The sequence below is a fragment of the Triturus cristatus genome, chromosome 3_2, assembly GCF_964204655.1.
Source record: "Triturus cristatus chromosome 3_2, aTriCri1.1, whole genome shotgun sequence".
NCBI lineage: Eukaryota > Metazoa > Chordata > Amphibia > Caudata > Salamandridae > Triturus > Triturus cristatus.
In genome coordinates, this window is record NC_140584.1 from 937,698,798 (window position 1) to 937,770,886 (window position 72,089).

General features: G+C 49.5%; 1 protein-coding gene across 2 annotated transcripts; it reads right to left on the minus strand.

The window, feature by feature from the left end:
• Positions 1 to 3,104: 3,104 nt before the first annotated feature.
• Positions 3,105 to 33,354, minus strand: TBX2 (T-box transcription factor 2). 2 transcript variants are annotated; one of them, XM_085649430.1, is made up of 8 exons: positions 32,080 to 33,024; positions 26,732 to 26,999; positions 22,816 to 22,875; positions 20,718 to 20,864; positions 18,204 to 18,280; positions 16,819 to 16,988; positions 11,865 to 12,490; positions 3,105 to 4,685 (listed from the first exon to the last, which is right to left on the minus strand). In XM_085649430.1, exons 1-8 carry the CDS (start codon positions 32,463 to 32,465, stop codon positions 4,233 to 4,235), a joined length of 2,187 nt encoding a protein of 728 aa, XP_085505556.1. In that variant the 5' UTR covers positions 32,466 to 33,024; the 3' UTR covers positions 3,105 to 4,232. The 2 variants fall into 2 exon arrangements, with proteins under 2 accessions (XP_085505556.1, XP_085505557.1); XM_085649431.1 differs by lacking the exon at positions 22,816 to 22,875 and having other exon boundaries at positions 32,080 to 33,354.
• Positions 33,355 to 72,089: the final 38,735 nt, after the last annotated feature.

Genomic DNA, 72,089 nt, shown 5'->3' on the forward strand with positions numbered 1-72,089 from the left:
AAAAAGCCAATGAATGTATGAAATGATTAAAAAAAAAGCTTGCTTGACATAATGTAAAAATCAAATCAGAAAATATTAAAAAGAAAACCTTATTTGAAATGCTGTAGAAGGAGGAGAGTGGTGAGACATTAAGCGAAATACATCCTTCATTCCACAGATTTGCCCAGGGAAAATGCATAATTCCTTTAATAGAACTGCAGTTTAAATAAAATAATTACACTGAAAAATGTATTCTCGGCCTATAAAAAAATGTGACTACTATAATAGGGTATATCCAAGCCTCACTTAGTATCATTAATTTATGGATTCAGGTCAGTGAGAATCTAATGCTTTATGTGTGATGTGGTATCAAATAGAAAATGAAAGCAAATGATGCTGGCGACAGTAGTAATAATCTTGTTTTTATAAAGCACCATTTTAAAGCACTGAAAATAGCAGCTATTACTATTAGCATTTTAATGGCAGCAAGTGTGGCCTGTTCCTTCCCACTAACAAACACTATCACCAGCTGATTGAACTGCACCATGCCACCCCGTCACAAGGGTAGCCGTATTCCACCTGGGTGATTCCGCCTTGTCCTGAATCAATATTACCCATAGCTGTTCCCCAAAATGGATCCACGTGGAAGAGGTCTCAGACCACGACTGGTGCCTTGTTCCATGGCCAATGGCTGATTTAGAAAGAACCACCACAATTTGTTTACTACCATTTGAGTTTTTCCTACCGATACCAGTGAGGACACGCCTCCCTCCAGTGACACAGAACACTGCTGCAAAAAGTAGGCATTGGTAAGAGAGGACCAGTAACCGATGGTCTACTCCCCACTGATCCGCGAGGCAGAGTCCCATCTGCTTGAAAGCACAAGCTCTAAGTGGGAAAGGGTTGCGCCCACCTCCCGGATTTGGAAATTAGTTGGAAGGTTCACAACTCGCAGTCTCTCTGGAAGTGAAAAAGGGAGGGACTTGGCTTAGGCAAGACATCCACCAAAGAGCAGGCCACCTGCATATACATGGCTTCAGCATGCAAGTGTTCTGCGACTCTCATTCGTTGCTTTTTGGGTCTGTGTTTTTTTTTTAATGTAATTTAAATTTCAGTGGTGGTAGGAGCGGGGCCTACGCGGTCGGAGTCGGCACGCTTCTGTTAGAGCTCTTGATTTCCATTTGGAACAAGGGAGTCCACCGAGAGCAAATTATCAGACAGACCTAACGAAGGGGATTGAGGTGAGAACCTCCAGGTAGGTGAGATGTTTCTGTTCCCGCATTCCACCAACCTGTCTAGTAAGGCAAAGCAAATATGGAGTCGTCTGCATTATGCACTGCCTCACACAGACAATAGAGCTTTAGCTGGTGAAGTGAAGTGCATGCAAGGTAGGAGAGGGCCAAAAGAGTGGCAGACGGCCAAGGGAGGGAAGCGCCATGAGTCTTGGCGTAGAGGTCTGCACAATTTGACTCCCAATGCCACACAAGTGCAGTATGAGTTGTGATGTGGATGGTGGCAACGCCATTGAGGGAGGCCTCCACAGGATGCTTTTCAGTTAGGTTCACAGTATATAAATACCACATACATACATGCACACATACATAAATTACCAGCATGGGCCACGAGTAATGTGTCGATCTATGCCTCCTTCTGGTAAAGAACGAACGTCCAAGTCAAAGAGTGAAGAGTGTGCCATCGGTCAGTAAAGAGCTAATTATGGTACATGGTGAAAGGGAAAATTCTTGGGGTGACAAACAGGAAGAATAGGGTGGCATGAGAAGACCATTTTTGGTGGGAGTGGTAACTATGAGGTCTGGGGGTGTGTGAAGGGTTACTTGAAGGTAGCTATCCATAATAAAGTCAATATACTGGGCCTAAGGGCCTGATTATGCGATGCCAAGATTTGCTGTCAGGGGAACTAAATGTCATCTTTAATAAATAGAAATGTACTTTAAGGGTTAGTGCAAGAGTTTGCTGTTTGCCCTTCATCTCCCTCTCTGTTCACCAAATTCTCACCTTTCTTTATTCTACGACTTTGAATGAATGCAGAACGTAGACCTTGAATTAAATTAAGAGTGGGAATGTGTGCTGTGTGCATTTGGTCCAGCGGGGTAGTACACAGTCCATCTAAAAATGGGACTGACCTTTTCCAATCCAACCCCACACAATGGGGGTGTACTTCAGACGTCATCAGGGATGCTGGGCATGTTGTCACCAGCAAAGATTTGACAGGTCAACATTAGCTGACACCAAGCCTTCTCATTACCCAAACACTAGCATTCCCTAAACAATGTTTTCTTTGCTGTACTTGGGACAGGTGAGCAATTTCCAAAGAAAAACATCTGACGGTAGCGCCTTTAGCTTCGGTTTCATTTAAGGTTTCGACCACTCTACATGACGGCGAGTAGACACACATAATATTGCTTCTCTATGATCCATTGGTCAATCAAGAATTTGAGCCGTCAGAAAATTCAGCCCCTGGACTGTATTATTCAATGTTTTTAGTATTTTTAGTATTGCCCAGCCCACCTCTTACGTTGTCTTTACATCAACTAAAAGAATCCAAAAGTGATTTTGCTGTTGGACACCTTTAGAGAATTGATTATATGTTCTTAGTCTACCGGTGAAACAAATATGGATGGTCTCACAGTACGCCTTTGGGGATTCCAATTTCTTCATCTTTACTATGTAAAGCTTCCTTTGTACAGTTATTCTTGACGTGTCCACCATACACTTTTATTTGAGAAATCAAGCCTTTCTGCGAAGGATTTTACTAAATAACACAACTGTGTGTCCAACAGTACTGAGAATTCTATTAGAGAAAGTACTTCAATGAAAGACATTTTAAGACACTTATTGGATAGTTTCTTCTAAAGAACATGATTAGGAAAAATATTAGGAAGAATGAGAGAGAACTATTTTCAAAATCAATGGGTGCTAAAAATGCGGATTGAAAGGTCGCGGAGTGAGGAGCGGTGAGGAATGTTAAATACTCCATTCTCTTGAGGACAAAAGAGGGATATCAAGAAAAACAGGAGTCTGGCTCTCATGATGACATTTGGAAAACATTTATAAGCACTGCAAATTAGAGCTGCTCAGAGTTAGAGAGAACAAGAAACTTAAAAGTAGTTCATTATTTTTTATTGAAAGATGTGAGAGGATTCATCAAAAAAAATGAACAGATAAGATACCCCAATGACCAGCACATATCAAATCATGTAGTTTCTATAGCACGTGGCGTGATTGTTGACTGATTCTTTGTGTACTGGAGTGAAAATAAAAACCTGAGGTTTATTCCTGCCTTTTTCTACCCCGCTCTGTGCAGATGCTAAATAACATGATGGAACATTTCGGGTTGATAGCCAGCCCATCGAGGGCATTACCCTGGTTGTGTACTGATGGCACGTGATTGTCCTAGGAACAGGCGGAGACAAACAATACCCAACAAAACACAGTTAAAGAACCCATACTTCCTTCAAGCACAACAGAGCTAAATATTTTCCCCATTTACAATATATAGGTATCAGGTAAAGTGAAAAAAAATTAAATGCAATCGAGTTAAACTCTACATATTATGTACACACCATGTACAACTCTGAATAAATTAATACCGATTTGCATATTCTGGGATCCTTATAGCTTATTTACACAAATTTCTATTTATTTTATAAATATGTCTGGTACACAGGTAGGACAGAAGCACCTATGTCAATATCCGACAGTGCACAAAGCGTCCATTTTCATGGCTTCCTTGCCTACGAGAGCTCTGGGCTCTAGCCGCTCTTATTCTAGAGCTTTCAGTATGTCTTTCTTTGCCATCGGGACAGGCATAGGGGTTTTATGCAAGGTCTGCCCAGTCTTTCAAAGACAGGACTTCTTCATAGTTGGAGAGCAAAACCACCCTTTCGCTCATCTTCAGAACACTTGCCATTACAGCTAATGTACATTCTTACGCCGGGACACCCAATACCCCCGGAATGGGAGTAACCCACAGTAGATGTCTAAGGATGGTATTCCTTCAAAGTCTTAATTTGATCTGTATTTTGCCTCTTCTGCGGCATTCTGTTCGGAGGAAGTGTAATTTTGGTAGACTTTCCATTGGTGATGATCAGGGGTGGGTTGTTGCTGCAAGAATCATTGTTCAGTTCCCGCCTTTGATCGCTGCCCCTTTTAAATAAATATTTACTCTGTGCTGTACAATTTCCCAGTGCTTTTCAGCCCTTTATGGCTGGGTGCTTGGCAGGTGGGTCCAGTCACTTGGGTGTCTCTCTGCCAGGAGACACTTCTCTTTGGCTCTCGAGCCCGCTGACCAGCCGCTGGATGTTCTGCAGTTCGTTGATGGAATCTTTGATGGAGGTTTTGGGGGACAAGGAGCTGGAGGCAGACCTCTGGTGGCTGCTTTTGAGGGTTGGGGGTTCGGGGAGAGGGCTGGACTCTCTGCTGCTGCCGGGCTTGGAGCTCTCAGATCCTGGGTTGAGGCTGGCGGGAACACCTGTGGTCAAGAGGTTGGTGCTTGGTGGGATGGAGACGGGTATCTGGTACGGGCTGAAGCGGAGTCGAGGCCGAGTAGTGGTCAAGAAGGGATTCCGGGACAGGGAGCTGGCCACGCTGGTGGCGGGCATGGCTGCCGATGCTGCTGCCGCTGCTGCAGCCATGTAGGTGTAGGGATATGGAAACAGGCCACCGAAGGTGGGCATTGGGATCCCCTGCAAAGGAAAGAAAAACACATTTGATCAATGCTGATGTTGCTGCAAATGTGCAGGTTCGTTGTAAACTGCATTGTCTCATACAACGTTAATTATTTATTTTCCTTTTCTGGGCACACTCTGAGAATGTTATGTACAAGTGTGTATGGGCACTATAGTCTTCCTGCAGTAATCAGGCGACATATCATGCCTTTACTCAGTAAGCAGCGAGAAGAACCTCTCCTGTTAAGAAGCAACGCCTTTATAGTCAGGTAGAAACTTCACTCTGAGTGAAATGGTCCTTTCCAATCAGTACCCCAGACCTTATCACCAGGTGGAGTCCACTTCTAGGCAGGTTCTATGGTTAGGGCCATTCCACCTCATATACTGGGGCTGCTGGTCAGGAAGCAGCTCTCGTGAAGTGAGGCTGCAGGATCAGGCGGCATCTCTGTCCTAAAGTGTGGCCTCTATGGTTAGGGAGATTCTAGCTCATGAAGTGAGGGTCTATGGTCGATGACACTTCTGCCCTGAAGGGAGGGTTCTAAGGTTAGGGAGGTTCTATCTCATGAAATGAGTCTCTATGGTCAATGACACTTCTGCCCTGAACGGAGGGTTCTAAGGTTAGGGAGGTTCTATCTCATGGAATGGAGCTCTATGGTCAATGACAGTCTTCCCTGAAGTGAGGGTTCTAAGGTTAGGGAGGTTCTATCTCATGGAATGGAGCTCTATGGTCAATGACACTTCTTCCCTGAAGTGAGGGTTCTAAGGTTAGGGAGGTTCTATCTCATGAAATGAGGCTCTCTGGTCAGGAGGCATATCTGTCCTGAAGAGAGACTCTCGCATGATGGACGTCCTCTCTCATCAATTGATGTCCAAGTTCAGGGGGCACCACTCTCATGTACTGTTGTATATGGTCAAGAGATGAATACATCATGACGTGATTTCTATGCTACGGAGGCACCTTTCATCATAAAGAGAGGTTTCTACGGCTCCAGGGGGTTGATTACAATCACAGAGGGCTACCTCTAGGGTCATTAAGGGATATTTCTCCATGATGTAATTCTAAATGTATGCTGAAGCATTATCTCTTTTGAGAAGGATTAAGTCTGTTGTCCATGGCAGTTCTCTCCTTTTTGGAATGGATGGCCCTGCAGACAGTACGATCCCTCCGTGAAGCCACCATGTACAATAAGAATTATGCGGTGAAAGCAGGGTTTCTGCTCTGCAAGTGAAAGCACCATTCTTGGATTACTAAGGTGGAATCGAATGAGTCTGCATTCAAAGCCACTGAAGGTAACGCGACTGACGAAACTGAACATTTACACTGGTTTCAGAATTATCCACAGAGGTGGCTTTCTTCCCAAAAATCAATCTGCCTAAGAAATTGATGGTGCCTTATCACCGAAGACAACTTGTGGCACCAGTACTTATGAGAGCTTTAAACAAAGACAAGTTCCAAACACTACTGTAACCTCCACTGTTATATGAACTGTCCTGACCTTAAAAGTATCAGGTGATATAGCCACCAAAACGAATTAAATAGTCTTATTCTAACAAAATAATATTGCCCAAATAAATGGTACTCATTTTCTTATCAGTGAAAAGTGATCAGCTGATTTGGTTCTGCCAGATCTCTGTAATGGGCACAACCCACCGAGCTATCTTCCTAGCTAACTGGAACGTGAACTACTATTTCTTTCAGATCGCACTGAACCACTCGCCAGCCTGGCATCAAAATACATTACATACTATGAGGTAGGAAGATGGCTATTTGTTGAACTTGTCAGCTTACAAATGTCCTCTACCGAATACTGTGTTTATACATTTATATGATTTTCACACTTTAAAATAAAGCCTCCATGGAGAAGTCTTTCCACACGTTCATTGTAATGATACTGGCAGGATGTCTCGGTGAGTTAAATGCTCGCCCCTGAGACATGCAGTGCTCTGCAAGTCACGAGTTTGTATCACATCAAGGGCAACTCAGCTTTCCATCTTTTCAAGATCGGCAAATTAAGCACAATTAAATTAGGTTATAGTAAAACGTGTAATTAACAGCGCTTGAAAAAGGCAGGTGTGAGTAATGAGACTTATATAAACCCCATGAGATGATGTAATTATGGCAAAGATCTGTAAACCATGCACATACACAATTGGCCTCTTTGAGATATACATCTTTGCCCTCTTCGACAATATATGGAACAGTGCGCCGTCGATGGCGCGCGGTATTATTTTTTTGCTACAAAAGGGAAACTACTAAACTCTTTCCAATGCGATATGCTTCAGTAAAAAACAGTCAATGGCAGGTAATGTGTTTATATGACAGTAAATACCATTTACAATACACATGCAGCGTTCTTTTAATAGCTACAAAACCCCAAATGCTACATAAAAGTTGAAAATGGGAAAATCAATTGGTAACAAAACACTTACAATATATTAGTCATTTGGGCCAAAAATCATTTTGTGCAAAATGTGAAATAGTTGAGTAAATAAAAACATTGGCGTGTTTTGGGATCGGTTTGGTTCCGTTCAGGAAGCAGATGTTAGTGTTAAGCAGAAAAGTAGTTCCCCAGGAGGAAGGGTGCTCGTCAGCCGGAATAGGAAATGCAACAGGGTCCGGCGCAACCGCACATATTTTGTTTGAATGAGAGAAACTCCTTTAGAGCATGTGTATTGAGCCATAGGTGGGAGAGCAACATCGGAATAGAGAGACAGTGTAAAAATAAAATTCATGTGTAATGTAGAAAAGTAGAAAAATTAGTAAAACACAAAGAAAATCGAAACACAGAATCTTGAAAAAAGGAACAGGAGTTAAAAAAGGAAAGGGAGAAATAGAAAAAAAAGACAATGTAGTGGTGGGAGAACAAATATTTGGCAGGGACACAGAAATGTAAAAAGATACAGAGATAGGAAAAAAATAAATGGAAAACAGGGTTACGGAGAAAGAAAATGGAGAAATATAAAAAGGCTAAGGAAAGAGGCGGGAGAACAAATATTGGGGAGTGATTCAGAAATGTAAAAAGAAAGACTGGATAAAAAAATAATAAATGAGAGACAGGGTTAAGGAGACAGAAAAATGAGAAATTAGAGTATAGAAAAAAGCAAGAGGTGAGATAAGATTAAAAAATGAAAGGGTGTAAGGTAAAAGAAAATTGAGAGCAGGAGATAAAATAGATTACAAATGAAATAAAATGGCCATTATGCAGTAGTGGTTAAGGCCACGGCGGTGTTAGCAAGGACTTCAAGAAAGGCAGTCATTGTTCTCCACTGACATTTCCTGTGATCTTGTTCCTCCACATCTAACATTTAATTCACACTAAGACAGGAATTGTTAAATTGGACACTGAAGACATGATGGTCAGCACACAAAAAATGATTGATTCTTTCTAGGTGGACTCAATGCCCACAAACAACGAAACAGAGGCACTCTAGAGGGGACCCGAGCAATCACCAGTGGAGGGATCCAGTCTACAATGACTCCGTGAATATTTCTGAAAGGGATCCAGGCAGACACCAAAGTCAATAAGTGCATTAAATCCCGGAGAGACATACCTGCAGCGTCAGTCCTATAGGGCCCCGTCGCATGAATCAATGGCAGGAAAAAGATAGAACATGCAGCTTATTCAACAGTGGCCTTAGATCCACGTTGATTCACTCTTGCAAGGTCTGGGTTAGTCATTGAAGTAGCTGGTCTTAAAAGAGATCTGGCAAGCGAGACCTGGGTGATTCATTCCATAGGGCTCTGGGCAGAAAAGACTCAGCGTGATGGAAGTGATTCACTTTATAAGGATCAGGCCTGGACCTACTTTTGGGGAATAGGTCTGAAGTAATAATGTTTTTTACATAGTGCTTCATAATTCACTGCTGCTGTTTCCAAGCGCTGTAAAATGTGCACTTTAATGGTACTCAATTTACCAACCTTGCAAGGATGGTTCCTAATTTTGCCCTTTTGCAAAGTTTGCGGTGTTTTCCAGTTTACCTTCTCCGGCAAAAAGATACTCTCTACATAGTGAGATATATTTTTACTGCATGGCAAGAACGTTTTCACTCTAATCAAACCCAGACTAGATAAGAAATGTAGGTAGAATCTTTCCTTACACGTTTCTATATTTTTTAACAGCCTTTGTGTGTAATGGCAAAGGACACAGATTATTTGTATCTGCAGGGCTACCTTTTGCTTAACTTTTCTTCACGTAATAGTATTGCAAAGGAGAATTGTTTTCTAAAAAGTATGTTCCTTTGGATCTAGAAACCGTAGAAAATTATATGACTTTAAAGCTAATGTGGCAAAGCGAAAAAACGTCATAACCTTTATCAAGTTCCAAAACTGTCCACAGAGTATTTTACAGCTATTAAAAGGGTCTGCATGTCTTCACACATCCCCACTCCTGACCTGTCGGTGATGCGAGGCCAGCCTTGAGCATTTAAAGGCCCAGACCGTCCAGATGAAACTACGTATGTGTTTCATGTTATACCTGTACATGTTTATATATGTGCATGTGTATAAAATATTATATATGTGTTTGTGTATGTGTTTATAGTTTTGTGTGTGGATAAAATATTGTGTGTGTATGTATTTATTGTTATATGTGTGTGTGTGCATTTATTTTTCTTTTAGTATGTCGTATTATGCCCCAGCGGCCATTGACAGCCTTCTATGCGCATATTGTTTAGTTGCAAGCACTGTCCATTTCGTCTACACTGAGTAACGTATCCCACAGCACTCTGCCTGGGGGGTGGGAGTGAGGCGCGGTCCCCGAGCTGTGCTTGTTGGTTTAAACAGGGTCGAGTCGAGCACCATTGTTGTGCCCGGCTCTCAGCACCCCCCACCCCAAGCCCCACAGGGCCTCGTGCCGCAGGTGCGTCATGGGCCTCTCCCGGCCTCCGCAGCTCTAACAAAAGCAATATACAATAAAACTATTCCGCTAATTGTAAGACTGAATATGACCCTCAGAAACGGGCCACTGACTGCCGGACCCTTCTGTGTGCGTCCATACTGAAATGGACTTGTTTCCTGATCCGAGCGCCGCACATCGCTGCACAAGGAACAACCCCGCAGAGGCCCCTGGCTCAGACACACGCCTGTCTCGACCGGCCACGGCTGACCCCACCAGGCGGCAATGGTCGCCTCACGTGCTGGCAGTCTGTATATTGAACGCTGCTCTCGTCTGCGCGCGCTCTGCGGGTACAATGGAGTAAGATACTGCCTCCGTGCCGTGGCTGCCCCCCCACCCAGGATAGACCCTCACGCCGTGCACTGTGCGATCTATGCACAACGTACCCTGTGCGAGGCAGGGCACCCGGGCAGTTGGAATGAGGCGTGCACAGAACTTCTGACGTGCACGCGTCGTTTCTCCACGCAGACCCACAGGATAGTTCCCTGGTCCTGCTGGGGTGGAGACTGCTGGAGGTTTCCAGAACATTGAATCCTAAACATCATGTTACAAAAACATGCTGGCCGAAATATGGACGGCAAAAATACGACACGGTAAGTATATATATAGGTAGGTATGCGTTTGCTGTATCTCAATGTACCTTGATGAGATATAGCCTAGAGTCTTATAGCCTTCATAACATCACTAACCTGAATATCGACACGGTAAGCATGTGTACATAGGCATGCGAGACTTGACGTGGTGGCGGTGGTGGTGCTGGGGGGGGGGGGGGGGTCTGTGTGTGTGTGTTTGATTTCATGGACCTCGTAATACGGCAGAATGGGACAGCCCTCACGTTGGACCCTGCCACCAAACTACAAATCAAGCCCTACATCTCTTATTGTCTATATATATATATATATATACACACTAATACCCCTTTGTGCAAAGCAGATCCCAAATGTATTCTTCAAAGCCATATCAATGTCCTCAGTGGTGGATACCGCTGGAGCAACAGGACCAGGAAGCAGGCCGCAGCAGGGACCGGGAGGAGCCGGAAGGGACCAGGCTGAATGTGGGCATGGGCCTTCCAAGGTCATGAAATGGGATCCTTTACGCTGGGAAACAATAACATCTCTTTTTAGAAGACAATGGGTTTGCTGTGCAACTGATCAATATTATTTGTATTATTATCCATGTGAGATTAGAAACAGATCAGGCCCGAAAAACAGCAACTATTTGTCTGGAAATATAGAGAGGGACATATCTAGGGCGATGGAGACGAGAGGCGGCGCGTAAAATGCAGCACATTGGATTGGAGCAGCTGGAGGTGGAGAATCAGCGGACTTGAGACAGTGTTGACAGGAGGAGCAGGTCTGGTGTTCGCTATCAGCCTTTTATCTTTGTCAGTCCTGTTTGTTTTGTCATGGTTTTTGCAAAACATTATTGTTGGGTGAGCTACCGAACCTGTGCCAATATATGAAGAAGAAAAAATTGGCCAAAAGAAAAAATATTTTTTCTGTCAAACACCACACATTGGCATCAAAGTCCCTAGAACAGCAGGAAATTTATCTGGATGCGGATGTGCTCCTTGTGAAAGTTGCGTCACTCACAGTGAAGTTAGCCAATGGCTGAAGTGGGAGGACCCTTGGCCCCATGCTATTTGCTGTAGTGGGCAGAAGAACATGTGAATGACACAACAAGGGACTAATGAATGAATGAATCCCCCTACAAGTACATTATATCAATCATTTTAGTCAAATGAAGAGGTCTTGGCTGACGCCAGACGTAAAAAGCGATGCAAAGAATAGAGCAAAGTGCGGGTTGGCAGAGCGGCCATTTCAAGCCATAAGGGCTACGGCACATAACGCAGACAGCGCACCACTCCTTCAAATTAAAGTGAATGATTCATACAGGCCCCGGTGTCCAGTGACAGCCTTCGCATCCCCTCCTGGGTGGAATTAGCAGGGTTCCTTGAGGAGCTCAATTCCAGTTGATCTGAAATCTTACCCCACATCAATGGGACCACCTGGCCCACATCTCGGCGGCGGTGGAAGCCCTCAAAGGGTATTTGAAGTCTGTGTATCAAATTCAATCAACTTGATGGGTCAGGCGGGCCCCTGTGTCCAGGAGCCGCCTCCCCTATTCAGCCGCAAAGGGTTAAATATGGTTCACATCATACAAGTAGGACAGAGGATCAGTTATCTGTAGGGCTGTTCCTGCTAATGGGTTACGAACAGTGCAACTGGAGGAGGGGAAGAGAAAAGGGCATATATCTACACCCTTCACAAGATGAATGCATAAAACGGGGAACGGTTCTCACCTGAGACGCCAGCATGTGCTGGGAGAGATGGAATGGGAAGGGAGAGGTGGCCCCGGCCGCTCCCTGAAGCGAGGACAGAGCTCCATTGTCCAGGCCACTCCCGCCAGTCACGGAGGCCAGCAGGTGCCCCATCCCCATGGCCGAGAAAGCTCCAGGTGCCATTGCAAACTGTCCCGGGTGGATAAACAAGGGCTGGCCGGCACCAAGTGGATTGAAAAAGTGCTGCCCATGAAAGCCAGACAGGGCAAGGCTCTGCAGGTGGCTGGCACTCAGGTGGGGAGGGCTGTCTGTCTGTACCATCAGCGGTGAGTAGCTCTCCTTGCCCAGGGCCCCACACTCTAGGTCCTTCTTGGGCTCCTCCTTCCTTCTGCTCTCTAATTTGTCCTTCTCCAAGTGTCTGATGCTGAAAATGCTATCGCTGTCCTTGCGGTGGTGGTGTGGATGGTGGTGGTGGTGGCGGTCCGGAGATAGGTCCTTCTTCTGCGGGCTGGGCCGGTCCTTCCCCTTCTCTTCGAGCCTAGGGCTGTTGGGTAGAGAAGCCTCCCCTTCGGGGCTGTGGCTGCCCACCGACCGATCATCGGGTTTGTCAAGGTCCTCTTGGTCACTGTCCACACAAGACTTCTCATCTGCAAAAAGAGGGAAAATTGTTTATAACTAGCACCAAACATACTGTATGCAAGCTATGTCTCTATCCCAAGCAGAAGGATTTGCATATAACAAGGGTCACGCAACCTACAAGCAACCCAGAAAGAAAAGGCGTTTTTGTATTCTGAAGCCTCTGTACAAACAACGCCAATCTGAACAGACATTCACCCTCACCTGAAAGGGCATTTGACCCAATGCAGCTGCTGCTTTCCCCATGAATGGGAAACAATTTGCAAGTCAATTGTTTTTAATACAACAGTAGCTTTTGGCTCAGAACTCCACTAACAGAAAATATATGGGCTGTGGAAATATGTGGGGTACATTGGGTGCTGGAAAGTGTTTTAGCTGAAACCAGAAAATACAGAGCACCAATTACCAAGCCCACCCTACAGGGAAAGAGTAACCAAACTGGATCCCAGAGGATGAAGTCTGGGAACTTGTGAGATGTAAAGGATTAATTTGGGAAAATTCAAGCGGGCCTCTGGTTTCCATCTTTCGAATGCAAATAGGCACATTGCTTCAAAGAGAAATAAAAAGCCACCTCCTGGGCTCATCCAGAAGCAGGAGTATTTAAATCCCAGATACAGCATTACAGGACCACACTCATGGACTATGGTTTCACACTCATGGACCATGGTTCCACACTCATGGACTATGGTTCCACACTCATGGACCATGGTTCCACACTCATGGACTATGGTTCCACACTCATGGACTATGGTTCCACACGCATGGACCATGGTTCCACACTCATGGACCATGGTTCCACACTCATGGACCATGGTTCCACACGCATGGACTATGGTTCCACACGCATGGACTATGGTTCCACATGCATGGACTAGGGTTCCACACTCATGGACCATGGTTCCACACTCATGGACCATGGTTCCACACTCATGGCTATGGTTCCACACACATGGACTATGGTTCCACACGCATGGACTATGGTTCCACACGCATGGACTAGGGTTCCACACGCATGGACTGGGGTTCCACATGCATGGACTGGGGTTCCACACTCATGGACTATGGTCCCACACTCATGAACCATGGTTCAACACTCATGGACCATGGTTCCACACTCATGGACCATGGTTCAACACGCATGGACTAGGGTTCCACACTCATGGACTATGGTTCCAGACTCATGGACCATGGTTCCACACTCATGGACTATGGTTCCACACTCATGGACCATGGTTCCACACTCATGGACCATGGTTCCACACTCATGGACTATGGTTCCACACGCATGGACTATGGTTCCACACGCATGGACCATGGTTCCACACTCATGGACCATGGTTCCACACTCATGGACCATGGTTCCACACGCATGGACTATGGTTCCACACGCATGGACTATGGTTCCACACGCATGGACTATGGTTCCACATGCATGGACTAGGGTTCCACACTCATGGACCATGGTTCCACACTCATGGACCATGGTTCCACACTCATGGACCATGGTTCCACACTCATGGACTATGGTTCCACACGCATGGACTAGGGTTCCACACGCATGGACTAGGGTTCCACACGCATGGACTGGGGTTCCACACGCATGGACTGGGGTTCCACATGCATGGACTGGGGTTCCACACTCATGGACTATGGTCCCACACTCATGGACCATGGTTCCACACTCATGGACCATGGTTCCACACTCATGGACCATGGTTCCACACTCATGGACCATGGTTCAACACGCATGGACTAGGGTTCCACACTCATGGACTATGGTTCCAGACTCATGGGCTATGGTTCCAGACTCATGGGCTATGGTGCCACACTCATGGACTATGGTTCCACACTCATGGACCATGGTTCCACACGCATGGACTAGGGTTAAACACTCATGGACTATGGTTCCACACGCATGGACTATGGTTCCAGAATCATGGGCTATGGTTCCAGACTCATGGACTATGGCACTCATGGGCTATGATTCCACACTCATGGACTATGGTTCCACACTCATGGGCTATGGTTCCACACTCATGGGCTATGGTTCCACACTCATGGGCTATGGTTCCACACTCATGGACTATGGTTCCACACTCATGGACTATGGTTCCACACTCATGGACTATGGTTCCACACACATGGACTATGGTTCCACACACATGGGCTATGGTTCCACACTCATGGGCTATGGTTCCACACTCATGGGCTATGGTTCCACACTCATGGGCTATGGTTCCACACTCATGGGCTATGGTTCCACACTCATGGGCTATGGTTCCACACTCATGGACTATGGTTTCAGGACGACTGCGGGACTTCTGGACCATGAGACCAGAGTTCAGTATATTGTAAATGCCATCAAAAACCTCCAGCTGACTAGGCAGACCTATCTTTGGACTATGGTCTTAAAACCAAAAGCCCATGAGGCAAGTGCCTTGCAAACGTCACCAGAAGCCAAAGGGACCCCTATAGGGCCACAGTACACATTACCACCTAGGCGGTGTTTTGCATACATAGACTCGCCCTTGGTTAAAACTCTCACTGGAATGATGTCATGCTCCTGAATTAGTTGTTTAATTCCTGTTTGACATAATTTGTGAGGACAACTTATTCTGACACCACTGATGTACAGTGACGTTGTAGACATTGGAGACCAAAGTGAGAGCGAGAGTGTGTATTTATATAGATACCCAAAAGCACACAAACGAAAACACCAGAAATGCGGGGCATTAACCTAACTGGTAATATGTGGAACAGGAAACCGGAGAAAGCAGACTGAAGACACGTTTGTCACATCACTTCCTTAATTCCTTACTTTTGGATTTTATTTTTGGAACATTTCCACTGCAGATGCAAGCTTGTTGAACTGACTGCCCCTCTCCCCAAGGGACAAGTGTCAAATAAATCATAGCTGCATGTACATTATGTGAAACAAGTTAATTAAAAGGCCCAGAGCAGGTCTTAAATTGATGTCAAGCAAAGTGACCTGGAAACAGGGCAGGTAAACAGGCGGCACAGACAGGTGGCAGCAAGTGAATGGGGAGCAGACGGACAGCACAATGGAAACAAAAAAACTGTTTACATTTTCATGGCCTACCGCGACATACCTAGAGTGACCGCGTGTGTGAGAGAGAGTGCGTGTGTCTGAGTGTGTATGGGTGCAAATGTGAAGGTATAGATGGGTAGTGTGTGAACGTTCAAGAGGGGGTGTGTGTATTGATAGGAGGCACATATGCCTGTGCAAAGGTGTATGTTTCTATGTAGGAGTGTGTAAGTGTCAGTGTAAAGAGGCAGTGTAACAGTGTACGTTTTTACAGGTGCAAGTGTTTAATTGTACAAAGATAACATGAGTGTGCACATGTTAAAGTGTCTGTGTGATGAACAGCAGAGCAAAAACGTACCTGTGCATGTATTCCAATGTATGTGTTTTGCTAATGCGCAGAGTTCTATGTAGTGTGTATACTTTAAGTGTGTGTCTGTGATGCAGCGAGAGAGCCTGTGTGTTTCTGTACCGCACGAGGGTGTAGGAGTGACCGTTTGCTGGTGTAACCGCGTGTGCGGTGCAAGTGTGTTGGAGTGGGCGTGTTAGGGCACGTGGGGATATGGTGTGTGGAAAGATACTGCCGGGGTATGGGTGTGTGCGTGCCTGCGGGTTTGTAGTGAGTGGCAACGGAAGAACCGGCCTGAAATGAAAGAGAGACGTTTAGTTCATGTTCTGTAGCCACTCCATGAACCCTCATCGGTGCATCGGTGCCACTGAGGCACTACCGTATTTCATAGTATAGAGCGGGAGCCGCCTTGTCGCATATCATTTCTACTTTATAGGGCCCAGGCAAGCACTACCAAGAGTACAAGAGTCCAAAAATGTAAAGACGGTAGCCTCAAGGAGGCCTTAAAAGCTGTAACACATACTGCTTGTAGCTTCTTTAAGATGCAGGTATAAGGACTCCCTGAATGTTATTGTATAGCTTTCTTGTGGACCAATATGCAAATTTGAGTTATAATGTATGTGAAATCATTTTAATAATCATATTCCCAAACAGGGCTGTGAAATTGTATAAAAGGGGCTTTACGGTGGTGGCCACAGTGAACATGTTTACTTTGGGCTAAATGTCTGCACAATTGGATTGCCTGTTTCTCATTATGCAGACCTAAACAAAAGAAGAATCTTTGAAAGTCTTCCTGGATTAGGGGGCACTGCTCGAACCTGCACTGCTGTGCCAACCACAAACTGAACTCACAGCATGCTAGCGGCATGCCCCCGTGCCCGGAGTGCGAACTGTGCATGACACTTCACGCAGGAGGGCAGTGGAGGGGAGATGGGCAGTGGTCTTACCTCTAATGCTGCGGGTGAGTCTCAGGGGGCTGGGCTCCGCGCTCAAGGGGGAGTTCAAGAGATCTCTGCCCAGGGCGGGCTCACAGGAGGAGGCATCCGATTCAGCCCCATCTCGGTCGGGTCTGCAGTGGTCTTCATACATCCGCAGGGAGGGCAGAGTCAACTGCTTCCTGAGGGGGGCAAAGACCGCCAGGTAAGGCATGAATGCTACCAACAGACTCAAGCAACCATATAGCAGGTGGCCGCACACAGTCCCCACCCATCATCCCCTCACGCAGCGCTTTCCACCACACTAGCACATCAACTTCACCACAGCAACTACCTACACACCCCTCACACTCCTTGTACCACATGCAACTTCCCCCACAGCCTGCCCTTACATGCAACCACCTTCCACACAGAAGTGCCCACAAACTGCCCTCACTCCCACACTAAGCCACAAACATGCATAAAGCCACCACATACACACATGCCTCAAAGCCACACATTCAACCCTCACTCTGCATGTCCCACCACAAAACCCATCTTTACAGGCAACCACCTTCCACACAGAAGTGCCCACACACTGCCCTCACTCCCACACTAAGCCACAAACATGCATAAAGCCACCACATACACACATGCCTCAAAGCCACACATTCAACCCTCACTCTGCATGTCCCACCACAAAACCCATCTTTACAGGCAACCACCTTCCACACAGAAGTGCCCACAAACTGCCCTCACTCCCACACTAAGCCACAAACATGCATAAAGCCACCACATACACACATGCCTCAAAGCCACACATGCAACCCTCACTCTGCATGTCCCACCACAAAACCCATCTTTACAGGCACCCATCTTCCACATTGTGCTAGCCACAAACAGGCCTCACCCCACACACAACGCTTAAACGGCACACAACGACCCACTTTGTACCTGTGCTTAGTAATATATCACACCACACACAAACAAGCACTTCTCCCAGACACCGTAACTGCAAACCCCTTCCTGAAAAAACACAAAAAATAATCTACCGCCATCAGCACATCAGCCTCTATTACCCAACGCGCATGCCCACCACAAAGAAAACATTCTTTCCCGCAAGCACGTCATTAAACACAAATATGTACAACGAACGCAATTTGTAAAGCTTTACACCACGGGGTGGACGCACATCAATACAATTCCAAAACCGCCTAGGCCAAATATGAAATGAAAAATAAAGTGATCGAGTGCTCATTGTGGCCAAAATTGGGGTTTGCCTCTCTAAACCCGTGTGTTTATTTCTGGCATAAAAGCATCAACTTTATGGAAGGGGGAGTTAAAGAACATTGAGGTTTGGAACACATGGCCTTTTCTGAAACAAAATAGTCCAAGACGAATAAAAACCAAAATCGTACCTCTTCTCTCTTCTTCCATTGCCCGTGTCCCTGAACCCCTTTGCAAAAGGGTTATTATCGATTTTCAGCTGCGTGATCTGGAAAGAACAAAGCGATTAGGGTTATTGGTGGTGGATTGGAATTTGTGGAACAATAGGAGAGTGGATAAAGAAATGAAAATTGTACAACTTTTATAACTGACACATTTAAAATTTGTTTGGCCCTATTTCCCAAAAATATTTATTGGACAGAGAACCTCCCCACACCCTCCTAGACAGGGGAGTAGCTTCCACTGGTGCAACAGGTGCAGTGGCACCGAGTTCCATAAGACGCCATTTAGGACCTGCTCTGGGGCAGGCAGGGCCAGTGTCTTTCGTGCATTAGGACGCAAGGCGCCCTTGCTGTGCTACTAGTCCTGGGAGGCCACCCTTGCTGGTGTCAACATGGGGCTGGCATTTAAAATAATTATGGGGTGCAGGGGGGCGTACAAAGTCAGCTGAAAGTGTGTGGGTTCCGCCATGGCCTCTGTTGTCTCAAACCCTTTAACGCACAGAGGATCTCCGGTTTAACACACCGCATGCTTTATTAAAAACGATGCTGCGGTTCGCAGTGAATTATTTATTCGCTCCTAATGAGAGGAAGTTATTTTTCAGGGCCCCCTGAGGGGAAGATGGCGGCCGAGCAGCGCCGCGCTGGTTAGAAACCAGTCTTCTCTGCTCAGAAGAATGACATGGCGCTGGCGACACTGGGCCGATTAATAATTCAGACTTTTGAAATATGTCCCCTGGTCGGCATTTGGAAATGCATGCAGCGTCGCGGCGCTATATGGAATTCACGAAAACAACCGCTCAGCTCCCAGTGCTGTCTGAGGCTGAATGTTTGGGCGAACGTGGCGTGTGCAAAGGGTTAATGGTGTGAGCGATCCGCGGGCAGGTGGTCCCCTCGTCTCAGGCCTCGGGGGCAGCAGATTCAGTGACCTAAGAAGGTCCCGACTGGCTAGAGTGAGAGGCACCGTCTTACATGTCTGCTTGTCCATACGGTAACTTCCGGCAAATGCAGAAGCAGTCATATTTATTGAAGTAGACATGATTGTGTCAGTTACAATAATCCTATAACCAATATGTAGAGTAACGCCGTTTGATTTAGACCACTGTACTAATATACTTCAAGTGCAAAGGTCAGATTTCAGTTTATTGCCACAGTACAGAAACTTGTACTGCCTCGGGGATCAAATACTTTACATAGGGGTTGTAGACAACTCTACGGAAAGCCAGGGGTATCTGCAATCTCACGTGCATCTCACTGCAGAAGCGTAACCCCTTGCACCCTGAATTTTTTAAAGCAACTTAATGTAAGAAATGTACATGAAAATATGCCATGGCATAAACCAGATAATATGCGGGGGGGGGGGGGCTCCTGTGAGTCATGCCCACCGTGATGCGAACGCGAGTCTTGTTCCTGGAGCAGAAATCTAGAAATATATCTGTCGCCCCCTTCTAACATGAGACCTTCCTCACAAAATGGAGGTTCAGCTGATAGCGCCTCGATGCCATGAACTTTATGCTACCAAGAAACCCAAAATAACGTCCGGCGATTGCAGCCGTTGGTTAACCGGGGCGGGAAAGAGTAGGAGGGGCGAGTATGAGAGAAAGAGAGCACATGGTATAGAGGGGAGCAGGGGGGAGACGGGAAGAGAGCGAGCCTGGAAGGGGGCGCGTGAGCGGGTCGATGCCCTTGGAGAAGCGTCTCGGACGCCCGTTGGAGAGAGGGCCTCACTCTGGCCGGTAGGGGGAGACCAGGCCCTTTCTAGAAGCCAATTCCCCGGGTAAACACGAAGGAAGACACTCGCAAGTGGCAGGTCTCTGCGAGGACTGACGTGTGCACACAGGGACACAAGGCCAGTGCAGAGGGGTCTCGGGACAGCAGTGAGACACGGGCCACGGATGGCGCCCCCCCCCCCCCACACACAACCCGAGGGCGGCGGTGACACACGCCGGGGGTGGTGGTGGTTTACAGATGGCACGCCGAGGACGGGCCAGTAAAATCGTATGAATTACAGGGGCCTCTTGCAACAAAATTAAGAATAATAAAAAACTGAAATATACTGAAGGGAGAAGAGGGAAATGGAAACAAAATACAAAAGAAAATAAGTTATATAAGAACACAGCCAAAAGGGAGAAAAACAAAAAAGATTATAGTAGATAAGGTCATATTCAATTGTTAACGTTTTTCACTGAATGGGGTTTGCGTGGGGAGGATCAGAAAGGGGCTTTGTATTTATTTAACAAGTCAGGTGTGTGAACGCATAATTCCGAATACACAGGTGCAACATTTCGAACGTGTGTAAGGCGAACATCAGGCCACGGTTCCAATAACACTAAATATAATATGCGTCCCTTTAAAACTGCCACTTATGCGGGCAGGGTTGATCCGGGTAGAGTGTGTTTCCCCAAGTACGTGCATGTGTTGCTGGGGCAGGGCAGACAGGGTTATTGGGGGTTTTGTGCAGCGTCCCCTGCCCCCTCCATAGCTCACCTTATCGTTCTGGTAGGCGGTGACGGCGATGAAGTCGGTCTCGGGGAACACGTATGTCCGGAAGGTGCTGTAAGGCAGTTTCAGGATGTCGTTCGCTCGCACGATGTGGAAACGCGGCTGGTACTTGTGCATGGAGTTCAGGATGGTCTGTGAGGAGAAAGGGCACATCAGAGGTCAGATGGGGATCCGCGGATCCAGAGGTTCAAACTGCGGCTCGAGAGCTCTCGCGATACTACGGTGCGAGCAGCAGTGACAGACCCCTTGTTCACAAACAACGCTAAAACAATCAATGATGCGCACATTCACACCAGGACCCCTTCACTGACGACCCCAGAGGCACCTCTATCGGGGTCGCATGTACTGTAACGAGGCCTCGCAGGGGTGGGCGGGGGTTCCACCAAAAGGTTTACAGATCACTCGTATTTTGTTATATTTATGACTGCACGTGTTCAATAAGAATGACATGTGATAGATATATAGTCCAAAACATATCATTTGGAATGAGTACTACAAAACCAATGGATTACAAAAAAAGGTCCGAACATTCACACCTCGGCAATGGGCCTGTGATGATCCAGAAAGGATCGGAGGGGGCGCTGGCGAGGGAGTGACACTTCAGAACAGGGAGGCCACTTCATACGAGTGAATGCCAGTTAACCTTAAAAGCACGTGCTTTGGCAATCGTCAAACGCTCCACACGGGCCCACTTTACAAAGGCAGGCGTGGGACATTAGCCCGTGTTACCCACCCAGGACGGTGGAGTCTGGCTGAATTTAAGACGACCTGGAAAGCGGAAAGTCTCTGTTTCCTGCCAGGTAGTTTTAGTGTTTTTTCAGATCAGAACCATTTTAGTACTCAATAAAAGCTAGAGATGGTTGATGCAACTAAGTGCTGGTGGTCAGGTCATTTTGCACAGGGCGCAGTGTGTCTGCAAACCCGTCTACTGCAAAATTGTGTGACCGCACTAACAGCACTAAAAAAAGCAAAATAAAGGCAGAAAAAAAAAAATATCAAATAGAAGGTGAGTAAATAGTTAAAATAAATTATAGTTACAATAGATGATAGTAAAAAAAAAAAAAACCTTCTTAGGAGGTGGCCGGGCATCGTCGGGTTCTAAATGTATCTGGAGGTTGCAGATACCAAGGACAGACCATCTCCAGAACAGACCCCGCGCGGTCTATAAACCCCCCGAAGGGGGAAAGGCGCGACTAGAGTGGATGGGTTTACAAGGACACAGACTGAAAACTCGCCTGGTTTCCACACATTAACTAGTTCTCCCTGCTTCTGGGCACTCACTTCTACCAGGGACAGATAAATAAACAGCAAAGAGTTTTAAAAAAACATAAGAACAAAAACAGTCATAACTTTAAATAAAAAACCGATACATCATATCATTCATTAGAAAGGCTGCGCGTCCTTGTGCACCAGGAAATTGCACATTTCCTGCCTCTTGAAACGGAACATCAGTAATTCTTCAATCACACAGCCGCCCCTGCACACACGAGGTACTACACAGCATGTAAACATTAACATACAGCGCTTATCACCATAAAGAACTGTGCTTCAAAGCTCTATACAAACAAGGGAAATGTTAACACCTGGCCTCACCGACCATACTGAACCCAGCTGGAAGCATGGTTTATAAAAAGATATTTAATAATCATTTCTATTAATAGCATTAACCATTATTAATATTTCAATTACCCCTCACGGAAACATTGCCAGTTTCAGTGTGTACTTCGGTATTTTGCACAACCCTTCATATATTGTATCAGTCCTAGGTCTACGAAAACCTACACCTAATTGTACATATATATATAGTAACGCATAGACATAAATGCAGATAAGTTATAGCACTCCCATTTATAGACCGGTGTGCCCCAAATGTACACCTTACCGCTTCCTCTTCGGAGCGCGTTCAAATAGTTACATTAAACATGGCATACATGATCTTTTCAGAAAACATTGTTCGTTCTCACTTCCATACAGCAAGGGCGGGGGCGCTCTTGGCCAGGGGCCACATTCAGTACAGCAAGAAAAGGGTTACACGCATGTTTCTTGGATGTGCACATGGGCAGACCGGCCTCAAAATCCTTACATTGTATGATGGGTGTTCTTGTCGGAGCTCTGTGTCCCTTGTACCAGACCAAACGTGGATCTGTGAAAATACATATTACTGCTTGGTAGCAAGAGACTTCTGTATAGAAATATAAGTCAACCATTTGTTTGTGCGCAGACTCCCCACCTAGCGCCGAGAAAGCATGCAGCGCTTTAACAACCCACACTACCAGTAACCAAGAAGGGTTCGATAAAGTTCTAGATACAGGAAGTTAAGCAACGCTTTCCATGACGCCTTATATGGGCCGTCCAATGATGATGTCACAATACACCTCAAAACCCAAGGTGACATCATCACGCAGAGGAACGTTCTAGAACCTTATTTTTGGTGAAATGTTTTTTTTTCTCTGCACTCGAAGGTCCTTTAGTGTAGATGAGTTAAAAAAACATAACAGTGGAGTACACCATGTCTCTCACCCACCTTCCCCACACCACCACAAACACCCACCAAAAATGCTTAGAACTAGGATTTCATTTTTTTTTTTTTTTTAAATCAACCTTCAACTTTTACCAACTTTCATTCTTCGATCAACTTTGTATTTATACATATTTCAAACTCAGGATTGAGGCAGAGATAACGCGATATTTTGCAGAGAGGCCATTATCTTTGCGATCAACATCTTGGTAGATACATTGCATGAACCCTGTGAGCAGAAACAGGGTACCCCGACGGCCCTTTCAAGTGCCATCAACCCGCCTAAGTCATTCCCTTGGAGACGTTGCAAATAATATTTATTCTGCAAGAGTGGGCCTGATGCAGGGCCCATTTCTGAAAATCCCAATATGTGCCACCAATAGTAAGAGTTTTCAATAACCAGTTTCAACCCTGGGAATTTTACCACAACAAAGAAAACGGGTAGTTGAATCTGTAGAGCAAAAATAAAAATACAAAGCCGGGCACCCATTTAATGTGATTTTTCCCCCTCGAAAAGGCCATTTTCAATGCTATTAAATGCGTCTTTGGAGGTAATTAAAATAATGCACCCTCTTTAATAATTGTTTTTTCGGGACATTAAATCCCAAAAAAGAACGATGAATTGTTTCCTCTCCATTCCTCACATCCCCAATAAACACCTCATTAGGTGTATTTTAAAAAATCTCCTTAAATATATATATTGAGGTGCGATGATAAAACCAGAGCAAAGGCATCGAAAAGCCTTAAAATGCAGACAGCCACCGAAGTGAATCTAATAAAGTGCCATGAACGGGGGGGGGCTTTGCACTAGCCGAGCCCCCTTCTCCCCCAATGCTCCCCCCGCCTGTTGAGGGGGTTTTGCAGGGTGGCCCCGCGGTCGGGGTCGAGTACTTGGGGCGGAGGGGCCCCCGCGAGCGGAAGCGACCTGTCACTGCGTTTGACCACAGACACAGGAGATTCCAGAGGGGCAATATATAGACGGGATATCCGTATAGCGCCTTGAGGTCCAGCATGTGCTCTCATCATGAGTGTGCATGGCCAGGTGCATCAGCGTGGAAGTCTAGAGTTTACAAAAACACATGCAGATCCTCCGTCTTCATCAGCGGGCTGTATATGATCACGGAAAATGTATATTCACAATACATACACGAAACACGGCGAGTCACTATGGAGACTGTATATCGCCAAAGGGAAAGTGTATCATAATGCGGCTGTGTGTTAATAGATGGAATGTATATTATCATGATGACGTGCAATACCACGGATGATGTATATTCCCACAGAGACATGTATGTGTTTGGCTTTCGGGGCCGCATATCAGCACTAGAACGTACACCGCCATAGGGACTGTATTTATTAATAACATATCCATTATTAGGGGGTGTACATTATATGGGGTTGTATATTCACACTGGGGTGTAGAGTATATTACCACGGAGAATGCGTATTATCCTAGGGAATGTATATGATAAAGTCATGTATATGAGTTCTGTACTCGAGGAGAAAAGAAGGGTGGGGGGGGGGGAGGCTGGCAGCATTTAGACTATAATGGGACCCGAAGTTGGCGCTATGGATCACTAAAACCTCCCTGGCGCCCCCCCCCCCCCCGCCCCCCACACACACACACACCCCAGACCTCATTTCTGCAGTTTTATTCCCCACCAGGCCTCGCCTCTTTGCGTCCATCCGTCACCGACGCCGACAGCCCTCAAGGATCTAACGATCACTTCATTAGATGCCAATACCGCCCTGATCGCCTCTCGCGGGATCGATCCCGGAGCGGGCGGGGGGCGCGGAGCTCGCGATCTCACGAGTGAGTGGGTAACCGGTTGTGTCCGAGCACTGGTGGGATCATACAAACTGTAACACGGCTCTGATCACATCTCAGAAGGTCCCGCATTGGGGTGGCGTGTACAGGTCATCAACCGGTGATATCGCCATACACACATCACAAGGGGAGCCGATCCCGGCTGCAGGGGGGCAGCAGCTCTGATCACAGGGACGCCCCCTCCCGTCCAGTATGGGATGGGGGTGGCGATCGGAGCTCACTGTTCACGAGCGAGTGTGTAACCGGTGGCGTTCGAGCACTGGTGAGGTCCCACGTACACCACAAGAGGGGACACGGCCTGGCTGCGCAGGCGGCAGGAGAAGGAAAGACCCCCCGGATTTCCACGTTTTAAGTCTCCCATAAACCCTCAGGCCTCCCATCCTGGGGTTTGTACAGGGAAGTGTGTGGTTAGAATGTCAACAGAAAAATGTGAGGCCTGGAAGTGCAACAAAAAACAGAGATGGCAGGAGTTCATGCCTAATGTGAGATGACGTCAGACTCAGGGGCACTTCACATGGCTCTCCCCCCACAAAAAAAAAAAAAATGTCTGTGGCTACCACCGAAACATGAAGTCTTGTTGGATTTCGCCATCTGGTATCTGAGCGGAACACGAAGTATGTATATGAAATCTTCAAAGACTTTTTTAAATAGTAGATCTACTGGACAGTGCTAAAAATATTGGTCGTGGGAAAACACTACATATGCACCAAAATAAAACAAAATCAGGAAACATTTTACCAGAAAACAAACATATGTATCCGAGTTATCTTTGACAGGTCTTAACGGGGGTCGATTGACATACACAACGAGGTCCTTTTTCGAAATGCCCCTTATGAGGCAAGACGATAGAACTAACTGCACAATACATTATTTAAAAAAATAGATAAAATCTAAAGTTCTCAATTTAACAAACTTGGGAACTTTAATTTTTGCCGACTTTAATATATTCTTCAAAATCTTAAAAGGAACCCCACTTTTTTGTTCTGTTTATTTCGTTTACATTTCAAGGAGAGATACCGGGACAGGGTCGACCGTGTTTTCAGACACGTGTTACACGTTTCACCCTCGACGTTTTAAAGACATCATTTACTATTATTAATTATGTGGCTGCCATCTCTGGTCGTATTATGGGATCACACGATTGCAAGTTTTGTGCTCGAGTTTCCCGCTGGTTTAGGGAGGGTTAAGGGGTGACCTCTCGGGCTCCAGGGGGCCGGTGCAGGGGCTCCGGTGGCAGGGCCCGGTGCGGCTGCACATCTGAAAGATGGGGTGGGATTCATTTTGTAAGCTTAGATGCCGTAAGGGGTGCCGCATTTTTTAAAGGTGCCCTGTGTGTGTCATCATTTCTAAAATTAATGCTCCGGCCGCGGTGTTCTGTGCATTTAAAAAAAACCTGCCTACGTGCTAGTAATGACTATATTCAAGTTTACAACAATAATGCTAGAATGCGGGCAAGAAGCATTAGAATAATGATATTAATGATTTTAACACCACTAACTAGCGCCCAGAAGCACCCCCTGAGATGCAAGCAGCAACACTGGTATTATTCCCAGCGGTATTATCGCTTCGCCGGTGATACTAGGCACTGGCCCCACTGCGGTAAAGTAGCGCCGCCGGGCGGGGATATCCCGCCGCCGCCGCGCTGGTACTTACGAAGCCGTGCTTGTCCGAGATGTTGTTGGTCAGCTTCAGCTTGTGGAAGGCCACGGGCTTGGCCATCCACTGCTCGCCCGTGGCCGGGCTGTCCGGGTGGATGTACATGCGCTTCGGCATCTCGGGGTCGGCCTTGCCGGCCACCATCCAGCGCGAGTTGTGGAACTTGTAGCGGCAGTCGTCGGCCGCCACGATGTCCATCAGCAGGATGTACTTGGCCTTCTTGTCCAGGCCGCTGACCCGTACCTTGAAGGGGGGGAACATCCGCCTACGGGGGGAGAAGGGGGAGAGGGTGAGTAGGGGGTACGGCCGCTCACACACGAGACACGGCAGTTTACTGGGTCACACGTACATGCACACAGAAGAAGCAGGTCAGTCAGACATGACGCACAGGAGCACACGTGTAAACTGTCATACGTATAGTTAACACACAAGAGCGCACACGTGTAAACTGTCACAGGTACATGCACACAGGAGCTCACATGTGTAAAGTGTCACAGTTTCATTTACACAGAGGGCAGCATGTCACTCAAACATGACGCACAGGAGCTCACACGTGTAAATTGTCAAACGCATATAACACAAGAGCTCACACGTGTCGAGTGTCACAGGTACATGCACAAAGGAGCTCACACGTGTAAACTGTCACAGTTGCATGCACTCAGAAGGAAGCAGGCCACTCAAACATGACACACAGGAGCTCACTTGTGTAAACTGTCAGAGGTACATGCACACAAGGGAAACACAGCCACTCAAACATGACACACAGGAGCTCACACCTGTAAACTGTCACACGTACATGCACTCAGAAAGGAAGCATAGCCACTCAAACAAGAGACGGTTACAGGCGCTCACACGAGTCCCCGTCATACGAACATGCACACAGAAGGGGACACAGCCACTCAAACATGAGACAAAGTTTAAACTGTCCCACGTACATGCACACAGAAAGGGTGCATGGTCACTCCACATGAGACGCTTACAGGCGTTCACAAGTGCACACTGTCACTCGTACATGCACATAGCAGAAAGCATGGTCACTCAAACATGACCGCTTACATGACCTCATGCGTGTGTGTAAATTGCCACAAGTACATGCACACGAAAGGGAAACCCGAATATGACACACTTACTTATATGAGGGTGCACGTTTACACTGTCACAGGTGCATGTACACAGAAATCAAACAGCCCGTCAAACGTGAGGTACTTACAGTAGCTCACACGTGTACACTGTCACACGTACATGCACACAGAAAAGAAGCATGGCCACTTACAAGAGCTCACATGTTTACACTGCTCCCCTCTCAAAACAGACATGTGCAACATCCTCACATCACAAACCACATACATAAATCTTTACACAGACTTTTCCTTACAAGTACCACGTATATGTACAGAGACATTTACAAAAACCCGTATAACATACTCGCCTCTCGAACACATACATTTACACAAATACACCTGTGCACATTCGCATCCCATATATTCACATTTATACAAACGCGCTCACACATACACGGATCATATATGAACAGACATATTTACAGAAACTCACTTGTACACCAAATAATCACATACATGAACAGAGACATTTACATAGACCCTTAAAGTTACACACATGTGAACGTGCATTTACAAAAACGCGTAGATGAACACACCGCGCAAACGAACAGACGCATTTAAACAAACACAAGCACGAAAATGAACTGACACACAAGTTATACGCACACAATACGGGAACACACCTTTACATAAACACACGCACATTACACACACACACACAGTGTACACACACAATACTTCTATGAAAATACATATTTACACAAAGGCAATGTAACTAACACACAACACTTCTACGAAAACCCACGCCACGTATCAGAAAACACGCCGATATGAGCCGTTCCCAGCATATACGGATAGACAAGCTGGGTAATAGCATAGAAGCACATAGTAAACATATACACATTCACGCAAACAGAATCAGACTATATATATATATAGAGAGAGAGAGAGAGATAGTGTGTCTGAGAGAGAGAGAGACGCACACAAACATTTCTGCGTAATGTATGCACGCACACTCCTATATATAAAGCGCAAATCCGCCTCTATAAAGGACGCGTAGTTAAGTTACCATAAACACACAGGTACACACGCATAAATATACGCATTTTTATTTTATAAATATAGCTAGGCAAACTTCGGAATTGCTTTTCTATAGTTATAGGCATGACAAAGCAATTGAACCTATCTCTTGCACCGCTACCCCCGCCCCCTCAGTCTCGTAACTATTGTAATTTCAGTGCCAAGACACCCTTCACTGGGCAATGGCGCCTTTGCACAACCTCATTCGTATCGCAGTGTACACGCATGTGTATGTGATCATGTCTATTACACGTCCTGAGATCTCTGGTGGCCCCAGGCACATATGCAGTGATATGCATGTGTTTGAGCGCACGTGCAATGACACATCTCGGGGCCCCTGGTGCGTACTCTGGGGGCCCAGGCACATATGCAGTGATATGCATGTGTTTAAGCGCACATGCAATCACACGACTCGGGGTCACCGGTGCGTGCTCTGGGGGCCCAGGCACATATGCAGTGATATGCATGTGTTTGAGCGCACGTGCAATGACACATTTTTGGGGCCCCTGGTGCGTACTCTGGGGGCCCAGGCACATATGCAGTGATATGCATGTGTTTAAGTGCACGTGCAATCACACGTCTCGGGGTCACCGGTGCGTGCTCTGGGGGCCCAGGCACATATGCCGTGATATGCACGTGTATGCTATGCGCACACGTGCAGGACACATACCGTCTCGGTGCATTACCTGACGGCCACAGACACATACAGAGATAATTGCCCGCGTAGCATGTTGGGTACACTCCGTGCATGCCCCTCAGTGTCCCTGGGCGCTGGGGACGAGGGGACACCCGGCCTAGAGCCAGGCGCCACCCTGTCCTCACAGGCCCGAGTCCGAGGGCCTCAGTGCGGCATGCAGAGCGCGCCACGGATACGAAAGGTACCCTAAGTGCGCAAGACACAGCACCTCGGGTGTGTGCATGAGATACACGCACTTCGCAGGCCAGGAATTCACACCTTATGTCTCAGTTGACGGTACACGGGGGACCTCACACCCTTGTGTCCAGAAACAGGCCCTGTACAGAAGCAGCCAGCCCTTCGCCTGCCTCTGGATACAGGCTGCGCCTGATTTACCTCTGCAGCCAAGCAGGGACTGTGAGGGACTGTGAGGGACTGTCACTGGGGAACGGTGGGTAGAAACACACACGCAGTCACAAGTGTGTGATCAGTGCACGGACATGGACGGGCCTGTGAACTCAACGACCTCGAGTGACCAGGTCTGGGATGCGCTCTGACAGCGCGCCTCCGACGCCTGCGCCTCTCTTCCTGGCGCTTAATGCAGCCGTGCGCAAATGTGCGTGAAAAATAGGAGCTCCCGAGAAAACACAGCAAAATGAAAAAAAAAAATAAAGCACAGAAGTGCCACGAGGAAGAGTGACCCCGTGGCCGGGTTATATCTTCTGATGAAATCAAACAACCATGGACTGGTCTATGAACGGGTGGTCGACAGACCCTCGTCTCCCCCGGCTAAATCCGAATTTAGTTTCGTTCACCTAAAGCCTCTTTTCCCCGTGGGCCCTTCGGACTCATCTCTACATATTACTTCATATGTTTGTAAACAAACATTGACCGAATGGACCCCCTGCCGTACTGCACGAGGCGCCGAGAGCCAGAAACGAGGCCTGGGCCGGAATTCAAATGGTAATAACCAGAAATTCAAATGTGAATAAAGGCGCCTCGTCTCGTCTTGCAACCTTTAATGTGTGGGCGCCTTGGAGTTGAATCACGCACTGCCTGCCCTGTGACCCACTCTGTTAATATTTTATGGTTCGTGGTTATCACTGTACGGAAATAAAGGCCGAGGTGTGCTTTCCTGCAGGTCTGGACCGGGTGAGATGAACACGCAGCAGCTGGTGTGTTTATTCGTGTGATCGTGTGCACACGCACACATACAAACATGCATACATGAGTATTCAACCGTCACAGAAACACTGTGTAATGTTAATCTAATGTCTAGGCCCTGGAATATGGTTTCAGGGTGTCTGTTGCTATAGTTTGGTAAAGATGGGAGAGAGGTTTTACTTAATGCCCCCCGCGCCGGAGGGGAGGGGGGGGGGGTCAGCGATGAAGAGAGGGAGACGCTGTACATGTGTGCAGTCACCTCCTGTAGCCCATGGGCTCACTCTTCCGTGGCCGTGGGAGTTGACAAATACAATACACTGAAGGAAGCCCTGTCAAGCGCTTTCAGCGCTATGCGCCAGATGTTTTCTATCCACACACAGGGTATCCTTCCACGCGGTATTTACCATTATTTACGGGTGAAAGGTGGAGTCTGTTTCATTCTGCGGTACCACGGCCAGCATTCGGCAAACACGGCAGACTATGACACGACTTATGTATGTGATATGCACTGGCCCGCAGTTGACCTACTCTGCACATGCATGTAGTCTCTGGGTCCCTCACTGACCTCAGTCCCTGCTGGCGCCGGGACTGCACATTACAGGGCTGTCCCTGGCCCCTTGACTCGCCCCCAGCCATCTCAGCCGAGGGGCCCTCTTCAGATTGGCTTCTGATCCCTGGTTGGTGCGGCTAGATTCATGCCCTGCACCGCGCATCCTGTGAGAAGTGACGGGCACCTTCAGATCTCCTGACCCTGGAAACCCCGGGTGCAAGAGGCGCTGCCCGTCTTTCCTGGCCCACCGGTCGGAAGTGGCTGTAACAAGCGGCGGTGGGAGCATCGGTAAAAAGCAGTCTATGCGTAATATGAGAAGCATCGGTAAGAGCCAGTTGTAATAAGCGGCGTAAGAACGGGCCGCAAGGAGCGCTTCGAAGGGTCACCAATACGATTAGTGTAACAGAACCAGTAAAAAAGCGATGGCTAGGAACAGCGGCAGTAGTGGCGTTAAAGTGGGAAAAAGTGGCGGTGAGCAGCCGTGAGAGGTGGAGCAGTGAGCACTAAAAGGCGCTGTACTAAGACGCGGAGCACTAAAAGGCGCTGTACTAAGACGCGGAGCACAGTAAGGCGCTGTACTAAGAAGCGGAGCACTGTAAGGCGCTGTACTAAGAAGCGGAGCAGTGTAAGGCGCTGGACTAAGACGCGGCGGTAATGAGCAGTGTGAGGAGCTGTACTAAGTGACGGCGAGGAGCTGCAGCGAGAAGCGGTGGCACGGAGCAGTGCAAGGAGCTGTAGGTGGAAGGACGCATCCTATGGAATACGGGTAAGAAGTGTCGGTGGGGAGCGGCGCTAGGGAGGAACCCCGGCTCACCTGCCCGACTTCGTGATGACCATCTCGGTGCCCAGCTTGTGGAACTGGTCCCAGAGCTCCTTGGCCTCCAGGGTGACCTTGGGGTCGTCGTCCACCTCTTCGTCGGGCTCCAGGCTCTTCAGGGAGCGCAGGTGGGCGGCGGCGGCGGCCGCCTGCTGCTGCTGGTGCTGGTGGTGGCCCAGGGCCGAGGATACAGCGTGCAGGCCGGCCTCCGACAGCCCGCCGTCCGCCTTCCCCAGCGCCGAGGGCGGCAGGGCCAGCCCCGGGAAGAAGGAAGGCTGCGCCGCCGCCAGGAAGGCGGACATGGGGAAGTCGGCCGGGCGGGGGGGCGCCGCGTGGAACGGGTGGTAGGCCATGGCAGTCCCCGAGAAGGCTGGGTCTCTCATGGGGGCATCCACAGGTCCGGGGTGGAAATCCGAGCGATGGGTGGTGGCTCAGGGGTGTCTGGGGAGCAGAGGATCGGGTGTGTCCGGGGGACAGGGGATCAGGAGGGCCCGGAGACGGCGCCCGTGGAGGTGAGAAGAGTCGAGAGTCTGAGGGTGTTGGACTAGGAGCCTCCGAAGTCTGGGCAAAGGGGTGGGAGATTCCGTCCAAGAGCAGCCAAAGTCCAAGGATGGCTCTCAGCTGTGCCCTGGTGGCTCAGACTTCCATCATAAAGTTGCTGGCTCCGCGGGCTTTAACAGATGATAATGGACCGGAGGGCTCCTGCGCCCTGCAAAGTCTCCTTTAATTCAGTCAGGAGAGAATCTGGGGGGTTCTCCGCCGGTTCCGGGGTCTCTCGGTGCTGCAGACCTCGCCTTGAGATTGTCTCTGCCTGCTATGGGATATCCTGGTGTGTGAATGGGGCTGCGAGCTCTGATCTCCGCTCAGCTGCTGCACGGACTCCTTAACTCAGGAGTATCGCCAGCCCTGTGTGTGCCTGTCCCGGCTCCTCCTCGGCCGCACACTGCGCTCCTCGGCTCACACGTGCCCTCCCCAGCCGGCTCCGGGGTGTCTCTGCGCTGTCTCAGGCGCCTGCTGCTGCTCCAGGCTGTCCCAGGCTCAGCTCTGCTCCTGCTCGGCTGCACACAGCACTTCCCTGCTCACATGTGTCTTTCCTGCCCGGCTCCCCCCGCACTAATGAACCAGGCCCCCTTGATTGCTGATTTTACGCTTTTCCGACCAATTGTGGCTCTCCATAGGCGGGGTCTGACAGCTCGGGCCGAGCCCGGTGGGTGCGGAGAGAGGGGGGAAGGTGTCGGGAGCATCAGCAACGAGGAAACATGTCAACAGAGTGAGAGAGGAGCCAATGGGGAGGGTAGAGGGGGGCCTAAGCCCCGCCCACAACAGCTCCCTCCGAGCACAGGGGGGCAGGGCTCACAGCCTGGCCGGGGACAGTGGGCTACAGGCCGCGCACTGCCAGGGCACCACAGGGCACTTTGAAGACCCCGGGGAGGGTGGGGCCGGGGCAGGGAGGGGAGCAGCTCCCACAAGCAGCACTCCGCCAGAGAGGGAGGGGGGGGGGGGGGCAGTCCTGCCCGGGTGCTCAGATGAGAGTGTCATACAAAGAGGAGGAGGAGGACACGGAAATCAAAAAGGAAACTGACATGGACGGGAAATGACACCCTAAGAGACAACAGACGTGCGAATGTCAGTCACCCAGAAGGTGACTGACATTCATTGAGGAAACTGACAGCTAAGGGTTGCTGACATACAAAGAGCAAACCGAATCCTAAGAGTGACTGACACAAAAGGAGGAAAATGACATCCAAACAGAAAACAGCCAGCAAATGAAGAGGAAAGAGACAGCCAAAGGATAACTGACATATAAGAGGAAACTGACACCCAGTGGGGAACAGCACCCTAAGTGCGGCCGACATTCAAAGAGAAACCTGACATGTATGAACCAATCACTTGAAATGGCATTTGAAGGAACAGGCTGCAAAAGCGAAAAAAGATAACCAAAGACGAGAACCAATGTCCAGAAGTAAGACTGACGTCTAAAGAGGGACCGACATCCAAAAGTAGCACTCAAGTCCACAGGGGTGGGTGACGACTTAGAGCAAGCTTAGCATGAGAAGCGAGGCCTGCTATTCAAACGTGAGACTGACGTCCAAGAGGGGAAAAGCATCTGGAAGTGAGAATGAGGTGGAAAGTGTGACTGACATCCGCTTAAAGGACTGACATCCAAGTGGAGACTGAAGAAGGAGCTTGGTGCCCAAAAGTAATGTCGACGTCCAAAGGAAACCCGACTAGCGACCTGGTGGCGACTAGAACTCCAAAGCTGAGACGGACCAAGAGGCGGGGCGGGGTGCCCCACACATGACAGTGAGCAGCGAGGGGCGGAGACACATCACCATAGAAACGGTAGAATGAGCCTAAGTGGGTAAAATCTAGGTAAATGGAATTAGAGTGACAACAAACCAAGGTCCAGTTAGACAAAGAGACAGACACACAGTTTAAATGTGAATACCCGGATGCAGAAAGAGACACGGGGGCGTGGCCAGCAGAGAGGACTTCAGCCAGCCAGGGTTTATGAAAAAGTGAAACTAGCCAAGTTATAGAAAAAGGTGAAAGTAGCTCCTGAGATACAGGAAGAGGTGCGACTATAAGAACCGCACAAAAGGGTAAAAGAGGGACCAGACAGAGAGATGGACCCCGCCACAAGGCCACAAAACAAGCAACAGGTTCACAGACAAATGTGAAACTGGCCAAGGGGCTGAGGAAAGGGGCGAGACTAGCCAAGGGTCACATGAAGATGGCAGCTTAGTTCACATGGGTACAGGAAAAAGTGACGCTAGTCACATGAGTACAGAAACAGGTGAACGTGGCCAAGAAAGAGGCGAGCTAGCACTGAGACTCACAAGGCATACCTTAAACTGACTGCATGAACCACGACGAGATGAGTCAAGAGGCCAGATAGAGGGGGTGCAGGGGGCACACCACAAGCAGGAAAGACAGATACATTAGTAACAGGGCTACAGGAGTAACATTTACCACAATGGCAACTGAGAGACATGGCTCTGACCAGAAGGGCAATGGAAAGGAGTAAAACGAACCACAAGAAAGAGTCAGAAAGAGACCAGACTGAAAGCAAAAGTGAGCCAAGACACCACGGAAAGGGACAAAACTGACCAAAGCGTCACAGAATGAAGGAAGAACCACACAGAGCAGGAAACAGTACGTGACCAAGGGGTCACGGAGTACGTCACAAGCGGGCCACGAAAACACGGGACACGAGCCAAGGCGAACTCAAATAAACAACTGCGGGAACGCGACAAAAGCGGTGTCCTTCGGCACGTGAACTGGGATCAATGCTCAGCGAGGTGTGGCACTGACTAGGGTGGTATCTCTACATAAAGAGAGGGCATGAGATTGTGACATAGATCAGGGGCCTTTTGGAAGTGTGCCCTAGACCAGGAGCCCTGGGGAAGCGTGGCATAGACCAGGAGCCCTGGGGAAGCGTGGCATAGACCAGGGGCCAGGGGAAGCGTGGCATAGACCAGGGGGCCCTGGAGAAGCATGGCATAGACCAGGGGCCCTAAAGAAGCATGGCATAGACCAGGGGAAGCGTAGCATAGACCAGGGGCTCTGAGGAAGCGTGGCATAGACCAGGGGCCTTGGGGAAGCATGGCATAGACCAGGGGCCTGGGGAAGTGTGGCATAGACCAGGGGCCCTGAGGAAGCGTGGCATAGACCAGAGGTCTGGGGAAGCGTGGCATAGACCAGGGGCTCTGAGAAAGTGTGGCATAGACCAGGAGCCCTGGGGAAGCGTGGCACAGACCAGGGGCCCTGGAGAAGCGTGGCATAGACCAGGAGCACTAAAGAAGCGTGGCATAGACCCGGGGCCAGGGGAAGCATGGCACAGACCAGGGGCCTGGGGAAGCGTGGCATAGACCAGGGGCCCTGGTCAAGCATGGCATAGACCAGGGGCCCTAAATAAGCGCATAGACCATGGGCCCTGGAGAAGCATGGCATAGACCAGGGGCACTAAAGAAGCATGGCATAGACCAGAGGAAGCATGGCATAGACCAGGGGCTCTGAGGAAGCGTGGCATAGACCAGGGGCCTTGGGAAGCGTGGCATAGACCAGGGGCCTGGGAAAGCGTGGCATAGACCAGGGGCCTGGGAAAGCGTGGCATAGACCAGCGGCCCTGAGGAAGCGTGGCATAGACCATGGGTCTGAGGAAGCGTGGCATAGACCAGGGGCTCTGAGAAAGCGTGGCATAGACCAGGGGCCTGGGGAAGCATGGCATAGACCAGGGGCCCTGGGGAAGAGTGGCATAGACCAGGGGCCCTGTGGAAGCATGGCATAGACCAGGGGCCCTGGGAAAGCTCGACATAGACTAGGGGCCCTGGGGAAGCGTGGCATAGACCAGGGGCCTGGGGAAGCGTGGCATAGACCAGGGACCTGGGGAAGCATGGCATAGACCAGGGGCCTGGGAAAGCTCACCTTAGACCAGGGGCCCTGGGGAAGCGTGGCATAGACCAGGGGCCTGGGGAAGCGTGGCATAGACTAGTGGCCTGGGGAAGCATGGCATAGACCAGGGGCCCTGGGGAAGAGAGGCATAGACCAGGGGCCCTGTGGAAGCGTGGCATAGACCAGGGGCCTGGGAAAGCTTGGCATAGACCAGGGGCCCTGGGGAAGCGTGGCATAGACCAGGGGCCTGAGGAAGCGTGGCATAGACCATGTGCCTGGGGAAGCGTGGCATAGACCAGGGGCCCTGTGGAAGAGTGGCATAGACCAGGGGCCTGGGGAAGCTTGGCATAGACCAGAGGCCCTGGAAAAGCGTGGCATAGACCAGGGGCCCTGGAGAAGCGTGGCATAGACCAGGGGCCCTGGGGAAGCATGGCATAGACCAGGCCCTGGGGAAGCGTGGCATAGACGAGGGGCCCGGAGAAGCGTGGCATAGACCAGGTGCCCTGGGTAAGCATGGAATAGACATGGGGCCCTAGAGAAGTGTGGCATATACCAGGGGCCCTGGAGAAGCGTGGCATAGACAACGGGCCCTGAGGAAGCGTGGCATAGACCAGGGGCCCTGGAGAAGCGTGGCATAGAACAGGGGCCCTGGAGAAGCGTAGCATAGACCAGGGGCCCTGGAGAAGCGTGGCACCAACCAGGGTGAACCAAGGTAAACATGTGGCCACTGGAGCAGCCCGCGATCCACATCCAGGACAGACGGCATCGGAGACCTCAGTGAACCGAGTGTTGGGCTCATATCTTGTGTGTTTTGTTGGGCCTAGAGTGGACCGGAAATACCCACACTGCACAGATCTGCTCGAGTTCGGTGACTGGTGGTAGAGTAGGGTGCTAAAGAAGGGGGTAAGGAAGCGTCCTTGGAATATGTCTCCTGTATGCTTAATGTAGGTCGGATCCACTGACCACCTGGCGAGTATCTAAGGGTTGGTGCCAGGGACGTGCCCGGGACCTACAGGACTGTGCCTGGGGCGTGGCTCAGTATTCCGCTGGCAGCTCCAGCTGTGCGTGCGCATGCGCGCTTGCAACAGCCCCAAAGGCCTCTGCGAAAGCTGGGGTCATCATAGCTAGAGTGCTCGCGGTAGCGGAAGAAGGGACTGGGCGGTCAGCCTCAGGCCCGGCCTCCACCGCGCGGAAAGGCCTGCTCTCGTGACGTTGTGAAAGGGCCCTGGTCCACGTTTGACGTGGGCCACAGAAGACCGGTGGGGAGGGAATGGTTAAAGAGTACTCATTGCACTCGGCGAGGGGGGAGGGGTGTACCGCACTCTGGGGGGGTGTACCTGTGAGTGTGTGAGGTGAGGGGGTAGAGATTTGGGGTACATTTATCAAGATTGCATATTCACCAATGTGTAGGGAGGGAATGACGCTACAACTGCTTGCGGTGGTTGTTGGGGGGCAGGGGAGGGGGGGCTTTGTAGTCGCTGTAAGGGCAACAACTTTCAATCATGGGTTCTGTTCAACGGGAAGCCACCGACAGAGGTTTAAGGCGACCCCTCGGGTCTAGCCAAGATCATAACATTGGCATAGCGCCCAAACCCAAGCGGTATCCAGGCGCATCTACGGGTAATCAGGTACAAGAAAAAAGCAACACACGACGGGCCCAACCCTATAGAATCTATACTTATATCAATTTCCCATTTCTATTCTGGAACATCATAGTTTGTACATTACTGTACAGAGCACCGCCGCGCTTCTACCATAAAAATCAAATAATAGAAATGTATTTCTAATGGGAAAAGGGTGCCCCCCCCCCCTACACGTTTTAAGATATTTTTCAGGTCCTTTGTCTAAAAACAAAAATGTTCAAATGGTAGGAAATAACGACAAACCTCACTTCGGGAGTTGGCTCTGAGTTTGCGTTGTAGTGACGTTGGGGCACAATACAGATTACCAACGAATCAATAAATATAACATGTTGACGAATGCAAATGTTAATCTAATGATGATTTTCAAATATTCTCCGACGTCTCTGTGTAAAACGAGGCGTAAAAATAACGCGGACAGTCACTAACAGACAATAACAGTAAAATCACAATAGCAAGAAGACACGCGCCCTTCACTGGCAGGCTGTATTTACGTCCTACGGATTGTATTTTAAAATACTCTCTTCCGGGCAGACATCTTTATAAATATTTGAACCGATTATCTTAGCGCTTTTAGATCAGCGTGGCTCCCGAGCCGGCTTATCTAAAGTCAAGATACCACTGACTAATAGTGTTTGTATGTCTTCTGAGAGTGTGGGTGGGTGTTTGTGCGTCCCCTGTATGTGAGAGGGTTTTCATGGTGAATATTCCTAAATTCCGTTTCGTGGATTTGTGTCTGTCTGCTGTGTAGTGTTTGTATGAGTGCTCCAGGGTGGTCGTGGTTTGTGTGCATATGTGTGCGCTTATCTGTGGCGGGTACACGTGTTTGTGTTACATGCTTGTTGATTATTTTTCTTGTGTGGAAAAAGTATGGAGTTTGTGCACGTGCGTGCTTATGTTCCGTTCTCGTGGTTTATGCATGGGGTTTCTGGTGTTTGTATATATATTTCCAGTTTGTGTGTGCACTTACCTTCCCTGTGTGTGTGGTGTAAGTGTGTCTAGGTGTGTCGGAGACGAGGTTTTGCGTAGATGTATTGGTTGCATGCCATATGCTTGCTATAGGTGAGTGGGGTGTGTGTGTGTTTAAATGTGGGGGTTCTGTGTATGTCTGAATACTGTGTGATGGTCCTCCGTGTATAATGTGCGTGTGTTCTGTGTATGAAGGAATGGTGTATCTTCGAGTGTATCTCTGCCTGGTGTGTGTTTATATTCCGTGCGTGGTGCGTATGCGCCTGTTTTTTGTGTTAAGGGTATGGTTTTTGTTTGTGTCTGCCTAGTGCGTGCTGATCTTCTGTGCGTGAAAGACACGGCGTTTGTTCACATGTATGTCTGCCTGGGTTGTGTGTAGTCACCAGCTCCTGGTGTGAGGAGAGGCCCGCACCGGCTGCTGCTGCCACCATGGTACATCCTTCTAATACCCCTGCCTGCTCCCAGCACACAGGCACAGGCGACGAACGCACATGCAGCCGGTCTCTCTAACCACACAAGACGTCTCTCCCCACACACATGTTGTTCCCCACACGTAAGTTCCTTACCTCAGGCACGCGGGTAACACACACACTGTACCGTCTCTGCACTCTTGACGTAGTATGGAAGCACGGCCGCACGCACGCACACTGCTGAAGCACGCACTACGTAACATTAATGGCTGCTGTGTTTACAAAGAGGACTTGGCGTTTATCTGGGAGATTGGGTGGCCGGGTGATTTCTAGCAAGTCCCTGAGATAGCTGGGAGCCTCTGGCCCTTTAAGGCGGAGGGCCTTGCCACTCAATAGTCGGAGACGTTTGATAAGACATGCAAACACCCCACCCCGCACCCTGTCCCATCACAAGACAAAGGCCGGCTGCAAAGTGCCCCCATTACAAACGACGCCACTTTGATATTTTATTTGCAGGTGGCGCCAGGGTCTGGGCTGGTGAAGCAAAGAGGAAACGCCAACACAAGCAGCTCACACCTTGACCCGTCTCGCGATCCTTATCTCGCGCCTCGACTGCTTCTGAGCTGAGGAAACGGAGGCCGTAGGAGGGGACTGCAGGCTGAGGAGGTCTCTTTAAAAATACAAATAAAGAAAATGGACACAATACCTGCTGGAAATGAACCTGCGCATCCCCAGTTTGCAGCCCGATAGCTTGTTGGCCGAGTATGCAGGGGAACGGCGGACAGTAGGAATGACAGCAGGAATGACAGCGACATGAATTCAGATACCAACCCGCACTTACACCCAGGCTACCGCACCGCCCCTTAACGCCCCCACCTACACTCACACCCACAGTGTTCCCACACTCCAACACAGACCACCACACTCGCACCCACGCCACCTCCCCCACACTCTTACATCCAACACTACATGCCCACTATCACCTACAATGTTCCCACACTCCCACACGGACAACCACACACACACACACACAACCTCCCCACACACCTGCATCCAACTCCACGAGCACACTGACCTACAGCGTTCTCACACTCCCACACGGACAACCACACACACACACACACACAGACTCCCCACACGCCTCCATCCAACTCCACGAGCACACTGACCTACAGCGTTCTCACACTCCCACACGGACAAACACTTACATCCAACACTACATGCCCACTATCACCTACAATGTTCCCACACTCCCAAACCGACAACCACACACACACACAACCTCCCCACACACCTGCATCCAACTCCACGAGCACACTGACCTACAGCGTTCTCACACTCCCACACGGACAACCACACAGACACACACACACACAACCTCCCCACATGCCTGCATCCAACTCCACGAGCACACTGACCTACAGCGTTCTCACACTCCCACACGGAAAACCACACACACACACACAACCGCCCCACATGTCTTCATCCAACTCCACGAGCACACTGACCTACAGCGTTCTCACACTCCCACACGGACAAACACTTACATCCAACACTACATGCCCACTATCACCTACAATGTTCCCACACTCCCAAACGGACAACCACACACACACACAACCTCCCCACACACCTGCATCCAACTCCACGAGCACACTGACCTACAGCGTTCTCACACTCCCACACGGACAACCACACACACACACACACACAACCTCCCCACACGCCTTCATCCAACTCCACGAGCACACTGACCTACAGCGTTCTCACACTCCCACACGGACAACCACACACACACACACACACACACACACACAACCTCCCACACGGACAACCACACACACACACAACCTCCCCACATGCCTGCATCCAACTCCACGAGCGCACTGACCTACAGCGTTCTCACACTCCCACACGGACAACCACACACACACACACACACAACCTCCCCACACGCCTGCATCCAACTCCACGAGCACACTGACCTACAGCGTTCTCACACTCCCACGCGGACAACCACACGCACACACACACACACAACCTCCGCACACGCCTGCATCCAACTCCACAAGCACACTGACCTACAGCGTTCTCACACTCCCACACGGACAACCACACACACATACACACACACACACACACACACAACCTCCCCACATGCCTGCATCCAACTCCACGAGCACACTGACCTACAGCGTTCTCACACTCCCACACGGACAACCACACACACACACACACACACAGCCTCCCCACACGCCTCCATCCAACTCCACGAGCACACTGACCTACAGCGTTCTCACATTTTAATCCATGCACACACCTACTCCTACACAAACTCCCCTTTCCAATTTCACACCCAACTTCCACACCATCCTACCTCAGATGCATACCACCACAATCCTGTATCCAAAAAAGGAGGGAGGGGGGGGACCAGGAGCAGGTTAGTGGTCCAGTGCCTGTGCTCCGAAAAGTCAATTGGGTAATTACTGTAAGGCACTGTTCCAGGGTCGGTCTGATTGAAAATCAACCCAGACCGTACCTCAACAGAGAGAAAGTAAAGAGAAGGATCTATATGATAGAGGTCTAGGGTGGGGTACTTAGGAAGGGGGGAGACAGCATGAGTGTCTCATGTTGCCCTCACACATCCCGAGGGATGTCATGCTTCATCATCGGGCGGTGCTCCTCGTCGGGCCGGCGGTGCAATGCCCTACGGGTCCCCCGAAGGGTCTCTTTAGCGGAGATCTTTTAAGAGCGCTGCCGTTTGGTGCATGCGGGTATGTGGAGGGGAAGTACCAAGGTCAGTGGTGCTAGTGGTGTGTGCAGGAATAAAAATACCTAAGGGTTACCAGGGAAGCTAGTTTAATAAGAAGGTACCCTTGGTACATTAAAATACGTGGCAAAAGTGTTACTAATTAAAACGTGATGTGTTTAGTAGTAACTAAAGGTACAGGTCAATTGGTCGACATGTTTCGCGCCTAGTGGTGGTCAAAATGATCCGGGGCGCTTCATCAGGACCAGTAGAGGTGAATAGTGTGGGGAGAGGTGCCCAGACTATGTGTAGTGGCGGGGGGTAAAATATCGCCCTCCCACTCGGCAATAAAGGGGGGGGGGTTTAGTGTCTCCTAAACAGGTGGTGTCTGCAGGGAGAGGTATGTTATGCCCCCTTTGAATTAGACCTAGATCAAAGGGAAGATAAAAGAAGGAGAAATGCAGAAGTTAAAAACATATGCGGACTGGCCTTGTCGGTCCGCATAAGTACATAGTGATCCTGAGAGATCACACTTTTGCAATGAGACAGTCATAATGTCGTGCACCCTGAAGCCCAGGCTATTCTCAGATTTCTATAGGAGCGAGGAGGCGTGGGTGTGGTCCCATGCCAGTCAAGATGTGGTTGGTCCCGGGCCCCGGTGGCGGTCACAGAACCCAGCTAGAGGTTCGATAGGTAGACTGCTGTACCCCGCGGGGCCCAGACACCTCCAGCCTGGCTGTGCAACGGGCTCACCCGGCGTGTCATCCACTGGGAGAGTCAAGTAGACATGTGTGTTGTATGTCCCACTCGAATCGTAGTTACAACACAGAAAGGTGCATTTAGAGTAATCTTACCTAAAGTAGGAGCTGGAGTTGCTCCTTGAGTTTAAAAAGCGGCGTAGGAGGCCCACACCATCTAGGGCTGTAAGTTGGAAAGAAAGCATAACAGTAGGAAATACCCAAAGGGTAAAAGGAACAAAAGTGAGGCGTTAGATTTAACTTACATCATAGCCGTTTGTAGAGCAGGAGATTTTGCTTACGTAGTGATCTGGGTAGCCTCGAATCATACTCACGGGTTGCTCAGGTGACGGCACTGGAAACCTGCCCGGTCCTGACGCCTGCTCGAAGGTGAATGTTGTTTGCTTTCCCCATTGTATTTAAAGACTGAGCCCCGTGATTGAAGGAGGTACCTGTTTCCGGTTCTGACGGCACGGAAGGTCATGAGAGGCCGGAGCTGCGCATGCGCGGTGAACTAAGATGTTTCCAGTGTTCTCTTGAGCATGCGTGAGGAGGTGCTTTTGGCGCATGCGTGGTGTGTGTTAGTTACTAGCGCATGCGGGCCTTGTTTACAAAATGTAAAGCCAGGAGCCAAAGACCAGATCACAAAAAAGTGGCAAAACATGGGTGTGACATTGTCTGCCCATCCTGTAAGATTGTCCGGGTCGAGGAGGTGGTGGTATGTGGGCGGGGGCATATGTGAACTTGCTCACGGGTGTTAAAGGTGTGAAAGTTCACATCCGTTGCAGGCTAATGTTTTCAATTGAGCAGTGCACCTAAACGCTAATGTGGCACACTAATTATTCAGTTATGTTGCTTCAGGCTGGTGTAGAACGGTTTACACATAGTACATGCACACAACAGTGTCAATGTTAGAGCTCAGTCCATGGGATATCGTCATTAAGCCCCTGGGTGTCTGTGTGCAGACGGTGCACCCAGCGTTGTTCACGCCTAAAGAGCGACTCACTACTCCAGTTATTGTTGGATTCCAGAATGGTCCATTGGATCGCTTCGCACGGGTGTCCTTTTTCCAGAAAGTGGTTCGTCAGTTTTGTGGCTGCGCGCGCTCGTCTGATGGTACTTTTGTGTTCGCTGATCCTAGTTTTGATGGGTCTGGTGGTCATGCCTACATAGTAAAGTTCGCAGGGACACGAGATCAAGTATACACAATTTGTGGTGTTACAATTCGTGTGCTTCCTTTGTTCCCACTTCAGCTCGCCAATTTCTAAGACTTTCGTGTGTCGTGTCGTGGTGCAAGCACTGCATGAGCCACACGGGTAGTGCCCCTTGACTGCTGGCAAATCCCAGAGAGTGTTCTCTATTCTCGCTGGTTTCTGGCGTGGCCGTGTATTGATCAGTTGGTCTCTCAAATTGCTGGTTCTTTTGAAGGCAAACCGAGGTGCTGGGATGTTAAGTGTATCACTATTGATGATTTTCCAGTTGCGGTTGATGATTTTTTTAATTTTGTTGGAGAGGGGGGTAAAGGTTGTGACGCAGGTGATCACGTTGTTGGTCTCGGGCTCTCTTGTTTCCAGGAGGCCCTCACGAGTGTTGTTTCTAGCCCGTTTTCTGGCTTGGTTAATTACTTTTACTGGATAGTGCCTCTTCGCCAGATTGTCAGATAGGGTGTAGGCTTGTCTCTCAAAATCCTGTAGTTTGCTGCAATTTCGCCTGATCCTGAGAAATTGGCCATAGGGTAGGTTCTCCCGTAGAGCTTTAGGGTGGTGGCTCTTAAAGCTCAGGAGGCTGTTGCAGTCAGTCTCTTTTTTGTACGTGCTGGTGGGAGGGCGATATTTTACCCCCCGCCACTACACATAGTCTGGGCACCTCTCCCCACACTATTCACCTCTACTGGTCCTGATGAAGCGCCCCGGATCATTTTGACCACCACTAGGCGCGAAACATGTCGACCAATTGACCTGTACCTTTAGTTACTACTAAACACATCACGTTTTAATTAGTAACACTTTTGCCACGTATTTTAATGTACCAAGGGTACCTTCTTATTAAACTAGCTTCCCTGGTAACCCTTAGGTATTTTTATTCCTGCACACACCACTAGCACCACTGACCTTGGTACTTCCCCTCCACATACCCGCATGCACCAAACGGCAGCGCTCTTAAAAGATCTCCGCTAAAGAGACCCTTCGGGGGACCCGTAGGGCATTGCACCGCCGGCCCGACGAGGAGCACCGCCCGATGATGAAGCATGACATCCCTCGGGATGTGTGAGGGCAACATGAGACACTCATGCTGTCTCCCCCCTTCCTAAGTACCCCACCCTAGACCTCTATCATATAGATCCTTCTCTTTACTTTCTCTCTGTTGAGGTACGGTCTGGGTTGATTTTCAATCAGACCGACCCTGGAACAGTGCCTTACAGTAATTACCCAATTGACTTTTCGGAGCACAGGCACTGGACCACTAACCTGCTCCTGGTCCCCCCCCTCCCTCCTTTTTTGGATACAGTATTTAGCACGGCGGATCAGCCGAGGGACCCTCTCTTTCACCTGTCTTTCCCCCCTTTTTTCTTCTCCCTCTCCTTTCTTTCTTCTTCCTCTCCCACTCCCTTTTCCACTCCCTGAACCTTACTCTCCCCGAGACATGTCTTTTTCAACCCTGGGGGAGAACCTAGGCCTCAGCTACGGTGAGGACATTGTGGCTGAAATCCTGAGAACTCCATCACTCTTAGATGGTGATGGCAACACAGCAGGGACCAGCGCACAAGGCGACTGGAATACCCTTACTTCTCTCAAAAAACTTCAGGTTAAGACCGCTCTTCACGGTTCTATTATGACCGAATACCTCAGAGCAAACTCAGCACCTAACGGATTGTTGGTCCGCACGGCACCAAGGATCTTTTTGGAAGACCTTATATTCAGACGCGAATGGAGCCAAATTGCATGGAAATGCACTCGAGATTGGATCATTTTGATCATCAGTACCGCAAAACGGTTGTCGGATGCCTTGATTGTCAAAATTAATATAGCTGAGAACGGCCTAAAAACCAGTATCAGCCTTTCTGCATATAAAACTCGCTTAGCAGAAATAAACTCAGAAATCTCTGACCACCGAGATTACCTGCTTAACCAGAAGATAAACAAACTACAAAAGGACCTGAAGAGATTCGATAGGGAGAAAATCTACCCCTATACAAAAGAGGATTTCCAACCCACAGAGACCGACACAATCTCTGACGATGGATCATCCACGTCCAACCGTTCAGGTCACTCTTCGGGTAGCAACTCGAGTAACAATAGCTGGGGTCGTCGTTCCAACCCACAGGGTCTATTACCACCACCACTAGGGCCACCACCTTTTTATGGTTTCCCGCCCCAACCATTCCCACAACACGGACCCATGTGGTACCCACCATACAACCCACTACAACAGGGTTTTCAGCAACCGTTCCTCCATAACCCTACTCCACCTTTTCAGAACAGAGGCAGGGGCAGAGGCAGAGGAAGAAGAAGAGGGAACAAACAGGTACATTGGCAAGATCCGGACAACCAACAGAGAACAACGAGAAGCATGGCACAACACCAACAAAAAAACTGATCGTCAACCTGTCTTCGAGACCTCTGAGCACCGACGAGACCACAGCCTTGGAACTAGGACTTGGCTTTGTGCCCACCCCACAGGAGGATAACTTCAGAACCAACGAGGAACTGCATCAACTGTTTCGCAAAGTGAGACTGAGGGCCTTTTTCAAAGACAACCAAACACAGACTGAGGACGACACTGGCCTGAGACCTCCGTCGAAATTCACCCCCAGCGCTGGTATGGTCCCACACGAGGTCCTCACTTTCGAAAAAGCTGTCCTCAAGGAGGTTAACCGACTAGAACCTCCTAACGCCTACAACAACTTCCCCAAAAAACTACGGAGGGCGGTGACCACCCTTCAGAATGATGATTCCATCATAATAAAACCTGCGGACAAAGGGGGAGCCACTGTGATCCTCGACATACAGGATTATGAGAAGGAGTGTTTACGCCAACTCAACAACACTGAGTACTACGAGATTCTAGAGACCGATCCTACTTCAAGGCTACTGAATCAGATCAGGACCATGGTCAACGAAGCAGCCACAGAGGGATGGATCACCTCAAAAGAAGCAGCCTTTCTGGTGAATTCGTCTCCTAGGATGCCCTACTTCTACCTTCTACCTAAAATTCATAAGGGGGTTACCCCTTGCCCCGGCCGTCCGATCGTGTCAGGGATAGGCTCCCTTCTGGAACCCTTGAGTCAGTTCAGTGACTTCTTTTTGCGCCCTTTGGTCCAGGCCACTCCAGCTTACCTCAAAGACACCAGAGATGTGCTCAACCTCATCCAAACCATCAATGATGAAAACACTGAGGAAATCAACTTACTGCTCACATTGGATGTGGAAGCACTGTATACAAATATCCCGCAGGAAGCAACCATCGAAGTGGTAAGCAGTCTGTTACATAACTCAGAACTTCCAACTTCGACACCGGCAAGCTTCATCTCGGCCCTCATTACCCTTGCTCTCACTAACAACTATTTTATGTACAAAACCACCATCTACCACCAGGTACAAGGGACCAGCATGGGGAGCACTTTTGCGCCGAGCTTGGCGGGACTGTACATGTCACACTTCGAGGCCAACCACATCTTCACAGACGCCAACCCATTTCATCGACATATGGTCACTTGGAAACGGTATATAGACGATGTGCTGATCCTATGGAGAGGACAGGCATCTAAGACAATAAAATTCTTTGAGTGGATCAACAATCTGGACCCCCATTTACGCTTCACCATGACTTCCAGTGACGAGAAAATCCCCTTCCTGGACTTATTGATCCAACTAGAAAATGGGATACTTCACACCAGCACGTACAAAAAAGAGACTGACTGCAACAGCCTCCTGAGCTTTAAGAGCCACCACCCTAAAGCTCTACGGGAGAACCTACCCTATGGCCAATTTCTCAGGATCAGGCGAAATTGCAGCAAACTACAGGATTTTGAGAGACAAGCCTACACCCTATCTGACAATCTGGCGAAGAGGCACTATCCAGTAAAAGTAATTAACCAAGCCAGAAAACGGGCTAGAAACAACACTCGTGAGGGCCTCCTGGAAACAAGAGAGCCCGAGACCAACAACGTGATCACCTGCGTCACAACCTTTACCCCCCTCTCCAACAAAATTAAAAAATCATCAACCGCAACTGGAAAATCATCAATAGTGATACACTTAACATCCCAGCACCTCGGTTTGCCTTCAAAAGAACCAGCAATTTGAGAGACCAACTGATCAATACACGGCCACGCCAGAAACCAGCGAGAATAGAGAACACTCTCTGGGATTTGCCAGCAGTCAAGGGGCACTACCCGTGTGGCTCATGCAGTGCTTGCACCACGACACGACACACGAAAGTCTTAGAAATTGGCGAGCTGAAGTGGGAACAAAGGAAGCACACGAATTGTAACACCACAAATTGTGTATACTTGATCTCGTGTCCCTGCGAACTTTACTATGTAGGCATGACCACCAGACCCATCAAAACTAGGATCAGCGAACACAAAAGTACCATCAGACGAGCGCGCGCAGCCACAAAACTGACGAACCACTTTCTGGAAAAAGGACACCCGTGCGAAGCGATCCAATGGACCATTCTGGAATCCAACAATAACTGGAGTAGTGAGTCGCTCTTTAGGCGTGAACAACGCTGGGTGCACCGTCTGCACACAGACACCCAGGGGCTTAATGACGATATCCCATGGACTGAGCTCTAACATTGACACTGTTGTGTGCATGTACTATGTGCAAACCGTTCTACACCAGCCTGAAGCAACATAACTGAATAATTAGTGTGCCACATTAGCGTTTAGGTGCACTGCTCAATTGAAAACATTAGCCTGCAACGGATGTGAACTTTCACACCTTTAACACCCGTGAGCAAGTTCACATATGCCCCCGCCCACATACCACCACCTCCTCGACCCGGACAATCTTACAGGATGGGCAGACAATGTCACACCCATGTTTTGCCACTTTTTTGTGATCTGGTCTTTGGCTCCTGGCTTTACATTTTGTAAACAAGGCCCGCATGCGCTAGTAACTAACACACACCACGCATGCGCCAAAAGCACCTCCTCACGCATGCTCAAGAGAACACTGGAAACATCTTAGTTCACCGCGCATGCGCAGCTCCGGCCTCTCATGACCTTCCGTGCCGTCAGAACCGGAAACAGGTACCTCCTTCAATCACGGGGCTCAGTCTTTAAATACAATGGGGAAAGCAAACAACATTCACCTTCGAGCAGGCGTCAGGACCGGGCAGGTTTCCAGTGCCGTCACCTGAGCAACCCGTGAGTATGATTCGAGGCTACCCAGATCACTACGTAAGCAAAATCTCCTGCTCTACAAACGGCTATGATGTAAGTTAAATCTAACGCCTCACTTTTGTTCCTTTTACCCTTTGGGTATTTCCTACTGTTATGCTTTCTTTCCAACTTACAGCCCTAGATGGTGTGGGCCTCCTACGCCGCTTTTTAAACTCAAGGAGCAACTCCAGCTCCTACTTTAGGTAAGATTACTCTAAATGCACCTTTCTGTGTTGTAACTACGATTCGAGTGGGACATACAACACACATGTCTACTTGACTCTCCCAGTGGATGACACGCCGGGTGAGCCCGTTGCACAGCCAGGCTGGAGGTGTCTGGGCCCCGCGGGGTACAGCAGTCTACCTATCGAACCTCTAGCTGGGTTCTGTGACCGCCACCGGGGCCCGGGACCAACCACATCTTGACTGGCATGGGACCACACCCACGCCTCCTCGCTCCTATAGAAATCTGAGAATAGCCTGGGCTTCAGGGTGCACGACATTATGACTGTCTCATTGCAAAAGTGTGATCTCTCAGGATCACTATGTACTTATGCGGACCGACAAGGCCAGTCCGCATATGTTTTTAACTTCTGCATTTCTCCTTCTTTTATCTTCCCTTTGATCTAGGTCTAATTCAAAGGGGGCATAACATACCTCTCCCTGCAGACACCACCTGTTTAGGAGACACTAAACCCCCCCCCCTTTATTGCCGAGTGGGAGGGCGATATTTTACCCCCCGCCACTACACATAGTCTGGGCACCTCTCCCCACACTATTCACCTCTACTGGTCCTGATGAAGCGCCCCGGATCATTTTGACCACCACTAGGCGCGAAACATGTCGACCAATTGACCTGTACCTTTAGTTACTACTAAACACATCACGTTTTAATTAGTAACACTTTTGCCACGTATTTTAATGTACCAAGGGTACCTTCTTATTAAACTAGCTTCCCTGGTAACCCTTAGGTATTTTTATTCCTGCACACACCACTAGCACCACTGACCTTGGTACTTCCCCTCCACATACCCGCATGCACCAAACGGCAGCGCTCTTAAAAGATCTCCGCTAAAGAGACCCTTCGGGGGACCCGTAGGGCATTGCACCGCCGGCCCGACGAGGAGCACCGCCCGATGATGAAGCATGACATCCCTCGGGATGTGTGAGGGCAACATGAGACACTCATGCTGTCTCCCCCCTTCCTAAGTACCCCACCCTAGACCTCTATCATATAGATCCTTCTCTTTACTTTCTCTCTGTTGAGGTACGGTCTGGGTTGATTTTCAATCAGACCGACCCTGGAACAGTGCCTTACAGTAATTACCCTACCACCACAATCCCACAATTACACAAACACCATCACCCACTCATTCTGTAAGCGATACTTCACCCACAGCAATACCACCTCAATCAATCAATCAATCAATCATGGTATTTGTAAAGCACGCCACTTACCCGTGAGGGTCTCAAGGCGCTGAGAGGGGGGGAGAGGGGGGGGGGGAGTTGCGCTACTGCTCGAAGAGCCAGGTCTTGAGGAGTCTTCTGAAGGCGAGTAGGTCTTCGGTCTGCCGTAGCTGGGTAAGTAGGGTGTTCCAGGTCTTGGCGGCGAGGTAGGAGAAGGATTTGCCGCCGGAGGTTGTTCGTTGGATGCGGGGGACGGCGGCGAGTGCGAGGCTGGCGGAGCAGAGCTGGCGGGTGGGGGTGTGGAAGCTGAGTCTGCTGTTCAGGTAGGCTGGTCCGGTGTCGTGAAGTGCTTTGTGTGCGTGGGTGAGGAGTTTGAAGGTGATCCTCTTGTCGACGGGGAGCCAGTGTAGGTTTTTCAGGTGGGGGAGGTGTGGCTGCGGCGGGGGACGTTGACGATCAGTTGGGGCGGAGGCATTTTGGATGCGCTGTAGTCATCATATGTGTTTGGCTGGGATTCCGGCGTAGAGTGCGTTGCCGTAGACCAGCCTACTGCTGACGAGGGCCTGTGTCACCGTTCTTGTTTCGGTCGGGATCCACTTGTAGAACCTGCGAAGCGTGTGGAGGGTGTTGTAGCAGGAGGAGGAGTCGGCGTTGACCTGTTTGGACATGAAGAGGGTGGAGTCGAGGATGAATCCTAGATTGCGTGTGTGGTCGGTGGGTGTCGGTGCTGTCCCGAGAACGGTCGGCCACCAGGAGTCGTCCCAGGCCGAGGGGTTGGGTCCAAGGATGAGGACCTCCGTCTTGTCCGAGTTTAGTTTCAGCCGGCTGCTCCTCATCCAGTCGGCGATGGCCTTCATTCCGTCGTGGATGTTGGTTTTGGTGGTGCGTGGGTCCTTGGTGAGGGAGAGGATGAGCTGAGTGTCGTCGGCGTAGGAGATGATGTTGAGGTTGTGGGCCACTTGTGCGAGGGGGGCCATGAAGATGTTGAACAGCGTTGGGCTGAGGGAGGAGCCCTGGGGACGCCGCAGATGATGTCGGTGGCTTTGGATCGGAAGGGTGGGAGTCAGACGCTCTGGGATCTGTCGGACAGGAAGGATGTGGTCCAGTCGAGGGCCTTCTCTTGGATACCGGCTTCTTGGAGGCGAGTTTTTAGAGTGCGATGGCAGACCGCGTCGAAGGTGGCCGAGAGGTCTAGGAGGATGAGGGCTGATGTTTCGCCATTGTCTAATTGCGCCTGATGTCGTCTGTGGCAGCGATGAGGGCAGTCTCGGTGCTGTGGTTTAGTCTGAATCCGGATTGGGACGGGTCCAGTATGTTGTTGTCTTCGAGGTGGCGGGTCAGTTGCATGTTGATGATTTTCTTGATGACCTTCGCCGGGAACGGGAGCAGGGAGATGGGCCGGAATTTCTAGATTCACACCCCTACCAAGAGTCACATGCACACTGACACCACCTCACACCATTCTACCACCATCAGTCACTCCAACCCCACACAACACCAACACGATGTCCTTAACACCTACATTTCTACCACCCAAATGTAAAACAACACTCGCACCACACCCACTCTGTGTCAACCACCCACCCAACTAAGACACACATATGTGCACATGCGTGTGCTCACACACCCACGTACTGAAACCAACACTGATTCAAACACCGTCAATAAACACACAATACATCACCGACATTTCCAACATCTCCCATAAAAAGAAACACACTCAGTGACCACAACTCGCCTCAAATACCCACTCTCACATTGCCACTACAGGTCACATTTTCACCCACAATACATCGCCTCCTCAAATTGGCACCAATACTCCACATGTATAACCGTGCCACACCATCATTGACATGGAGACCATTCCCTGCATTGACATCCACACCATCACCATCACCACACCTCACAGCTCTACTCTCACAGTCGCCCATGCTGACATCACCACATACTCATGCCCACACCACACTTACAGCTAACTCTCTCATACACCACCCTTGATTCCCAACACACACACCACTTCCCTATGAGCCCACACTCATATTACCCACCTCAGACACTTGCACTCACAATGCACACACTCACAGTCACCCCATACCTCACCCAAAATCACAATCCATACCACTACCATCCCTACTCTCTCACCACTGATACCAATAACTATAGCTTGCTTCTTCTCACCCTTTCTGCCACAATCCTTACATTTCGTAGCCCATAAAGAACAGTTGTTAGCTATTGACAAAGTCAGTGTTCTACTAGTGCTTTTAAGTGTAATGGACAAAGGTCACATTGCATGCAGCACAATAGAATGGCCAAAGCAAGCCCCGTGCTGGGTTACCGCAGGCTGCTCCCCCTCTGTTCTGGGATACACCTAGTCCAGAATAGTCCATAGAGTTTTCAGCTTTAGTACTACTTAACTATCTGTGCACAGAGCGCGTGCATGAACTCAGATGGTTTATCAAGATCAGATTCAAATTTCATTTTTATACAATACAGTGCCAAACACTGTGGCTTCAGCCCCTTGTCAAGGTCCCCCAATCTAGCAGATCAGGAATTGATGCCCAAAGAAATACATTTAATCAGAACCACTGTTGAATCCATTGCGGAAAGAAGGGTAGAATTCTGTTTTTCTGGTTTCCTGTTTATAACAAATAGGACCCATGTACTCCCCAGTAAATTAATCATTAAAATCACAGGTGTATTAATATTGTTGTTAAATCGTCTTTTTGGCCTGCTGTGTCTGGTGGACAGGCTCTGAGAGCTACAGCAAGATTGACTTGGGAGTAAACTAGAAACTTGAACAAGACGTTTGCCAAACATTATGTGGCTTCGTCTATTCCTGAGAGTGATATCCAAATGTCTGCTCTCTTCTTTACTGTGGCGGTAAATACGCCAATCCGCCTTCCTCTCTTTCTTAAGTTAGAGCAGCACTCTTAAGAATTGCACAGGAAAGCGCTTTGAAAATGCAGGTGGCAGGAAAAGTTGGTTAAGGATCCCTTTCACATCTGTGATGTGGCATTAGGGGCCCAAACCACATGGAAAACATGGCGGTATTGCGGGGAACAAACTGGGTCAATTTCAATAAACCAGAGATATTGACTCACACACTTTAATTTCCAGAACAGAGTTTACTACACCCCAACACGATACACCTTATGGAAAGTACTCACACCTGAAGATGCCTTCGATGCCCGGCCGACCCCACAGATTTCATACACCTGGCATGGACCGGCCCCCCAATACAGTCCTTTTGGTCTGACCTGATCTGGATTCTCTTTGAGATTGTGGGGATCCCTATCCCTAACACAACGCTACTGTTGCTCTTAGGTTTTGTTGAAGACATACACCGGAGCAGACGGCATTTGGCCCTATTGCTTCTCTTACTTACCTGGCACTGGATAGCTTGGGCCTGGATGAGGGGCTTATTCAGAGAGTTTCGGACGGGCTCTGAAATTCCGTCTGTTGTAATGAGCACGCCAAATTATATTTAGCTTGGCAGCCCCTGAGATCCCATCCGAGAGACATATGGACTACCCCAGGAGTTTTTCTTGCTGGTAGGGCACTGGTACCAATCCCCCTGATGCAGACGCCTCGACCCCAGGTTCTAATGCCGACTCTGGAAAGATGTGTATTGAGTCCAAACTGCGCTCTTGGATGAAGCTTAGTCCCCGAATCGTCCTGCTGCTCGACCGAGCTCAAAGCTGGGCCCAATGATCATGTTTCTATATATAACACTGACCTGCACTCCTGCATTACTCTACGCTTCACACTTTTCCTTTACTACCTGCCTTTTAGCCTCGTGGGAAGATTGACCCTGCCACGTGGGTTCGCCTTGTTTTGCTTCTTTTTCTTTTCCCCTTATGTTGATTAGGGTTATGTTTTGGATTGTTTGAAAACCTCAATGAAAACAGTTTAAAATATATGACATTGTGGGCTCGATCCCCGCAGTTCTCTGCAGTGGACCTAGGACCTGTGTGGTTGAGAGCCATCCAAGGCTTCCTGAAACAGCTGTCTCCATCTTTCAGGCAAGTTCAACGTCAATGTTTATTCTGCACAAAACTGGTCTTAAGTAGGTTCAATTGTGGCCATGTTGATTCTACACTGAACTAGTTTTAAGAAGGTTCAAATGTAGCCAATGTTGATTCTGCACTGGACTAGTCTTAAGCAGGTTCAAATGTAGCCAATGTTGATTCTGCACTGAACTAGTTTTAAGCAGGTTCATTGTTGTCCATATTGATTCTGCACTGAACTAGTTTTAAGCAGGTTCATAGTTGTCTATGTTGATTCTGCACTGAACTCGTTTTAAGCAGGTTCATTGTTGTCCCTGTTGATTCTGCACTGGACTAGTTTTAAGCAGGTTCAAATGTAGCCAATGTTGATTCTGCACTGAACTAGTTTTAAGAAGGTTCAAATGTAGCCAATGTTGATTCTGCACTGGACTAGTTTTAAGCAGGTTCAAATGTAGCCAATGTTGATTCTGCACTGGACTGGTTTTAAGCAGGTTCATTGTTGTCCATGTTGATTCTGCACTGAACTCGTTTTAAGCAGGTTCAAATTTAGTCAATGTTGATTCTGCACTGAACTCGTTTTAAGCAGGTTCATTGTTGTCCATGTTGATTCTGCACTGGACTAGTTTTAAGCAGGCTCATTGTTGTCCATGTTGATTCTGCACTGGACTAGTTTTAAGCAGGCTCATTGCTGTCCATGTTGATTTTGCACTGGACTGGTTTTAATCAGGTTCATTGTTGTCCATGTTGATTCTGCACTGGACTGGTTTTAATCAGGTTCATTGTTGTCCATGTTGACCCTGCACAGGACTAGTTTTAAGCAGGCTCATTGTTGTCCATGTTGATTCTGCACTGAACTCGTTTTAAGCAGGTTCATTGTTGTGTATGTTGATTCTGCACTGAACTAGTTTTAAGCAGGTTCAAATTTAGCCAATGTTGATTCTGCACGGACTAGTTTTAAGCAGGCTCATTGTTGTCCATGTTGATTCTGCACTGAACTGGTTTTAAGCAGGTTCATTGTTGTCCATGTTGATTCTGCACTGAACTGGTTTTAAGCAGGTTCATTGTTGTCCATGTTGATTCTGCACTGAACTGGTTTTAAGCAGGTTCATTGTTGTCCATGTTGATTCTGCACTGACCTAGTTTTGAGCAGGCTCATTGTTGTCCATGTTGATTTTGCTCTGGACTGGTTTTAGGCAGGCTCATTGTTGTCCATGTTGATTTTGCTCTGGACTGGTTTTAAGCAGGTTCATTGTTGTCCATGTTGATTTTGCTCTGGACTGGTTTTAAGCAGGCTCATTGTTGTTCATGTTGATGCTGCACTGAACTAGTTTTAGGCAGGTTCATTGTTGTCCATGTTGATTCTGCACTGGACTGGTTTTAAGCAGGTTCATTGTTGTCCATGTTGATTCTGCACTGGACTGGTTTTAAGCAGGTTCATTGTTGTCCATGTTGATTCTGCACTGAACTAGTTTTAAGCAGGTTCATTGTTGTCCATGTTGATTCTGCACTGAACTGGTTTTAAGCAGGTTCATTGTTGTCCATGTTGATTCTGCACTGAACTGGTTTTAAGCAGGTTCATTGTTGTCCATGTTGATTCTGCACTGGACTAGTTTTAAGCAGGTTCATTGTTGTCCATGTTGATTCTGCACTGGACTAGTTTTAAGCAGGTTCATTGTTGTCCATGTTGATTCTGCACTGGACTGGGTTTAAGCAGGCTCATTGTTGTTCATGTTGATGCTGCACGGACTAGTTTTAAGCAGGTTCATTGTTGTCCATGTTGATTCTGCACTGGACTAGTTTTAAGCAGGCTCATTGTTGTCCATGTTGATTCTGCACTGGACTAGTTTTAACCCCTTCGATGCTGCGCAGATTCCGCCGCTGTGCTGACGGAATCTTGCGCGGGCGTGGTCATGACGGAATGGTTCCGTCATGAGCACAGCTCAACCGTGGGTCATGACGGAACCATTCCGTCATGAGCACCGAAGGGGTTAAGCAGGTTCATTGTTGTCCATGTTGATTCTGCACTGAACTCGTTTTTAGCAGGTTCATTGTTGTGTATGTTGATTCTGCACTGAACTAGTTTTAAGCAGGTTCATTGTTGTCCATGTTGATTCTGCACTGAACTCGTTTTAAGCAGGTTCATTGTTGTGTATGTTGATTCTGCACTGAACTAGTTTTAAGCAGGTTCAAATTTAGTCAATGTTGATTCTGCACGGACTAGTTTTAAGCAGGCTCATTGTTGTCCATGTTGATTCTGCACTGAACTAGTTTTAAGCAGGTTCATTGTTGTCCATGTTGATTCTGCACTGAACTAGTTTTAAGCAGGTTCATTGTTGTCCATGTTGATTTTGCTCTGGACTGGTTTTAAGCAGGCTCATTGTTGTCCATGTTGATTCTGCACTGGACTAGTTTTAAGCAGGCTCATTGTTGTCCATGTTGATTCTGCACTGGACTGGTTTTAAGCAGGTTCATTGTTGTCCATGTTGATTCTGCACTGGACTGGTTTTAAGCAGGTTCATTGTTGTCCATGTTGATTCTGCACTGGACTGGGTTTAAGCAGGCTCATCTGCTTTCATGAAGCCGCATCGCCTACACCTTGGGCATGGCGGGGTTATAAACTTTGCAACTTTCTGGGGATTCCAATAGAGCCTATTAACAGTGAAAAATAGTTTTGCTTTAAGTTTGCGGGCTTGAGGATCAAGTATAACAGTTTCAGAGAATTATTCCATATCGGTTGTATGTTCACCCTTTGAAAAATACCCTCCCAGATCGCAAATGGTGCCAACAGCTTTTTATCCTCAGCGTCTAGGAGCCTCCAATACCAGAGGGCACCTTCCTTACTTTTGGGTCTCCCATCCTGAAGCTAGGACTCAAATTCCCAATCCCTTTTTACCTCCGAGGATGAAGTTGCAAACCAGGAGGAAAGCTGCACATATTTAAACCTGGAGAGGGTGCCTCGGCTTATAGCTTTCAAGACCTCCCATGGAAATATTCCTTTCTCTATCATCAAATCGCCCCAAGACTCTACCCCGCCCACCTTAATGGAAGACTCAATGCATCCTTCATACATTCTGGGGTGCCAGGAGAATCCCAAATGGGGGCAAAATAAGAATAATACCCTATATTGAGTGTCTTCCTCAACTTACACCAGAAGATTAATGCCAACTTTAAAACCTTTAACCGAACATTCTTAAAATATTTGTGGGCTCCAAACTTATACTGGAAACCGCCCTCACAAAACTCCCTTACCATTTCCCCAGAAGCTTCCCCCATGTAGAGCTGTCTGGTTTTCCAAATAGTATCCGGACATTTTTAAACTGGAATGCTATAAAATAAAGGTTTTGGGTCTGGTAAAGCCAAGCCTCCCTTCACAATCCTTGTGAAGGGAGGCTTCTTCCAGGTCAAGCCTTGCCCTGCGGGAGGCCCAAGTAAGACTGGATATTTTCCCCTTAGTCTTGTTGATGTTTGATTTTGGGAAAGTGAGGGGAATACAATTAAATAACTATGTGAATTTGGGTAAAAATGCCATCTTAATGAGGTTCACCCGTCCATAAATTGTCAGTGGCAAGTTCTTCCATCTTGACAACATGGTAACTTTGCATTCTACAGGTTTCAATCAGATTAAATGCCATCCATTTTGAATTTGAACACTGCTGGTTTCCATCAATTTCAGTACGGTGTCTCTCGACTGTGCACTCTACTGCTTTCCAGCAGATTCGGTGTGGTGTGCCTTGACTGTGTACTCTACTGGCTTACAGCATGTTCAGTGCGATGTGCCTTGATTGTGCACTCTACTGGTTTCCAGCAGAATAAGTGGGGTGTCCCTCGACTGTGGCCTTTACTGGTGACCAGCAGGGTCGGTGTGGTGTGCCTTGATTGTGCACTCTACTGGTTTCCAGCAGGCTCGGTGTGGTGTCCCTCGACTGTGCACTCTACTGGTTACCAGCAGGTTCTGTGTGGTGTGCCTTGACTGTGCACTCTACAGGTTTCCAGCAGGCTCGGTGTGGTGTCCCTCGACTGCGCACTTTACTGATTACCAGCAGGTTCGGTGTGGTGTGCCTTGATTGTGCAGGCTCGGTGTGGTGTGCTTTGACTGTGCACTCTGCTGGGTTCCAGCAGGTTTGGTGTGGTGTACTTTGACTGTGCCCTGGTTTCCAGCAGGCTCGGTGTGGTGTCCCTCTACTGGTTACCAGCAGGTTCGGTGTGGTGTGCTTTGACTGTGCACTCTACTGGTTTCCAGCAGGTTTCGTGTGGTGTGGCTTGATTGTGCACTCTACTGGTTTCCAGCAGCCTCAGTGTGGTATGCTTAGACTGTGCACCTTACTGGGTTCCAGCAGGTTTGGTGTGGTGTGGTGTGCCTTGATTGTGCACTCTACTGGTTTCCAGCAGCCTCAGTGTGGTTGCTTAGCCTGTGCATCTTACTGGTTTCCAGCAGGTTTGGTGTGGTGTGCCTTGGTTGTGCACTCTACTGGTGACCAGCAGGTTCGGTGTGGTGTGCCTTGATTGTGCACTCTACTGGTTTCCAGCAGGCTCAGTGTGGTGTCCCTCGACTGTGCACTCTACTGGTTACCAGCAGGTTCTGTGTGGTGTGCCTTGACTGTGCACTCTACAGGTTTCCAGCAGGCTCGTTGTGGTGTCCCTTGACTGTGCACTTTACTGATTACCAGCAGGTTCGGTGTGGTGTGCCTTGATTGTGCAGGCTCGGTGTGGTGTGCTTTGACTGTGCACTCTGCTGGTTTCCAGCAGGTTTCGTGTGGTGTGGCTTGATTGTGCACTTTACTGGTTTCCAGCAGCATAGGTGGGGTGTGCCTTGATTGTGCACTCTATTGGTTTCCAGCAGCCTCAGTGTGGTTGCTTAGCCTATGCACCTTACTGGTTTCCAGCAGGTTTGGTGTGGTGTGCTTTGACTGTGCACTCTAGTGGTTTCCAGCAGGTTTGGTGTGGCGTGCCATGATTGTGCACTCTACTGGTTTCCAGCAGGTTTGGTGTGGTGTGCTTAGACTGTGCACCTTACTGGTTTCCAGCAGGTTTGGAGTGGTGTGCCTTGATTGTGCACTCTACTGGTTTCCAACAGCCTCAGTATGGTATTCTTTGACTGTGCACTCTACTGGTGTCCAGCAGGTACGGTGTGCTGTGCTTTGACTGTGCACTCTACTGGTTTCCAGCAGGTTTGGTGTGGTGTGCCTTGATTGTGCACTCTGCTGGTGTCCAGCAGGTTCGATGTGGTGTGCCTTTATTGTGCACCCTACTGGTTTCCAGCAGGTTTGGTGTGTGGTGTGCCTTGATTGTGCACTCTGCATGTGTTCAGCAGGTTTGGTGTGGTATGCCTTAATTGTGCACTCTACTGGTTTCCAGCAGGTTCCGTGTGATGTCCTTTGGCTGTGCCCTCTACTGGTTTCCAGCAGGTTCGGTGTGGTGTGCCTTGATTGTGCATTCTACTGGTTTCCAGCAGGTTTGTTGTGGTGTGCTTTGACTGTGCACTCCACTGGTTTCCAGCAGGTGTGGTGTGCCTTGATTGTACACTCTACTGGTTTCCAGCAGGTATGGTGTGCCTTGATTGTTCACTCTGCTGGGTTCCAACAGTTTTGGTGTGGTGTGCCTTGAATGTTCACTCTGCTGGTTTACGGCAGGTTTGGTGTGGTGTGGCTTGATTGTGCACTTTACTGGATTCTAGCAGCTTAGGTGTAGTGTGCCTTGATTGTGCACTCTACTGGTTTCCAGCAGGTTCGGTGTGGTGTGCTTTGACTGTGCCCCCTACTGGTTTCTAGCAGGTTTGGTGTGGTGTGCTTTGATTATTCACTCTGCTGGTTTCCAGCAGATTCAGTGTGGTGTGCTTTGGCTGTGCAATCTACTGGTTTCCGGCAGGTTTGGTGTGGTGTGCTTTAACTGTTCCCTCTACTGGTTTCCAGCAGGCTCGGTGTGATGTCCCTCTACTGTGCACTCTACTGGTTACCAGCAGGTTCGGTGTGGTGTGCTTTGACTGTGCACTCTACTGGTGTCCAGCAGGTTTGGTTTGGTGTGCCTTGATTGTGCACTATACTGGCAGGTTTGGTTTGGTGTGCCTTGATTGTGCACTATACTGGTTTCCAACAGGTTTGGTGTGGTGTGGCTTGATTGTGCACTTTACTGGTTTCCAGCAGCTTAGGTGTGGTGTGCCTTCATTGTGCACTCTACTGGTTTCCAGGAGCCTCAGTATGGTATTCTTTGACTGTGCACTCTACTGGTGTCCAGCAGGTTTGGTGTGGTGTGCTTTGACTGTGCACTCTACTGGTTACCAGCAGGTTTGGTGTGGTGTGCCTTCATTGTGCACTCTACTGGTTTCCAGCAGATTTGGTGTGGTGTGCCCTGATTGTGCACTCTACTGGTTTCCAGCAGTTTCGGTGCAGTGGCACTTGACTGTGCACTTTACTGGTTTCCAGCAGACTCAGTGTGGTGTGCTTTGACTGTGCACTCTACTGGTTACCAGCAGGTTCTGTGTGGTGTCCCTCGACCGTGCACGCTACTGGTTACCAGCAGGATAGCTGTGTTGTGCCTTGACTGTGCACTTTACTGGTTTCCAGGAGCTTAGGTGTAGTGTGCCTTGCTTGTGCACTCTACTGGTTTCCAGCAGCCTCAGTGTGGTATGCTTTGACTGTGCACTCTACTGGTTTCCAGCAGGTTTGGTGTGGTGTGCCTTGATTGTGCACTCTACTGGTTTCCAGCAGGTTTGGTGTGGTGTGCCTTGATTGTGCACTCTACTGGTTTCCAGTAGGTTCAGTGGGGTGTGCTTTGGCTGTATACTCTAGTGGTTACCGACAGGTTCGCTGTAGTGTGCTTTCTCTGTGCACTCTACTGGTTTCCAGCAGCCTCAGTGTGGTATGCTTTGACTGTGCACTCTACTGGTTTCCAGCAGGTTCCGTGTGATGTCCTTTGGCTGTGCCCTCTACTGGTTTCCAGCAGGTTCGGTGTGGTGTGCCTTGATTGTGCATTCTACTGGTTTCCAGCAGGTTTGTTGTGGTGTGCTTTGACTGTGCACTCCACTGGTTTCCAGCAGGTGTGGTGTGCCTTGATTGTACACTCTACTGGTTTCCAGCAGGTATGGTGTGCCTTGATTGTTCACTCTGCTGGGTTCCAACAGTTTTGGTGTGGTGTGCCTTGAATGTTCACTCTGCTGGTTTACGGCAGGTTTGGTGTGGTGTGGCTTGATTGTGCACTTTACTGGATTCTAGCAGCTTAGGTGTAGTGTGCCTTGATTGTGCACTCTACTGGTTTCCAGCAGGTTCGGTGTGGTGTGCTTTGACTGTGCCCCCTACTGGTTTCTAGCAGGTTTGGTGTGGTGTGCTTTGATTATTCACTCTGCTGGTTTCCAGCAGATTCAGTGTGGTGTGCTTTGGCTGTGCAATCTACTGGTTTCCGGCAGGTTTGGTGTGGTGTGCTTTAACTGTTCCCTCTACTGGTTTCCAGCAGGCTCGGTGTGATGTCCCTCTACTGTGCACTCTACTGGTTACCAGCAGGTTCGGTGTGGTGTGCTTTGACTGTGCACTCTACTGGTGTCCAGCAGGTTTGGTTTGGTGTGCCTTGATTGTGCACTATACTGGCAGGTTTGGTTTGGTGTGCCTTGATTGTGCACTATACTGGTTTCCAACAGGTTTGGTGTGGTGTGGCTTGATTGTGCACTTTACTGGTTTCCAGCAGCTTAGGTGTGGTGTGCCTTCATTGTGCACTCTACTGGTTTCCAGGAGCCTCAGTATGGTATTCTTTGACTGTGCACTCTACTGGTGTCCAGCAGGTTTGGTGTGGTGTGCTTTGACTGTGCACTCTACTGGTTACCAGCAGGTTTGGTGTGGTGTGCCTTCATTGTGCACTCTACTGGTTTCCAGCAGATTTGGTGTGGTGTGCCCTGATTGTGCACTCTACTGGTTTCCAGCAGTTTCGGTGCAGTGGCACTTGACTGTGCACTTTACTGGTTTCCAGCAGACTCAGTGTGGTGTGCTTTGACTGTGCACTCTACTGGTTACCAGCAGGTTCTGTGTGGTGTCCCTCGACCGTGCACGCTACTGGTTACCAGCAGGATAGCTGTGTTGTGCCTTGACTGTGCACTTTACTGGTTTCCAGGAGCTTAGGTGTAGTGTGCCTTGCTTGTGCACTCTACTGGTTTCCAGCAGCCTCAGTGTGGTATGCTTTGACTGTGCACTCTACTGGTTTCCAGCAGGTTTGGTGTGGTGTGCCTTGATTGTGCACTCTACTGGTTTCCAGCAGGTTTGGTGTGGTGTGCCTTGATTGTGCACTCTACTGGTTTCCAGTAGGTTCAGTGGGGTGTGCTTTGGCTGTATACTCTAGTGGTTACCGACAGGTTCGCTGTAGTGTGCTTTCTCTGTGCACTCTACTGGTTTCCAGCAGCCTCAGTGTGGTATGCTTTGACTGTGCACTCTACTGGTTTCCAGCAGGTTCCGTGTGATGTCCTTTGGCTGTGCCCTCTACTGGTTTCCAGCAGGTTCGGTGTGGTGTGCCTTGATTGTGCATTCTACTGGTTTCCAGCAGGTTTGTTGTGGTGTGCTTTGACTGTGCACTCCACTGGTTTCCAGCAGGTGTGGTGTGCCTTGATTGTACACTCTACTGGTTTCCAGCAGGTATGGTGTGCCTTGATTGTTCACTCTGCTGGGTTCCAACAGTTTTGGTGTGGTGTGCCTTGAATGTTCACTCTGCTGGTTTACGGCAGGTTTGGTGTGGTGTGGCTTGATTGTGCACTTTACTGGATTCTAGCAGCTTAGGTGTAGTGTGCCTTGATTGTGCACTCTACTGGTTTCCAGCAGGTTCGGTGTGGTGTGCTTTGACTGTGCCCCCTACTGGTTTCTAGCAGGTTTGGTGTGGTGTGCTTTGATTATTCACTCTGCTGGTTTCCAGCAGATTCAGTGTGGTGTGCTTTGGCTGTGCAATCTACTGGTTTCCGGCAGGTTTGGTGTGGTGTGCTTTAACTGTTCCCTCTACTGGTTTCCAGCAGGCTCGGTGTGATGTCCCTCTACTGTGCACTCTACTGGTTACCAGCAGGTTCGGTGTGGTGTGCTTTGACTGTGCACTCTACTGGTGTCCAGCAGGTTTGGTTTGGTGTGCCTTGATTGTGCACTATACTGGCAGGTTTGGTTTGGTGTGCCTTGATTGTGCACTATACTGGTTTCCAACAGGTTTGGTGTGGTGTGGCTTGATTGTGCACTTTACTGGTTTCCAGCAGCTTAGGTGTGGTGTGCCTTCATTGTGCACTCTACTGGTTTCCAGGAGCCTCAGTATGGTATTCTTTGACTGTGCACTCTACTGGTGTCCAGCAGGTTTGGTGTGGTGTGCTTTGACTGTGCACTCTACTGGTTACCAGCAGGTTTGGTGTGGTGTGCCTTCATTGTGCACTCTACTGGTTTCCAGCAGATTTGGTGTGGTGTGCCCTGATTGTGCACTCTACTGGTTTCCAGCAGTTTCGGTGCAGTGGCACTTGACTGTGCACTTTACTGGTTTCCAGCAGACTCAGTGTGGTGTGCTTTGACTGTGCACTCTACTGGTTACCAGCAGGTTCTGTGTGGTGTCCCTCGACCGTGCACGCTACTGGTTACCAGCAGGATAGCTGTGTTGTGCCTTGACTGTGCACTTTACTGGTTTCCAGGAGCTTAGGTGTAGTGTGCCTTGCTTGTGCACTCTACTGGTTTCCAGCAGCCTCAGTGTGGTATGCTTTGACTGTGCACTCTACTGGTTTCCAGCAGGTTTGGTGTGGTGTGCCTTGATTGTGCACTCTACTGGTTTCCAGCAGGTTTGGTGTGGTGTGCCTTGATTGTGCACTCTACTGGTTTCCAGTAGGTTCAGTGGGGTGTGCTTTGGCTGTATACTCTAGTGGTTACCGACAGGTTCGCTGTAGTGTGCTTTCTCTGTGCACTTTACTGGTTTCCAGCAGCTTCAGTGGGTGTGCTTTGACTGTGCAGTCTACTGGTGTCCAGCAGGTGTGGTGTGGTGTGCCTTGATTGCACACTCTACTGGTTTCCAGCAGGTTCGGTGTGGTGTGCCTTGATTCGGCACTCTACTGGTTTCCAGCAGGAACGGTGTGGTGTGCCTTGATTATGCACTCTGCGTGTGTCGAGCAGGTTTGGTGTGGTGTGCCTTAATTGTGCACTCTACTGGTTTCCAGCCGGTTCGGTGTGGTGTGCTTTGGCTGTGCCCTCTACTGGTTTCTAGCAGGTTTGGTGGGGTGTGCCTTGGTTGTGCATTCCACTGGTTTCCAGCAGGTTTGTTGTGGTGTGATTTGACTGTGCACTCTGCTGGGTTCCAGCAGGTTTGGTGTGATGTGCCTTGATTGTTCACTCTGCTGGTTCCCGGCAGGTTTGGTGTGGTGTGCTTTGACTGTGCCCTCTACTGGTTTCCAGCAGGGTTGGTGTGGTGTATTTTGACTGTGCCCTCTACTGGTTCCCAGCAGGTTTGGTGTGGTGTGCTTTGACTGTGCACTCTGCTGGTTACCAGCAGGTTTGGAGTGGTGTGCTTTGACTGTGCCCTCTACTGGTTTCCAGCAGGTTTGTTGTGGTGTAGTTTGGCTGTGCACTCTACTGGTTCCCAGCAGGTTTGGTGTGGTGTGCTTTGACTGTGCACTCTGCTGGTTACCAGCAGGTTTGGTGTGGTGTGCTTTGACTGTGCCCTCTACTGGTTTCCAGCAGGGTTGGTGTGGTGTGTTTTGACTGTGCCCTCTACTAGTTTCCAGCAGGGTTGGTGTGGTGTGTTTTGACTGTGCCCTCTACTGGTTCCCAGCAGGTTTGGTGTGGTGTGCCTTGATTGTTCACTCTGCTGGTTTTTAGCAAGTTCAGTGTAGTGTGCTTTGGCAGTGCACTCTACTGGTTTCTGGCAGGTTTGTTGTGGTGTAGTGTGGCTGTGCACTCTACTGGTTTCCGGAAGGTTTGGTGTGTTGTGCCTTGATTGTTCACACTCCTGGTTTGCGGCAGGTTTGGTGTGGTGTGCTTTGACTGTGCACTCTGCTGGTTACCAGAAGGTTTGGTGTGGTGTGCTTTGACTGTGCCCTCTACTGGTTTCCAGCAGGGTTGGTGTGGTGTGTTTTGACTGTGCCCTCTACTGGTTCCCAGCAGGTTTGGTGTGGTGTGCTTTGACTGTGCACTCTGCTGGTTACCAGCAGGTTTGGTGTGGTGTGCTTTGACTGTGCCCTCTACTGGTTTCCAGCAGGGTTGGTGTGGTGTGTTTTGACTGTGCCCTCTACTAGTTTCCAGCAGGGTTGGTGTGGTGTGCCTTGATTGTTCACTCTGCTGGTTTCCAGCAAGTTCAGTGTAGTGTGCTTTGGCTGTGCACTCTACTGGTTTCTGGCAGGTTTGTTGTGGTGTAGTTTGGCTGTGCACTCTACTGGTTTCCGGAAGGTTTGGTGTGGTGTGTTTGGCTGTGCACTCTACTGGTTTCCGGCAGGTTTGGTGTGGTGTACCTTGATTGTGCACTCTACTGGTTTCTGGCAGGTTCAGTGTGGTGTGGTTTGACTGTGCACTCTACTGGTTTCCAGTAGGCTCGGTGTGGTGTGTCTTGATTGTGCACTCTGCGTGTGTCCAGCAGGTTTGGTGTGGTGTGCTTTGGCTGTGCACTCTACTGGTTTCCGGCAGGTTTGGTGTGGTGTGCTTTGGCTGTGCACTCTAATGGTTTCCCACAGGTCCTGTATGGTGTGCTTTGACTGTGCACTCTACTGGTTTCCCGGCAGGTTAGCTGTGGTATGCCTTGACTGTGCACTCTACTGGTTTCCAGTAAGTTCAGTGTGGTATGCTTTGACTGTGCACTCTACTGGTTTCCAGCAGGCTTGCTGTGCCTTGATTGTGCACTCTGCGTGTGTCCAGCAGGTTTGGTGTGGTGTGGTGTGCTTTGGCTGTGCACTCTACTGGTTTCCAGCAGGTTCAGTGTGGTGTACTTTGACTGTGCCCTCTACTGGTTTTCCAGCAGGTTTGGTGTGGTGTACTTTGACTGTGCACTCTACTGGTTTCCAGCAGGTTAGGTATGGTGTGCTTCGACTTTGCACTCCACTGGTCACCAGCAGGTTAGGTGTAGTGTGCTTTGACTGTGCACTATTCTGGTTTTCATCAGGTTTGGTGTGGTGTGCCTTGATTGTGCACTCTGCTAGTTTCCAGCAGGCTCAGTGTGTTGTGCTTTGACTGTGCACTATACTGGTTATCATCAGGTTTGGTGTGGTGTGCCTTTATTGTGCACTCCGCTTGTTTCAAGCAGGCTCAGTGGTCCATGTGTGAATTATCTAAGCAGGTGATTTAATGCCTGTTCAACGTTGATTCTGAACTCTGCTGGATTCAAACTGGTTTCATGTTCTCCGTGTTTATTTAGCAGGCAACGTGTTTCAGTTGAGTTCATTGCTCTCCATATTGAAAAAACAGACACAATAACTTCGGCAAAGCTTGTTTTTCTTTGTGTTGAATTTGAGCCAATGGCTGCCCAGCTCCATTCTGACCTCCCACGTGCGTAACCAGAAAAGGTCAGCCAATGACATGTCTCCTCTTACTCTCAGCCTAAGGAGCAGCGTGGTTTCCATGGCATACATGAAGGGCCCGAGCTCTGGGAGCGGACAGGCCTAGGCGTTGGCTCCACATAGATGTTAAAGAGATAGTGGGGGGTAAGGCTCCTCGTGGGACCCACCACTCATGCCATGCCTAGTGGGGGGGGGGGGGGCAGAGACAAATTAATTGGTGCCAAAGTTGAGTCAGCATCTGCTGGCTCACTCCATGATCCGTTCTACTGACGTAGAGTCGGATCTGCAAGGACAGCGGTGTTTGTGTGGAGTCCTCTGCTCGTCCTACTCGACACCCTCTGATTGGAAGGACACCCCTGTCCCTCCCTGCCTTCCACCCACCTTTCAGCCTTGACCCCCGGTTTACCTCCAGCCCCATGCAGCTGCTCTAGCCCCTCTCCTCAACCTTGTAGCACCTACTGACCCCCACCCACCCGACGACCACCCGTGGGAGTTCTGTCCCTCCCGCCCCTTCCTGGCTCTGCCCCAGGAGTCCCGTCTCCCCTCATCCACCAGCAGCCCCCGGAGATGCGGGGTGTATGTACCCTCTGGTGAATGTACCCTCCGGTGTAGGTACCCTCCGGTGCATGTACCCTCCTGTGTAGTTATCCTCCGGTGTACGTACCCTCCGGTGTAGATTCCCTCCGGTGCATGTACCCTCCGGTGTAGTTACCCTCCGGTGTACGTACCCTCCGGAGCATGTTCCCTCCGGAGCATGTACCCTCCGGTGCATGTACCCTCCGGTGTAGGTACCCTCCGGTGCATGTACCCTCCGGTGTAGTTACCCTCCGGTGTACGTACCCTCCGGAGCATGTTCCCTCCGGAGCATGTTCCCTCCGGAGCATGTTCCCTCCGGAGCATGTTCCCTCTGGTGCATGTACCCTCTGGTGCATGTACCCTCCGGTGGATGTACCCTCCGGTGCATGTACCCTCCGGTGTTGGTACCCTTCGGTGTACGTACCCTCCGGTGTAGATACCCTCCTGTGTATATACCCTCCGGTGTGTGTACCCTTCGGTGTACGTACCCTCGGTAACCCCAGTCCTCGAGGTGCACGGGCACTCTCTCCCCAGCCCACCTCGGAGAGGCCTGCACCCCCGCCCGGTGTATGTACCTTCCGATGTAGGTACCCTCCTGTGTATGTACCCTCCGGTGTACGTACCCTCAGTAACCCCAGTCCTCCTCCAGGTGCACGGACACTCTCTCCACAGCCCACCTCGGAGAGGCCTGCACCCCCGCCCGGTGTAGGTACCCTCCGGTGCATGTACCCTCCGGTGCAGGTACCGTCCTGGGTGTACCCTCCGGTGTACGTACCGTCCTGTGTGTACCCTCCGGTGTACGTACCCTCAGTAACCCCAGTCCTCCTCGAGGTGTACGGCCACTCTCTCCCCAGCCCACCTCGGGGAGGCCTGCACCCCCGCCCGCGGGGACGTGCCGCGCGCCCGGAGTGCGCCGTTTGAAGATCTCTTCTGGGTAAATACGAAGTGACAAGAGACGGTTCTTATTGTGGGCCGGCAGCAGACTGGCGCCAGGGGCTCTCCGGCGGACCGGCCCCGTTAATCAGGAGCGATCTGTGCAGGGCCCTGGTGGGGGCGGGGTGCAGTTTTTGCCCATCGAGCATGCGAAGCTACAGTCCATAACCTCGGCAGCTGACACTGCGCCAACTGTACTAACCATTAATGCAGCGAGCGCAGCGCAGCTTTGCAGGGGGGGGGGGGGGGGCGCCGCAGAGCCGCATCTGCCCAGACTGGCCTGCTGCTGGTCCCTTCCCCTGCACTGGGGCTCAAACAGGACTACCGTGCATGACACACGACCTCTCACCAGGGTGCAGAGGTGAGTGGGCGTCCTCAGCATCGGGATGGTAGAGGCACCATTGCGTTTCAGGGTAAATCCCTGTGCCTACACAAACTCAGGAAGATCCCAGGCACGGGATGTGTGCTATGCACCCCCAAACACACTTGGGGTGTCCCTGTAATGCGCCCTTGGAGCAAAGCAAAGACGCGCCTGCCGTTGTGCACTGAGAAAAGGGGGCCTTCCAGTGCAGCACCTTTTGCGCTGAATAATAAATGCCCTGGAGAGACTTTGCGCCCGTTTACCATGCTTCGCTCCACTTTGCACCGCGGCCAAGATTTAGTTCAGTTGAACCAGTGTGATTTGCATAGGTCCTTTTCTACTTTTTGCCCAGATAATCGTGATCTGCTTCCGGGTTCCATATCTTAAGTAAATACAGGCTCTGTCCCTTCAGTCACCTTACACTCTGAACATGTGTATTACATATGATTACCCATTCTCTCACTGCATGCGCAGCGCGTCCCCTTACTCTGCGTGTGATTTACTCTCTGCGCGTGTCACGCGTGGTTTGAGCAGCGCAGCACCCGGAGCACGCGCTGCAGAGAACATGGGCACCTTTGAGGCAAGAGAACAATGACACGTGTGTCGCTGTCAGCTGAAAAGATCTGTGGTCTCGCGGATTTGTACAAGGAGTGTGAATTTATTGCAAGAGTAGTTTTTTATAAAGTGCTTAGATATCTCAAAGGGTATCTATAGTGCTATTAGAATGATGCTAACTGGGTACGCGTCATCTCATCCATCAATACAGCATCCGGTATTAGCCTATGTAAGTACATATTTCACGGTACTTAATATTATACTGTGGAGGCGCTTGTAATAGCAGCTGCTGTTGTGATACGTGCAGATATTGTGTTTGTATAGAAGGACAGATCCTATTAGCATAGATGAGAATTATTGTATTTACTATTATCATTACAACTACTTTTATTGTTATTGTTATGATTGTTATTTAGGTAACTCTATTATTGTCTTAAATAGAGACAACAAGTATTATCTTTATTATTACCATTGTAATCAGGGCCATTGCTGGACTAAACACAGGCGGCCATTGTTATTAAGCAACTAAAAATATTTTTTGCCACAGAAGCACAGCTATTTCTGTCCAGCTCCATAGGTCCACGTATTAGTAGAAAGTGAAAGTACAGCTGTTCCTGTGATTAAGTGAGTGTGAGTTAGTGACAGGGAGTAGTGAGTTGTAAGTAAAGGACAGAATGGTGTGCGAGAGAGAGTGAGGGGCGGAGTGGGTGGATTTATTTGTGATACGCACACGTTTTAATTGAGGTCATTGATATAGCTCCGATTGATATCTTGCAATACTTCGGGGTGCTATAGCGCCTAGTTATGAAAGAAAAATGTTTACTGTTGTCGTGCGCCTATATATACACACGGCCCAGACAGCCCAGATTGCCTGTGACCCTGCACTGCCCCGGGTGTGAAAGTGCTAAGTGTGGCCGGCGCGGATGGACACTGCATTCCTTTCTCCGGGGCCAGTGACGTCCAATTAGCCGCTAGCACAGCGCCTAGCTGCCCAGCGCGCCGGCTTGTGTCTCGCAGAGAGGAAGCGGGCTCTGATCTCTGCCCATCCGCGCTCACCGGCCTCTATTCTTAGCCTGCAGACCCATGTGCTGGCGCCAGGCCGTTTAGGACCTGTCAGAGCCCCTCATATTTCCATCATGTCACATCCCCCCCCCCCTCCCCCCCCCCCCTCCCGCGCCGACCCTCACTTGGATCTGTGGGTCTGCGAGCGAACACAATTTGCTCGTCTCCGCTGCTGTGACCTCAGCCAGCAGGGCTGCTGGTGTCCTGTCCCGGCCACTTAGACAAATTGCAAGTGATTGGTGAAAAATAACAATTCTCACAGGGGGCCCCCTCCCTCTCACGGGCGGGGATGAATGGGGGCTCAGAAGCAGACTGGTGCCTGGTGGACACAGGCCGTCCACTCCTCTGGATCAGAGCCCCCCAAACACAGGACTGTGACACCCCTCTCCCCCACTGGCGACCGGTGCATGGGCTCTCGGGGCGGCCGAGAGAGCAACGCTCGTGAACGGTGTACATGGCGCGATCGAGCCCTCCAAGACTGCCCCCCCCCCCTCACCCCAAAAAAGGACAGCAAGGAAACGACCCCCAGTGCCAAGGCCTGGCACTGGGAGGGGCTTGCCGAAAAATGAAAGGAAAGGTGGTTGTAGGGGTGTAAAACACCTCTGCCCCCTCCCATGACAGTGTGTGCGTGGCTGGCACCCGGTGCTCGTGCGCTCACACCTGTGTATAAGTGTGCGTGCTTTTTGTACACATGTTCGCGCCTGTGTGTGCTTCAGGTGCGCTTTCAGTGTGTAAATAATGTCCGTGTTCCAGTGTCTCACTTAGAGGGTGCGCGCCCTGCAGAGAGCGCGACCGGTCACCCCCTCCCACTGTGTGTGTGTTGTGGGAGAGGGCGTGGGGTGAGGGTCACCCCTGGTATGCGGCAAGGAAGCTACATTGATTGACAGGATGACAGGCGCGTGCTGCTGCCGGTAATCTGCGACTATCGGCAACGACCTTCCACCTATCGATACGGTAAATATGTTATCTGTAAGATATTGAACAGGGCCGCTGATAGCGCCTTGGTGACACCAGCGGTGTGGCGGGAGTTTTTTGCGTAAAAATGTATAAAAGCAGCTGAAATACTGCACGCTGTTCTCCCGCCCATCTTAGAAGCAGTATTTTATTTTTGCAGTATATTTCAAAGGTCCGCGAGCCAAGGCCGCTTACTTTTTCCCATGGCTTTCTCCTGTAGTGCTGCTGGTTTACTGCTGATTATGAGTGGGCATTCAGCAGGGATTCAGCGGACAGACACAAGTAGTTCACAACAAAATCCTCGTGAATCTGTCCGAGCAGCTTTAATAATAACACCGGCCTTCGGTGCGCTTCCTCCTCGGGGTAAAGTGTGAAAAATAAACACGGCGAGC

Coding starts and splice junctions, on each gene's coding strand:
- TBX2 (XM_085649430.1), bottom strand. CDS start 32,465: ATGAGAGACCCAGCCTTCTCGGGGACTGCCATGGCCTACCACCCGTTC. Junction 20,865..22,815: donor AAGAACACCCATCATACAAT/GTAAGGATTTTG, acceptor TTCTCCTCACAG/ACCATCCTGAACTCCATGCA. Junction 12,491..16,818: donor ACTCACCCGCAGCATTAGAG/GTAAGACCACTG, acceptor CTCTTTTTGCAG/ATGAGAAGTCTTGTGTGGAC.